This window comes from the organism of the source record quoted next, unplaced genomic scaffold (assembly GCF_019419815.1).
Source record: "Pyrus x bretschneideri cultivar Hongxiangsu unplaced genomic scaffold, Pyrus_bretschneideri_v1 Contig37, whole genome shotgun sequence".
Classification (NCBI taxonomy): domain Eukaryota; kingdom Viridiplantae; phylum Streptophyta; class Magnoliopsida; order Rosales; family Rosaceae; genus Pyrus; species Pyrus x bretschneideri.
Genome location: NW_025999690.1, coordinates 3,477,769 through 3,549,857, shown reverse-complemented (window position 1 = coordinate 3,549,857; position 72,089 = coordinate 3,477,769). Strand labels below are relative to the sequence as shown.

General features: G+C 37.6%; 4 protein-coding genes and 1 pseudogene across 4 annotated transcripts; 3 read left to right on the top strand and 2 right to left on the bottom strand.

Annotated features, from left to right (window-relative positions):
• Positions 1-20,037: 20,037 nt before the first annotated feature.
• LOC103948627 lies at positions 20,038-28,752 on the top strand (annotated as a pseudogene).
• A 4,550-nt stretch (positions 28,753-33,302) lies between these two features.
• On the top strand, positions 33,303-34,848 carry LOC103948601 (17.4 kDa class III heat shock protein-like). Its single transcript, XM_009359648.3, has 3 exons — positions 33,303-33,463; positions 33,747-33,996; positions 34,304-34,848. Exons 2-3 carry the CDS (start codon positions 33,784-33,786, stop codon positions 34,559-34,561), a joined length of 471 nt encoding a protein of 156 aa, XP_009357923.2. The 5' UTR covers positions 33,303-33,463; positions 33,747-33,783; the 3' UTR covers positions 34,562-34,848.
• Positions 34,849-35,078: 230 nt separating this feature from the next.
• On the bottom strand, positions 35,079-42,486 carry LOC103948589 (protein SLOW WALKER 2). The gene is made up of 16 exons (XM_009359632.3): positions 41,789-42,486; positions 41,301-41,376; positions 40,598-40,717; positions 40,343-40,418; positions 39,605-39,673; positions 39,417-39,497; positions 39,250-39,321; positions 38,558-38,650; positions 38,237-38,383; positions 37,920-38,003; positions 37,696-37,839; positions 37,364-37,453; positions 37,013-37,095; positions 36,574-36,924; positions 36,115-36,337; positions 35,079-35,976 (listed from the first exon to the last, which is right to left on the bottom strand). Exons 1-16 carry the CDS (start codon positions 42,447-42,449, stop codon positions 35,281-35,283), a joined length of 3,066 nt encoding a protein of 1,021 aa, XP_009357907.2. The 5' UTR covers positions 42,450-42,486; the 3' UTR covers positions 35,079-35,280.
• A 735-nt stretch (positions 42,487-43,221) lies between these two features.
• Positions 43,222-45,577, top strand: LOC103948603 (40S ribosomal protein SA). Its single transcript, XM_009359651.3, has 5 exons — positions 43,222-43,442; positions 44,032-44,294; positions 44,509-44,706; positions 44,823-45,015; positions 45,274-45,577. Exons 1-5 carry the CDS (start codon positions 43,301-43,303, stop codon positions 45,375-45,377), a joined length of 900 nt encoding a protein of 299 aa, XP_009357926.2. The 5' UTR covers positions 43,222-43,300; the 3' UTR covers positions 45,378-45,577.
• An 841-nt stretch (positions 45,578-46,418) lies between these two features.
• Positions 46,419-53,843, bottom strand: LOC103948587 (phosphoinositide phosphatase SAC2). The gene is made up of 16 exons (XM_009359630.3): positions 53,265-53,843; positions 52,325-52,529; positions 52,070-52,238; positions 51,176-51,398; positions 50,786-50,862; positions 50,508-50,695; positions 50,334-50,431; positions 50,065-50,198; positions 49,847-49,966; positions 49,307-49,676; positions 48,717-48,838; positions 48,471-48,551; positions 47,798-47,977; positions 47,451-47,624; positions 47,260-47,350; positions 46,419-46,845 (listed from the first exon to the last, which is right to left on the bottom strand). The coding sequence occupies exons 1-16, from the start codon at positions 53,361-53,363 to the stop codon at positions 46,741-46,743; spliced, it is 2,436 nt and encodes an 811-aa protein (XP_009357905.2). The 5' UTR covers positions 53,364-53,843; the 3' UTR covers positions 46,419-46,740.
• Between the last annotated feature and the right edge of the window lie 18,246 nt (positions 53,844-72,089).

Here is a 72,089-nt window from a genome sequence, read left to right as displayed (position 1 = left end):
ACTGAACTTCTTGTTTTTGCTGGAGTATATTGAATTATGATCAACTTTTCCAGAACATCTAAGTATTGTTGTTATGCTTTTAAGATTTCAATTTGAAAGTGGTTGACGTTTTGGATATGATCCTTGTAGTGTCCATTTTGTTTGTTTAAGAATCACTATTTAATCAGTTAAATTTTAGCAAGTGTGTTCTAAAACTTGCTTAATTTTTCATAAGAATGAAATATCATTTCATAATGGGAAAAACGTTACCCGATGGGGATCCGATACCCAACGGGTTCGGTTACGAGGAATACCCGCTTGGGTTTTTTACGGTTTCGGGTACGGGGAAAACAAACAGGTTTGGTTATGGGGATGGCACATTCGAACCCAATATGCCCCGTTGCCATCCCTAGATACGGCGCATCATTATAGTTCGGCCAAAGCATGTTTTCCAATGCAAGCCCACTCAAAGCGCCGGCCACGTGAAGGGCCTCAAAGGCATGAATGGTTGTGACATACAACCCATTTGAAATGGGCTCTATCTTCTCATGAATATTCTTCTAGCCATATTCACATGAAGTGATACAAATGCATTCATCTCCATTTTCTTTAGTGGTTTCAGCGTGATAATTATTTACCAAAGTATCTTTAAAGCTTAACACCGCTATCCTGGAACAAGGTGAGTAAAGTGCCTCTTTAATGGTTAATTCAATGCCAGTGGACAACATTATATGGGTAGTACTATACCCCTCAATCAGGTTGGATAGGCCTGAAAGGTAGACCTGGCATTCGTGTCGTGTTTCTCGTGTCCGTGTCGTTTTCGTGTCATACCCGATAGCTTAATGGGTCGTGTCGTGTAATACCTGTTAAAGTAAACAGGTAATATGACCCGACCCGAAATCAACCCGTTAATATTATCAGGTAATATGACCCGACCCGTTACCCGTTAAGAAAATTATATTTTAAATCAATAAAAATGAAAAGAAAAACATAATTTGACCCAAAAAAATGTAAAACATAATACTAAATTAGTATATACATACTAAATTTCGGAGTTTACCCCTTAATGAATGTTGTAAAGTTTTTCATTACGTGTGATTACATTTTTCACACTTATAATTTTTCACTCAAATAAATAACATTGTTCATGAGATTTTTAAAAATCTACACTTATTTATACTTTCATCAAGTATAACATAAGATTTTATGGTATCTACTAGTGTAAATATTTTAAATTGAAGATCGAATTCATTCATTGTATTCATATAGGGTCAATGAGTGTAGCTGTAAAAAATCATCAAAATCGGAGTTAAAATAACCGTTAAATCGTAATTTTTCGTTTATAACCGTCGAAAAGTTTTGTCTCATTACTTGATCTCTGAATATTTTTTTTTTTTGCAATTTTTGGCGTATGCGATCTCGAAGCATATATAAACAAGTTTGACGGTTGGATCGTTGAAATTAGTTTCGTAGGATGCGTATCCCATCAAAACGATAGATTCACTAACACTTAAGAGTTTATTTATACTTTCATCAAGTATAACATAAGATTTTGTGGTATCCACTAGTGTAAATATTTTTAAATTGAAGATCGAATTCATTCATTGTATTCATTTAGGGTCAAGGAGTGTAGCTGTAAAAAATCATCAAAATCGGAGTTACAATAACCGTTAAATCGTGATTTTTCGTTTATAACCATCGAAAAGTTTTGTCTCATTACTTGATCTCTGAATGTTTGTTTTTTGCAATTTTTGGCCTATGCGATCTCGAAGCATATATAAACAAGTTTGACGGTTGGATCGTTGAAATTAGTTTCGTAGGATGCATATCACATCAAAACGATAGATTCACTAACACTTACGAGTTTATTTATACTTTCATCAAGTATAACATAAGATTTTGTGGTATCCACTAGTGTAAATATTTTAAATTAAAGATCGAATTCATTCATTGTATTTTTTTAGGGTCAAGGAGTGTAGCTGTAAAAAATCATCAAAATCGAAGTTAAAATAACCGTTAAATCGTGATTTTTCGTTTATAACCATCGAAAAGTTTTGTCTCATTACTTGATCTCTGAATGTTTGTTTTTTGCAATTTTTGGCGTATGCGATCTCGAAGCATATATAAACAAGTTTGATGGTTGGATCATTGAAATTAGTTTCGTAGGATGCATATCACATCAAAACGATAGATTCACTAACACGTAAGAGTTTATTTATACTTTCATCAAGTATAACATAAGATTTTGTGGTATCCACTAATGTAAATATTTTAAATTGAAGATCGAATCCATTCATTGTATTTGTTTAGGTTCAAGGAGTATAGTTGTAAAAACTCATCAAAATCAGAGTTAAAATAACCGTTAAATCGTGATTTTTTGTTTATAACCGTCGAAAAGTTTTGTCTTATTACTTGATCTCTGAATGTTTGTTTTTTGCAATTTTTCGCGTATGCGATCTTGAAGCATATATAAACAAGTTTGACGGTTGGATCATTGAAATTAGTTTCTAAGATGTGTATCCCATCAAAACAATAGATTCACTAACACTTAAGAGTTTATTTATACTTTCATCAAGTATAACATAAGATTTTGTGGTATCCACTAGTGTAAATATTTTAAATTGAAGATCGAATTCATTCATTGTATTTATATAAGGTCAAGGAGTGTACCTGTAAAATATCATCAAAATCGGAGTTATAATAACCGTTAAATCGTGATTTTTCGTTTATAACCGTCGAAAAGTTTTGTCCCGTTACTTGATCTCTGAATGTTTTTTTTTTTTGCAATTTTTGGTGTATGTGATCTCGAATCATGTATAAACAAATTTGACAGTTGGATCATTGAAATTAGTTTCATAGGATGCGTATCCCATCAAAACGATACATTAACTAACACTTAAGAGTTTATTTATACTTTCATTAAGTATAACATAAGATTTGTGGTATACACTAGTGTAAATATTTTAAATTGAAGATCGAATTCATTGATTGTATTCATATAAGGTCAAGGAGTGTAGCTGTAAAAAGTCATCAAAATCAGAGTTAAAATAACCGTTAAATCGTGATTTTTCGTTTACAACCGTTGAAAAGTTTTGTCTCATTACTTCATCTCTGAATGTCTGTTTTTTGCAATTTTTGGAGTATGCGATCTCGAAGCATGTATAAACAAGTTTGACGGTTGAATTGTTGAAATTAGTTTTGTAGGATACTTATCCCGTCAAAACGATAAATTCACTAACACTTAAGAGTTTATTCATACTTTCATCATTTTGATGAGATACGCATTGATGTTATACTTAATGAAAGTATAAATAAACTTTAAGCGTTAGTGAATCTTATCGTTTTGATGACTTGGAATAAATATATTAATTATTTATATATTTTAAGTGTTAATTAGACTATGTTTCAATTAGTATGTGATGATATTTAATAATAAAATTACATTTATGTTTTTTTATTACATATTTTATTTTTATTCAAGTTAAAATGTTATAAGAGATAAAAAAAAAAAAAAAAAAAAAAAAAAAAAAAAAAAAAAAGCTGGTTACTTTTTTTCTTTGGGTTAAACATTAGGCGAGAAATGGATGGATATAGGTTGCAAAATTTCCCAAACATTAGGTGGGAAATGGATGAAACTCTTGAAATATTAGGCGGAAAATTAATTATTATAATTTTTGTTATGTTTTTGGTATTTTTAAATTACTTGATATTTTTATTTTTAATGTGTTTTATGATTTTTAATCTCAATCTTTGCCTATAATATATTATAAAAATAAATAAATAAATAAAACTTAAATTTTAAAATTTATATAAAATAATAATTAATAAACAATATATACATATTCATTATATCTATTGCATTTTATAGTAAGTTTTTTTTAGTAGTTTAAAAAATTAAAATCATCAAAATAACATTTTTCTTATCGTGTCGAAACAGGTTACCCGCGTGTCACTTTCGTGTAAACCTGTTAAGGACCCGTTATTAACGGGTTATTATCGTGTGACCCGATAATGACCCGATTAGTTATCGTGTTGACCCGAAACCCGTTATTTTCATGTCGTTTACGTGTCGTGTTAACGGGTCGTGTAATAAATTGCCAGGTCTACTGAAAGGGTTGTCAGAGGCGAATTTCTAGATATGAAGTTAGTAAAATAGTGACATTGTCGCAAGATGGTGTACGCGGTTGCACTATCTTCCAGACAACCAATTTCCCAACAAGACATACCCATAAATAAATTAATTGAATTGGTCACATGTATAAGGAAAATTTTGAATTTCATTCATTCAATTAATCATCTGAGAAATAACATCCATAAAGTAATTATCCAAACAATTTAAACAAAACACAATCAAATAATCCAAAATATGTAGAAAAATGTTAAATGAAGGGGGTTCAGCCACTACAGTAATTCAGCCACTAAGGGAACTCGACCACATGTTAGATTATGCATAAAAGTTCTTATCTTCCATCAGTGAAGATGCCTATTGAAAATAAAAAATCTCCACAATGGTATCTTTGGAATTATCCACTTGAACAAAGTTCGTCTCCATGACTTTATGCCGTGAATGATAATCAGCAACAATGTGAGCGAGAGCTCGGAAAACTCAGGACCAATGGTCCTTGGAACCACATCGGTAACATATGTCCGCTTCTATGGTGGTAGATGCTTTGCCTTTATTCTTGAAGTTGAAATCCATGAGAGTCAAGGAATCACACTTCGGGGCTGAATTTCCTCCATTGGTATGACTTCAACTTTGTCGACCTTGGACTTGTGAGTTGCGGTTGGAACCCTTCCCACGACCTCAACACTTCTTGCGTCCGTTTGGGCCTCGAGATATGTTGGCATATGCTTCAGGCACATCGCTCGAGCTAATAGGTCTATCTTAATGATTCTTCATCAAAAGTTGTTTTTGCTTCTTAACATGCAGCTCACTAAAACTTAGCTAAGGCGACCGCCCAAGCGCTCGATAACGGCCCACTGTCACGATTATACCAAAGTTGTTCAATCAGTCGGCTAGATTATTAGTCGGCGCCTAGACAGCCGCTGGGAAGGCTAGCGGCTTCAGGTGGTTCTGTAACTTAAAGAAAAAAAAAATTTAAATATCTCTACAAAGGTTATGCATTTTTGTCATCTCGCTGCGTTTTTGTCGTGTCATTGCGTCTTGTCCCCTTTCTACGTGCATAGAAACGGAGTCGGCATAAGTAATTTGATGAGAGTGATAGAGAGAGACAGAGATATCGCTCTGTCAAATTGCAATTTGCAAAGAAGAAGAATGAGATGACCAAGAGCTTTTGTAAAATTTCAATTTGCAACGAAGAAGAATGAGTCAGTGCAAAGGTTATGTGTTGGTAAGGGTTAGAGTTAAGTGGCTGGTATTTTTTTTTAAATTAGAGGATTAATTATATTATTTATTTAATATGAAAACATGGCCTAATCCTTTTTCAAATGAAAAATAGGGCCGCCCAACAATGATTAAAACATATAGACTTAGGAAGAATGTTACAAAACCAAGAAAAAGAACCTTAAAATTGAACATATTTACTCATATTTTATATAATATATATATAAAATAAATTAACCTATATGTCATTTTATTTTTCAATTTATGTATCTCAATACAATTATATATTTCTTAAGTATAAATAGGCTCTTATATATACGATTGTACTTCAACCCGCTTAGTCCGCCTAGGAGCTAAACCCCAGCCTACAGCCCGACTGGTGCCTATCATCTTGTAGAATCTTGTTAGCAAGTAGTAAGATAGAGATCAAATTGGAAAACTTCGTAAATTTTTGTGCTTCATATTGTTGCTGCATGATAATATTGGTGCCATGAAAAGTTAATAGGTCTTCTCTAGGAGATCCTATTCAATCAAGTGCTCTTTATAGAACTTGGAAAGTGATCGGATTGGACAAAACTTTAGAACTATATTCATTTATAGATTTAAAGTCTTGGAAGCATAAATGTTGCGAGTCCTATCTTGCTTCAGGCATGAAGATATACTTCTTTTGTTTTTTTATCAAAACACTTTTCTAGAGCGAGCCATAAAGCTCTTGGATCTTCCTCAGCAAGCTACTCGGTCTGTAGTGCGTCATGCATATGTTTTCAAATGAATATCATAGCAGTGGCTTTGTCAGCTTCGCCAACCAATTATCCATCTCAACTTCAATGGTAGGCCGAAGACTCTTTGTAATGAGGTGGAATCTCACATCTTGAACACACTTCTAGTAGTTTCTTCCGGATACTTCTAGAGCAGTAAAGTCAAGTTTGTTAAGATTCGACATGCTATTGCGGGAGCAAGATCACGATCAATACTAGGGGTAAAAAAAAAAAACATCTATAGTCAAAATTAGAACATTCGGGTTCTGTAGCAATGTTTGGTTTACATTAGCATGAAAAACTTCAGGTTTTTCATGGTACTATATTGGAAACTTCAAGTTCGAATTAAAAATTATGAACCTCGGGTTCATAATACCTACAAACAAACGCATATATACAAAGGAAATAAATGTATAGAGCAATTTCAAACAAATTAAATTAAAATAAGTGGCTTAACAGAATCCAAACCCAAATATTAGGTTCAGAAAAGAAAAGTGAAAGACAGATCCTGATAAATACGGGGCTTCGGGTTTCATATAGGCTAAAGCAAATAGGCCCAGGAGAAATATTTTTTTTTTTTATCTCTCGGATTGGACTGTGGTCCATAGGGAGAAAATTAAGTGAGCTGAAAAAAAATAAATAAATAACAGAAGTCGTTTTGGTCTGCAAATAGATCTGGCCCAAATTGGAAAGGAAAGGTCTCAGGGCCAAGCTGTGGGTTAGGCTGTGACGTAGGCTGAGCGCTAACAAACGGAGGTTGGGGCGAGCATGGGTTGGTCAGAACCTACAAAACATCGACGGATAAGGAATCTCGACGTCGGGGAGGTCCAAAAACTCAGATATTCGAATTTGAATCTTGAGGGATCCGACAAGATTTCGACTAGAATCTCGTTGGTTGTCGTCAAAGACGACCAGTTTCACCGAGGGAAGGCAGCTGCCAGTCGTCGGGGGCGAGGGATCATTAGGCTCCGCCAGGCAACGGCCTAATGAGTTTGAGAAGACGACGTGAACTGTCGTCGTTTGGAAGGCCCTTGTGTTGAGCTTGTGAGAGCTCGGCTCCACGGCTCTCTCAGAGCAATGATCGGCACGGCTCACGGTTTCAGGCGATGGCCTAGACAACTTGGCTCGACTTGGCACAAGCTCATGGCTTTCAGCCGTGAGTCTAGCACAATTTTTACTTTTTTTTCTTCCTTTTCTTTTCTTATTCACACTGTACAATTCACCACAATTATAACAGTAATGATAGTATAATTGCAAACAATACTTTGGGTAGAATATATAATTCTGCAATAAATAAATAAAAAAGTTCATGCTCAATGGTGAATGTTTAATGCAATTAGACTAAAAAAATATCGACAATTAATATAGTGTTTAGAAGAACTTGGATTGCAATGCCAGATCATGTGAACTGGTTTGTAACAGAATTTCCTTAGCGTAGCGTCAAAAGCGTGCTGATAATGTATTGTGGCCTATTTCCTCTGAAGGATGCAACAAAGAAAGAGAAAGAGAATTGATGAATTTCTAGGATGTGTATTTCCCATTGTATGTGCCAAAAGTAAACAATAAGGAGAGAGAAATTTGCTCGATGCAAATCCTAATAGAAAAAAATCACTAGCATAAAGAGTAAACCAAAACTATCAAGGATTTACACAATCATATATGTGTTAGAATTTATATCACAACAAAAACAATATTAAATGTTTTTACTACGAACTGAGGTTTGACAGACTTTACTTGTGAAGACTCGTTAAAAAAAATTGTGTGTGAGCCAGACGTATAATTCAAAATCAGAGCTCAAACGTTCAAACTAACTATTATTACTTTACGAACATAAAGAAGGTATGCATTAACGTGTTGCAATTGCCAGCAGTGCCCACCCTTCCTCTCGTGGGTAATAAAGATCCTAAAAATCTTGTGAATTATAATAAGCTAAGTGCGTCTCCAAAGATGCATGTGCTTATGGAAAAGATTTTGAGTCATGTTCTTCAGAAGAAAACATACTAATTGATCGTTGAAGATTTGCAGGGTCTAAATTATCATGTGGTGCAGACAATATATGTCAGATCGAACACTGCTCATCAATTTAACAGAATGGGAAACTGAAACGTGGGAATATGCTGTCTAAGAACTGCTTTGTGCTTAGCAAACGCAATATGAGATTAATTGATCAATATCTAGCACACCAAGAGATCAAGGTGTTAGCTCAATTGCATGATCGATTCTCTCATTATTAAAGTGCACAATATCACACTAACTTAATACACTTCATTCTTTATCTACCGTTACCAAAGTACAATTCTATGTAGGAAAGAAAAAAAGTGACCGATAAACCGTAGGCTTAGTACGGCTCACCTCCAATATTATCAGTATCGTTTTCAACTTAATCATATATTATTTGGTGTGGAGTTTTATCACAAATAGCCTCCAACAATTGACCACCTATTAATTACTAGATGTATGGTTTTGTCACAAAAGGTTTTAGTGATATTAAAAGTGAATCTCGCACTTACAAGCTATATATTATTTTGGTATTTCTCTTAAATGAGACTTTATTCTACAACACGCCCCTCATTAGTGACTCCACACAGGGTCACAGGGGAAACCAAATCTCCCAATTCATTATATTGGAGCTATCGCGCAGATCTATTTGTGAGTCTGATAAATATTCAATCACTAGAATCGGTGCCTGTCATCATTGGACCGGGTATGACCCGATGATCGGACGTCATATTGGTAGCCCAGAGAGCCCATGACATGTACCACCTAGAGAGCCATAGTCTGTTAGTGGCATAAAAGTCATTTACCATAGGGCAAACTATGTCCATTTTCCTTAGGTAATTTTGTGGTCTACTTACGATGTCAAGGATAAAACTGTCATATTAAGCATATTGTCCAAATGCTTCCACATCTACTTGTGTTTAAATAGAAGATAAAAGGTATTTCCATTATGACTGCAACTTCCTATTGGGAAATTTTTTAAAATGTCACATGAACTTATTCATATTTTTCAATTTGTCATATCAACTTTACAAAATCATTAATTTTGTCATCTCACACTAACTCCGTTAAGTTTTCCATCCAATATAAGTCATGTGCCTCATACATAACTTGTGTTTAGGGTTATTTAGGTCATTTTAACATCTTTTCACAGGTTTTTTTGCTTTTCTTTAGTACAAACACTTAAATTTTTTTACTTTTCATTAGTCATGCATGTACAACTCCATTCATGGCACAAAACATCAATATGTTTCTCATTTATAGAGCCCGTATGAAATTATGTCTCCGTGACATGCTAAAATGCAAACTCTCACTTGTGTATCATTACATATTTTGAATAACTAGAAGACAGTGCATTGCGTGATCATTTCATTGCTATCATATCAAATATATTGTTTCATTGCCTAAGAAACCCTATAATTTTTCGTCAAAGGGAAGTAAGGTATTATAATGACCGAAATAACCCTAAACATAAGTCATGTGCGAGGCACATGACTTATTAAATGGAAAACTTAATAAAATTAGAGAAAGATGACGAATTATATGACACACCCCGAACGAGATCAAGGCATGCTGGCCGTCACGTGGAAGTGACGTAGCCATGTGCACAGTGCGGAAGCTAATAAAAATAGTAATAGAAGAAGTACGAATAAATAAAAACTAGCATACAAGGTAATAGTAATAAGTGCTAGCGTAAGTGAGACACAAGTTCAGAGCAGAAAGCCTAAAGCAGTCCAAACTACAATGACGCGACAACAGTACACCCGAAGGTGGCCCTACGCTGGTGATCGTCTGTCAGAAATGCCGGGAAAGCCCTCTGGGAAACCACCAAACCAACTGAACAGCTAGAACCTGGAGGGGCGCAAAACAAAAGCGTGAGTGGGCAAAAACAAAGCTTTTCGAAAACCATTTCAAAAACAAGATTCTAACCCCTCGCCGTAAAACCTGTATACTTCCCAGAAAATAAACATATGTATATAAATATAGATATGCCAATCATGCTTAAGAATATGCCATATCGGAACCTCAGAATGAAATGCAAGTGCTCAGGTATAAATCACATCAATAACATATAATCTGGCAGCCGGAGTCACCTAACGTGACTGTACGGCTGCATCTAGAGCTCAGATCTCAATCACAATAACTAAACCTGCCCACTAGTCGGAACCACCTAAAGTGGTCTGTACGACAGGCCTGGGTGTAATACATATAAACGCTCTAGTGCTACGATCACGTGAAGGCTGTGCGAATAATCGAGGGTCACCTACGAGTCGGAACCACCTAAAGTAGTCTGTACGACAGGACTGTGCACCTAACTTGGATCCAAGCTGAGCGTGTGGTGCGGGAGGTGAACAACACGTGAAGGATTGTGCCCTACTCTGGGCGGGAACACTAACACCGGGGGTGCAGGTTATGAGCTCTCTAAGCATCTCGAATCACTACTGAATGTAAACATGAATAACACTTACCTGACACTTACCTATGCGTCCGCAGCACCCAATATGCACATGTATATATATACGACTAATAATGCAACTAACGATGCATAAATAACGATAATCTAATGCATGGCATATGGCAAATGACAGTTCAAATCAAGTTCTGGGAAAATATAAGTATATAAGTATATACGGAAAACCAAAAGCCCACTCACTGATAAGTGGAAGGGTCGTAACCCCCCTGCCTCGAGTGACCACGCTCGTCCTCAGGATACGTCTCACCTATATGCGAAATAACTATAAAAACGTTAATTTTAAAGCACATAACCAAACTTTAGAAATAACTTCTCATACAATGCTCAAATGGGGTGTATGAATACACCAACGTGATCTACTCAACCTCACGAACATCCCCAAATTTTTAAAATAATTTTTCACCGCCGCACGCGCCGGCCACGCGCAGGCACGTGCCTGGCACGCTGACGGCGTCAACTGACGCCGTAGGGAATATTCCGTCAGTTTTGACAGATTCCGTCAACGGCGTTAGGAATATTCCGTCTTCTTCCCCGGCGAACCTCCGGCGCCGTCGCTGGCGCCGGAAAACTAGAAAATTTTCAAACTTCGATATCTTCTTCGTTTTTCAACCAAATTCCACGATTTTGGTACCAAAATGAAGCTTAGAACTAGAGGAACACAATCATACCACTTTCAAGGGTTAAAAACCACGAAATCTCATCTGAAAATTCTACCCCACTCCGGCCAACTTCGAAACTGGTGATCCCGACGTCCAATTCCTTCAAACGAACCACTCCGAGCCTCCTTGGGACCTCACCAAGCTTCCTACAAGCTTGAAATTCCCTAAAACGTGAGAAATCACGTGTGCATGAATAATACCCAAATCGGACATCGTTGAATCGACGTGAAAACGATGGAGTTCTTACCTGGAAATGTTATGGTTTGACTCCTACAAGCCTCACGAGCTCGAATACGTGCTTGGTTTCCTCGATCTGTGGACGTTTGATGGGTTTATGGGTGTGTCCGTACGTTCGAAGGAAATGGGGACTCGGGACAGTGCAGGAAACAGGGAGAAAAAGGGTTGTGGTGTGTGGGAAGGTGTGTGTGGCTCCAAACATGCCAACCAAACTCAAAACAACCAATAAACGTAACGAAATCATACTAGGGGCAAAATAGTCTTTTCACGCGTACGTTTTAGATATTTTCGGAACGGACTGTCACATTATAATTTCAAAAAATTAGTATAACAAATTACTTAAAATTTTTGCTTATATGATAAATTGAAAAATACATATAAGAATATATGACATTTAAAAAAAAAAATCATCCAATTTCATTGTTTTGCCTCACCACTGGTACCTACTGTTGTCCTGACATATTTTTGTGTGCGTTATACTACCAGCTTTTCGTACCAACAAATCTCCGCGCGCAAGATTGTCATTCATGCGCGGAAACCATGAACTGTAAAGAAAGTCTCTGATGGTCACTCTCGTATGCAGTGACGGATCCACAGAGGGACCTGGGAGGTCCCAGGACCCTTCGACGACCCTAAATCGCTGCTAGAAAATTTCCGGGGACGTCTCCTGCAGTGCAGGTTGCAGGTACAACATCTTCTTGTTGGAGAAGATGACCGGAGAAGAAAGAAAATAATTGGCCCAAAACGATAGTGTTTTGGCCAATTGTTTTAAATTGTTTTTTAAATCCCACCCAAAGTGTTTGTCCATTATTTTAAATCCCACCCCCAACCCACATCATTCCCCACTGTCCCACCCTTCCCTCGTTTCCCGCTTTTCTGCTTCCCCCAATGCCCATCTTTAACATGTTCATCCAATTTCCAATCCCTAACTCCTCAGATTTCAAAACCCTAAAATTCTAAATCCCACACCCAATCCTGTATTATAATTTTATTACTCTAATATCATACCTCCCCAAATCTCTAGGCCACCACTATTTGGTTCCCAATTCAAGTAAGTTTTTTGGTATTCTAATCTAATCTCAATTAAATTATATTAGATATTGATGAAGATTTTTAGTCTATTATTGATATGATTGTTGATATGTTTTATGTTTATACTCATTTGATCATTAGAATTTAGATGGAATTTTTGTTTATTGGGTAATTGGTATATGTTTTGTATTTTTTGTTAAATGTGTAGTTTAGAAATAAGAAATATGGAATTTTTGTTTATTGGTTAATTGGTATATGTTTTGTGTTTTTTGTTAAATATGTAGTTTAGAAATAAGAAATATGGAAAAAAAATTTCAAGCCACAGCCAATAGGACCATTTATTTGTCAGGTAGTTCAAGCTCAAGACAAAAGGACCATATTTTCAATGTTATTTTTGTCTATAATTTTTTTGACCTTTATTAATAGGACCCCCCCCGAGTTTAAAAACCTAGATTCGCCACTGCTCGTATGGGCATTTGCACTATGATGAAATTGTTCAACAATTCAACTTGTACTAAACTCCTTTCAATACACTATCAGATTCCATATTATTTTGGATATAGAAGTATAAAAATACTAAGGTTTGCTAGCATGCTCACCCTCATGCTCATGCTCATGGAAACGCTGCAATGGATAATCATACGTATGACTAATACCAGCCAAGGTTTTTAAATTACCGCTACAAAAAATAAGTACAATCTTCTAAATCTGAAGTTGCTGATATAATTACTCCATTAACACGTACGATTGTCAAGCATCACAAAATGAAATTTTTAACGACCCAACTTCAGACTCTTTCTTTATAGCCTATTCAACTCTTTAGCCGTAGTTATTTAAAGTTGTATCGTAAGATTGAAGAGATCAAATTCCTCACGCAACACAAGAAACAAAGATATGAAGTAGGTAAATAGAAGTGAGAATCACTCGATCGCGCTTTTAAATTCATTTTTCAACTAAAGCAATGCAGTTATTTTTCACCATAGTACAAATGACGCTTTTTAGAAGATTAATGACATATAATTTAAACATTGACTGTTTCATGGGTTGACAATTACAATGTCCGCTAATGGAGTGGCTAAAAGATAGGTACAAAAAAAGTGAGCTGGAGAAGGGAACAAACAAAAAACCCACAATAAAGTTTGATCGGGTACATTAATTGTTTGTTTGTGGTCCAATACGGCGCACAAAGGGCGCCATAACAAGGGACAAGGCAAAAGGGCCAAAACTCCAAACCACTTAGTTATGTTCCACTCTTGTCTTCTCTTTTTAATATGCTGGGTTAAGTGGAGCTAATCCAGTTGAATTGAACCTAAAATATCTTATTTACAAACGAAGAAGAATATCACTAGACCATACGTACTAAGTGATGGTTGTTGCTATTGTTACAATTGTGTAAGTTTGATTAAGGTTTGGTTCAGTTTTTTGCCAAAAATAAAAAACCAAACTGAAATTATCGTTCGGTTTGGTTTTCTTTGTTTTTTTATTTCAATTTTATTCAGTTTTTTTTTGGCTTGGTTTAGTTTTAGTTTGTTGGTTTTTTTTTTTTTTTAAATAATTGAAAATTGGATGCCGTTGCTGGCATCGTATCATAGGACCTGGATTGTCTGCCCTCCTCATCCCATACTCTTCTCATCCCCTTCTATTATGATTACGTACTTAATTCCAAAGATATTCTAATTTGTCTTGAATTAGGGTTTCCTTTCTTAGAAGACAAGTAATATCTTCAATGGGCTTAAGCCTAGTATGTTGGACTAAGGCTATCGAACTACACTTCATGCGCTACGAGCATCCAATCATTCTTGCTACCCGAGGTGCCATTTGTCATGATCCCTGAAAATCATGGGTAGGTCATAGGATAAAAGTAATGACAATGTTTAGATGGGTGTAAGTAAAACAATGTCGTTGTAAGGATTATTTGGTTCGGTTTCCGAACCATTGAAAGTGGTACCAAACCAACAAATTTCGGTTTGGTTTTTCAAATTTAGTTATTTTTTGGATTTGGTTTTTTTTTTTTTTTTATTCAGGTTGAGTTCGTTTTGGTTTTTTTTTAACACTTTAATTTTTATTCTTTTAAAATATTATATGATGTTGTTCTCGGCACTTTAAATTTTTTTTTTTGTGTACTCCAAACTTTTTAAAAGCAACCCCAAACAAACATTGTAATATCCAAAAATAACACTTAAAAGTATTTTGACAAAAAAAAAAAGTGTTGTTATGTCACTCCACAAGTCTAATTATGCATTTCTTATAAATGTATATTTTTCTAAATATAGAAAACTTGAGGTGCATAATAAAAATCTTTTAGTGCTAATAACAGCAAAAACAAAAACAAACAAAAAAAAACAAAAAAACACAAAAAAAAAAAAAAAAAAAAACCAAAGGCATAAAAGAAGTATTAAATTCAAAGTCATTGTCAATGTACTAATTGCCAATATTGCACAATTATCTGACTGTCACCATGAGATGTGACTAGTTTGATTATAATAAATGAGAAACTATAGTGTAGAGTCATCCGATGAAATGCAAAACTATTCACATATTTTATTTTACTTTTTACGCACTTTTGATATTTTATGTCTATTGATTTTCTTCAATTCATCAATCTGACGGCTAAAAATTAAAAAAATATGTGAGAAGTAAAATAAGATGCTTGTATATCACATCCCAACATAAATTGCAGTGGCAACATACATATCACACAGGGGACTAGAATTTTTTGTCCGTTCAGTTCATTAAGGCACAATTGCAACTTTGCCACTCAATTATAAGAGAATAGATAGAATCGAATTTAAGTAATTCTTTTGGTCACCTTACTTCGAATTATTTTAAGAAAGTTCACATTTGGTTATTTTGAAGGGCGTACATTTCTTCTTCCATTGTTCAAGTTACTTTGTAAAAAAATTTACATAAAGTTACTTTAGATCGAGTAAATCCTACGTTAGGTCGACTGAATTAATCAATTGACCAATACGCCTCAAAACGTTAGAAATGGTATATCCTCTCTTCCAATTGCTTGTAGTTCTCCTGTTTTCTCCATTGAAGTTTATTTCGGACTAAAAAAAGAAAGAAAAAAAAAAAAGAATCAGATCTTAAAAGTTCTGTCTGCGGGGGACTGACAATCCTCATTACTTTTTTACCAAATCTTCCCCTATCATATATCCTACCCTGTGCCTATCGATATCTGCAGAGATATTGCCGCATAGGCCATTAGGCCTCACAAGCATCAAAATTGCCTCACAAGCATCAAAATTGCCTCACAAGCATCAAAATTGCAGCAGATTCCGCCCCCCGCCTCACAAGCATCAAAATTGCAGCAGATTCCGCCCCGGGGGGGGGGGCGGGCGATTGCAGCAGATTTTTAGAAAATGTCAAATATTTGAAATAAATAAATAATTTTATATCATGTTAAAAAAACTCCACACAAACCAATTAAAGCAACTGATTCACATAATAAAATTGATCTTTCAATTTCTATCTACATTCTATTGAATTTACATTAACAATAAAGAAAATAATATTTAATAAACAACTGATTTAATTACATTATTGCTAGTATATTATGAGGCGAAGCCTATCCTCTTCCCCTTAGTGTAGATAATATTCTTTGTTCAAAAAAGAAAAACAATTATTTGATAACTAATTTAATCACATATAATGCATGTGGGAAAATTTTTTTTTATACCAAGCATTACACATCTCTTAAGATGTTTTGAATGTGTTTGGAAATAGAAAAAAATAATATTTAATGAACAACTAATTAAATCACATTATTACTAACCCATTGTGAGGTACCAACTAAAAAAAATTGTACAAAAAGAATTCATTATTAAAAAACACTGTTAAAATAACGAAAAATCCTCTGTATTATTTGGTGCATTATTTGGATTACTTTTCAAATTTTTTGTTTTGGGGGCATTTCTGTCCAAAAAATTTTGATAAAGATTGTGACTTCAAATGACACACCCCAACCGAGATCAGGGCATGCTGCCCGCCACGTGGAAGTGACGTAGCCATGTGCACAGTGCGGAAGCTAGAAACAGTAATATAAAAGTGCGAATAATTTAAAACTAGCAAATAAAAAGTGTTAAGTATGTGCTAGTAAAAGTAAGACGCTTAAATCAGAGCTTTAAGCCTACAGCAGTCCAAAGGAAACTTTACAACCATAGTACACCCGAAGGTGACCCTACGTAGATGGGTGTCTGTCAGAATGCCGGGACGTCCTCCGGGAAAACCACCAAACCCGCTAAGCTACTAGAACCTGGAGGGGCGCAAAAACAAAAGCGTGAGTGGGCAAAACAAATCTCTTAGAAAACCATTTCATAAAACATAATATAACCCCTCGCCGTAAAACCTGTATACTTCCCAGAGAATAACATACATACGAAGGTATAAATATGCCAAGTATACTCAAGGGTATGCCAACATGCTCAAATGTATGCCGTCATGCTCAACGCCTCATAATAACATGCAAGTGCTCAAGTATGTATATCACATCAATAGCATAATAAACTGATAGCCGGAGTCCCCTAAGTGACCTGTACGGCCGAATCGAGAGCTCAAATCACCACTATCTCCCTAAACCTGCCCACGAGTCGGAACCACCTATAGTGGTCTGTACGACAAGCCTGGGTGTAATACATATGACGCTCTAGTGCTACGATCACGTGAAGACTGTGCGAATAATCGCGGGTCACCTACGAGTCGGAACCACCTATAGTGGTCTGTATGACAGGACTGTGCACCTAACTTGGATTCAAGCTGAGCGTGTGGTGCGGGAGGTGAACGACACGTGAAGGACTATGCCCTACTCTGGCGGGAGCACTAACACCGGGGGTGCAGGTTATGAGCTCTCTAAGCACCTCTAATCGCTATTTAATGCAAATGATAAACCATGCTTACCTGGCACTTACCTGGGCCGCCACAGCACCAACATATATGTAAATGACGTAATAATAAATATAAACCAATTCATGTGCCACTAATCATGCATACTCAAACATATAAAATTAATGGCGTAAAACGAAGCATTTATACTAATTCCTGGGAAATAACATGTATATAGGTATATACGGAAAACAAAAGCCCACTCACTGGTATGTAGAAGGGTCGTAGCCCCCCTGCCTCGAATGTGCACGCTCGTCCTCGGGATACGTGTCACCTATATTCGAATTAACTAAAAAAACGTTAACCTTAAAGCACATAACTGTCCATTCAAAATAACTTCTCATACATTGCTCAAAATGGACAAATGAATATACCAACGTGATCTACACAACCTCATGATCACAACCATATTTTTAAAATAATTTTTGGACACGTCACGCGCCCCCACGCGCCAGCACAGACACGGGTCCACGCGCCCCCACGCGCAGCCACGTGACCTGCACGCTGACGGCGTCAAGTGACGCCGTCAGGAATATTCCCTGGAATATTCCGTTAACCTTGACTGACGCCGTTACTGTCCGTTAGGAATATTCCGTTAAACCCTAACGGAATATTCCCCTGTCTTCTCCGGCGAGCCACCGCCGCCGGCGCCGTCGCCGGAAAACTGCAAAATTTTCCAACTTTGTTTTCTCACTCGTTTTTCAACCATTTTTCACGTTCTTTATACCAAAATGAAGCTTAGGACTAGTAGATTCACGTTAAACTAGTTTTAAGGCCTAAAAATCAAAGAATCTCACCTGCAACAACGATCCAAGTTCGGCCAACTTTGAACCAAGCTTTCCCGACGTCCAAATTCACCCAACGAAGCACTCCCAAGCTCCTGGGAACCTCACTAACACATCTACAAGCTTAAAATGTCCAAAAACATACTAGATTAGGTTTGCATGAATAGTGACCCAAAACGGACCTTGTGAAATCGACGTGAAAACGTCGAGATTCTTACCTGAAAATGGCACCACTAGACTCCTCTCAGCTCCACGAGTTCAATGGTAGTCTTGGATCCCTCGATCTGTGACGTTTTAGGGTGGGTGTGTATGTGTCCGCACGTTTACAGAGGGAAGAAGGAGAAATGGAGCTCGGGGGAGAGAGAGAGAGAGGAAAGTCAGAGGGAGAGGGAGAGAAAGCAAGTGTGAGTGTGTGTGTGTGTGACCCCCACACATGTCCACACCACACTAAACACCAAAAACATAATAGAACAAACTAGGGGTAAAATGGTCATTTCACACGTACGGTTCGATAGTTTCGGGACGGGATGTCACAACCTACCCACCTTATTAGAATTTCGTCCCGAAATTCAAAACAACCGAAAACGACCCCTAGTAACCAAAGAATAATCTAGGATACCAATCCCTCATCCGATCTTCTGTCTCCCACGTCGCTTCCTCAACGGAATGGTTCCTCCACAAAACCTTCACTAATTTCACCGTCTTGTTCCGCAGAACTTTCTCTTTCCAATCGATGATCGTCACCGGTTCCTCGTCATACGTCAAGTCTGGATTAATTTCTAACGGTTGATGAGGTATCACATGGGATGGATCAGCAACATAATGTCGGAGCATAGACACGTGGAAAACGTTATGTACTCTGGCTAACTCCGGGGGTAACTCCAGCCTGTAAGCTACCTCACCAACTCGCTCCACGACCATGTATGGTCCGATGTACCGTGGACTTAACTTGCCTTTCTTCCCAAATCTCACTACACCTCTCCATGGCGAAAGCTTCAAAAATACCCAATCTCCGACCTCGTACACCCTGTCTGTAGCATGCCGATCCGCTAAACTCTTTTGTCTGTCCTGTGCCGCTTTCAAATTAGTCTTGATTACCTGAACGTTCTGAGTAGTCTCCTCAACAATCTCCGGACCTACTAAGACCCTTTCTCCGACTTCTGACCAACACAACGGTGTGCGACAAGCTCTACCATACAATGCCTCAAACGGTGCCATGCCAATGCTTGAATGAAAACTATTATTATAGGCAAATTCCATCAAATCCAACCGCTGGTGCCAAGCATCACCAAATTGTAACACCGAAGTTCGCAACATGTCCTCCAAAGTTTGTATAGTCCTCTCAGACTGCCCGTCTGTCTGTGGATGATACGCCGTACTGTAGAGTAGTCTCGTACCTAAAGCTTCCTGGAAAGCCATCCAAAACTTAGATGTGAAACGTGGATCACGATCCGAGACAATACTCACCGGAACTCCATGGTACTTCACTACTTTCGAGATGAACAACTCCGCCAATCGACTCAAAGAATACTTCTCTCTCATTGGAATGAAATGTGCGGACTTAGTGAGTCGATCAATGATCACCCAAATGCCGTCAAAACCGTTATGTGTACGCGGGAGCTTGTACACAAAATCCATGGTGATATTTTCCCATTTCCACTCGGGAACAGAAAGCGGCTGCAACAATCCAAACGGCTTTTTCCTTTCTGCCTTAACCTGCTGACAAATGGCACACCTACTCACATACTCGGCTATCTCCCTCTTCATACCCGGCCAATAATAAAATGGTCGAATGGTATGATACATTTTAGTAGCTCCTGGATGCATGGCGTAAGCCGAGATATGTGCTTCATCCAGAATTTCCTTCTTTAAATCCACAACATTCGACATGAACATTCTTCCTTCTTGCATCAACATGTCATCCGATTCACGTACTCTGAGGTCTCTCCTTCTACCTTGTTCTCGAGCTTGGATTAATTCTTGAGTCTGCTCATTAGCTGCTTGGGTTGCAAGCACCCGATCAACTAAGATGGGCCTAACTTGAAAATTAGCAAGTAAAGCCACATCTCGATCTTCTGCTTCTAACCTCACTCCTGTAGCACGCAAGTCCGCCAAAAGAGGAATACGGCTTGCATACAACGCATTAATGCGGCCTTGAGACTTCCGACTAAGCGCATCAGCAACTACATTCGCACGACCAGGGTGGTAATCAATCGTGCAGTCGTAATCGCTGAGCAACTCCATCCACCTCCGCTGACGAAGATTAAGTTCCTTCTGAGTAAAAAGATATTGGAGACTCTTATGATCAGTAAAGATCCTGTACTTCTCACCATAAAGATAGTGTCTCCACAACTTCAACGCAAAAATGATAGCGGCCAACTCCAAATCATGAGTAGGGTAATTCAACTCATGGGGTTTTAACTGACGTGAAGCATAAGCAATCACCCTACCATGCTGCATCAACACACATCCCAGACCATTCAAGGAAGCATCGCTATAAACCTCGAAATCACCACTATCGTCCGGGAGTGCCAAAACAGGTGTTTGAGTGAGACAACGCTTCAACTGTTGGAAACTCTGTTCACACCTATCATCCCACTCGAATTTAACATCTTTCCTCGTTAGTCTCGTCAATGGTAAGGCAATCACCGAGAAACCCTTAACAAATCTCCGATAATACCCCGCCAAACCAAGAAAACTCCTCACCTCGGTGACGGTTCGCGGTTGTTCCCAATTCTCCACTGCCGCAACCTTCTGAGGGTCAACCAGAATGCCCTGAGCAGAAATAACATGCCCCAGAAACGCAACTTGATTTAGCCAAAACTGGCACTTGCTAAACTTAGCATATAATTGATGTTCCCGCAACCTTTTCAACACCAAAGTAAGATGTCGAACATGCTCCGCCTTCGACTTAGAATACACCAGAATATCATCGATAAAAAAAATCACGAACCTATCCAAATAAGGCTGGAACACCCGGTTCATTAAATCCATAAAAGCTGCCGGTGCATTCGTCAACCCAAACGGCATAACCAGAAACTCATAATGACCATAACGAGTCCTGAACGCCGTCTTAGGAACGTCATCCCTATTAATCTTCAGCTGGTAGTACCCAGACCTCAAATCAATCTTAGAGAACACACAAGCACCTCTAAGCTGATCGAATAAATCATCGATACGAGGCAACGGATAACGGTTTTTAATCGTCACCCGGTTCAATTGCCTGTAATCGATACACAGCCTCAAAGTTCCGTCTTTCTTCCTCACAAACAACACTGGAGCGCCCCAAGGCGAAGTACTAGGCTGAATAAAACCCTTATCCACTAATTCCTGCAGCTGCACCTTCAATTCCCTTAATTCAGCAGGTGCCATACGGTAATGAGTCAACGAAATAGGATTAGTACCTGGAAGCAACTCGATAGTGAACTCCAACTCTCGATCTGGTGGTAACCCAGGCAAATCCTCGGGGAAAACATCTGGAAAGTGTCGGACGACCCTCACGTCCTCAACACCACAAGGAAGAGCCTCATCCAACACCACATGGGCTAAATACCCCTGACAACCCTTAGTCAACAACTTTTTCGCTCGTAACGCCGAAATAACACCATGTCTCACCCCACTCTGCTCACCAACAAAGGTAACCACGGGTAGTCCAGGATGACGAAATGTAACTATCTTCCCGTAACAATCAATATTGGCACGATTGGGGTGCAACCAATCCGCGCCCAAAATCACATCGAAATCAACAATATCTAACGGGATAAGGTCAGCTGGCATCATCACACCCTCAACTATCACTGGACACCCTGGGTACACACGATCTACAATACATCTTTCCCCTCTAGGCATAGCGAACTCTAAATCATACCCTAGAGGTGTGGGGCGAGGTTGTGTCACTTGAGCAAATGTATGAGAAATCACATAATGTGTAGCTCCACAATCAATTAAGACTCTAGCAAAATAACCAAGAATATTTAACATACCCATAATCAGATCCGGGTTGTTCTGAGCATCCTGTAGAGAAATGTTGTGTATACGCCCCTGGCCCTGCTGCCGTCCGCCACGACCTCTGCTCGCCTGAGCACCACGACCCTGCGTACTACGCCCCTGACTGGGCTGACCGGTCTGTCTAGAAGACCCTGCACTGCTAGTAGCAATCTCTCCAGGCTGAATCTGTCCTCCCTGATACCATTGAGAACCGCCGGCTGAAGCTGGAGGATACGGCATATAGCCGCCCGAATACTGAAGGTAACCACCCTGGGAGTAGGGGTCCTGAGGATATTGATACTGTCCCGGGGCATAGGGAACAGCATCACCCTGGTAGTGGTAGGCACCACCTCGACCTGCCTGTCCGTAACCACTAGGACCTTGAATCTGCTGGATAGGGGCAGGCGGTGGCAGGAAAGTCTGCTGCGGTCTCTGCTGTTGACTCTGGGGACATTGCGCGGCTCGATGCCCTATCTGCCCGCAAGTGAAACAACCACTACTGCCCCGCCTACACTCGCCCGTGTGCCGATTATTACACCTTCGGCAAAGTGGGGCCCTACCTCGACCACCGTCCCCCTGTCTCTGGCCTCGAAAACCACCAGTAAATCTACCTCCTCGTCCCTGACCCGTGGCACTGTAACGACCACTAGAAGAGCTAGAGCTGTTACCACCCCTCTTAAAGTTTTGAGTCTGACGAGGCCCGAGCAATGCCTGACCTTTACCTTTGTCGTCCTTCTTCTGATTACCACTCTTCTCATTCTCATCACTCTCACTCGTCATGTTCTCAGAGTCCTCGACTCTCAGCAAAACCTCATAGAACTCCTGGTAGGTATCACAATGAGTGGAGGTCGACATCGAACACCACTTCTTCTTAGTGCCGATGCGAAAACGGCGAAGCATCTCCGCTGGGTTACTAGCAATCTTATGGTGGTAGCGAGATAAGTCAGTAAACTTCCGATAATACTCGTTCGCAGACATCTTCCGCTGTTTCAATTCAGTGAATTCCTGTTTCTTGCAATCAATATACTCTGGGGGCACGAATCTCCTCTTAAACAACCTAATAAAAACATTCCAGTCAGTCTTCTCGGCTGGAGTCAAACTACGAAGCTCCTGCTCCCACCATGATGCAGACTCCGTACCCAGAAACCATGAAGTCGTCTCGACCCATCTCTCAACAGGGAGATTCCCCTGGTTGTTCAACACTCGGAAAGTCTTCTCAATATGCTCCAACCAACGCTCCGCAGCCTCGTGCCCCTCGTGACCATAGAACTTATCCAATTTCAGATTATACATCGTTTCCAGAGGAGTCCTCTGGGGAGGGCGGATAGCTGCCTGGATAGCAGTAGCAATAGCTTCCCCCAGCTGAGTGATATCGGGGAAACTAGACTCATCTGAACAGCGTGGTTCCCGACGAGGCGGCATAATTCTGACAGAAGGCACCAAAACCATTAGAATACTCACAAAAGACACAGGACTGCCAAACCTAAGCTCTGATACCAAACTGACACACCCCAACCGAGATCAGGGCATGCTGCCCGCCACGTGGAAGTGACGTAGCCATGTGCACAGTGCGGAAGCTAGAAACAGTAATATAAAAGTGCGAATAATTTAAAACTAGCAAATAAAAAGTGTTAAGTATGTGCTAGTAAAAGTAAGACGCTTAAATCAGAGCTTTAAGCCTACAGCAGTCCAAAGGAAACTTTACAACCATAGTACACCCGAAGGTGACCCTACGTAGATGGGTGTCTGTCAGAATGCCGGGACGTCCTCCGGGAAAACCACCAAACCCGCTAAGCTACTAGAACCTGGAGGGGCGCAAAAACAAAAGCGTGAGTGGGCAAAACAAATCTCTTAGAAAACCATTTCATAAAACATAATATAACCCCTCGCCGTAAAACATGTATACTTCCCAGAGAATAACATACATACGAAGGTATAAATATGTCAAGTATACTCAAGGGTATGCCAACATGCTCAAATGTATGCCGTCATGCTCAACGCCTCATAATAACATGCAAGTGCTCAAGTATGTATATCACATCAATAGCATAATAAACTGATAGCCGGAGTCCCCTAAGTGACCTGTACGGCCGAATCGAGAGCTCAAATCACCACTATCTCCCTAAACCTGCCCACGAGTCGGAACCACCTATAGTGGTCTGTACGACAAGCCTGGGTGTAATACATATGACGCTCTAGTGCTACGATCACGTGAAGACTGTGCGAATAATCGCGGGTCACCTACGAGTCGGAACCACCTATAGTGGTCTGTACGACAGGACTGTGCACCTAACTTGGATTCAAGCTGAGCGTGTGGTGCGGGAGGTGAACGACACGTGAAGGACTATGCCCTACTCTGGCGGGAGCACTAACACCGGGGGTGCAGGTTATGAGCTCTCTAAGCACCTCTAATCGTTATTTAATGCAAATGATAAACCATGCTTACCTGGCACTTACCTGGGCCGCCATAGCACCAACATATATGTAAATGACGTAATAATAAATATAAACCAATTCATGTGCCACTAATCATGCATACTCAAACATATAAAATTAATGGCGTAAAACGAAGCATTTATACTAATTCCTGGGAAATAACATGTATATAGGTATATACGGAAAACAAAAGCCCACTCACTGGTATGTAGAAGGGTCGTAGCCCCCCTGCCTCGAATGTGCACGTTCGTCCTCGGGATACGTGTCACCTATATGCGAATTAACTAAAAAAACGTTAACTTTAAAGCACATAACTGTCCATTCAAAATAACTTCTCATACATTGCTCAAAATGGACAAATGAATATACCAACGTGATCTACACAACCTCACGATCACAACCATATTTTTAAAATAATTTTTGGACACGTCACGCGCCCCCACGCGCCAGCACAGACACGGGTCCACGCGCCCCCACGCGTGGCCACGTGACCTGCACGCTGACGGCGTCAAGTGACGCCGTCAGGAATATTCCCTGGAATATTCCGTTAACCTTGACTGAAGCCGTTACTGTCCGTTAGGAATATTCTGTTAAACCCTAACGGAATATTCCCCTGCCTTCTCCGGCGAGCCACCGCCGCCGGCGCCGTCGCTGGAAAACTGCAAATTTTCCAACTTTGTTTTCTCACTCGTTTTTCAACCATTTTTCACGTTCTTTATACCAAAATGAAGCTTAGGACTAGTAGATTCACGTTAAACTAGTTTTAAGGCCTAAAAATCAAAGAATCTCACCTGCAACAACGATCCAAGTTCGGCCAACTTTGAACCAAGCTTTCCCGACGTCCAAATTCACCCAACGAAGCACTCCCAAGCTCCTGGGAACCTCACTAACACATCTACAAGCTTAAAATGTCCAAAAACATACTAGATTAGGTTTGCATGAATAGTGACCCAAAACGGACCTTGTGAAATCGACGTGAAAACGTCGAGATTCTTACCTGAAAATGGCACCACTAGACTCCTCTCAGCTCCACGAGTTCAATGGTAGTCTTGGATCCCTCGATCTGTGACGTTTTAGGGTGGGTGTGTGTGTGTCCGTACGTTTACAGAGGGAAGAAGGAGAAATGGAGCTCGGGGGAGAGAGAGAGAGGAAAGTCAGAGGGAGAGGGAGAGAAAGCAAGTGTGAATGTGTGTGTGTGTGACCCCCACACATGTCCACACCACACTAAACACCAAAAACATAATAGAACAAACTAGGGGTAAAATGGTCATTTCACACGTACGGTTCGATAGTTTCGGGACGGGATGTCACATCAAAAAGGATTGTTGGGTTTTATATATAAAGATAAAAACCATGGGCTTGCCTCATTGACATAAAACTAATTACAAATAAATAAAGCATATTGACCAGATCCAAAATCAAAATTGTCTCTTGACAATGTTGACATATTCCTCGTTATTAAACGTTGTATTAATCTTAACTTCATTTTTTGAAACTTAAAAGTTAAAATGAAATAGTTATTAAATTAAAGAGACCTTAAGTTTTCATTTGTTTTATAATTTAAATTCTTACTTTTTACTGATATAACGTGAAATTAGTAATTTACTCCCTAAAAAATGAAAGACATGTGAAAGTACCCCATAAAATTCAACATAGAATGACAAAGTGAACTTCTCAATGACCATTTTCATGATAATCTACTTTTATGAGAAAGATTACCTAATCGCAATAACCTGTTCTTTTCTATGACCATTTGTTGATGCTGGTTGGTTCTTTTGGCTGCAGCCTTATTTTTGGGTGGCTATAACAATCTGTGTTTAGTCGTATTATTGTAGGACAAGAATTGTCTGCCCTTTTATTTTTGATGTCTTTTCGTGCTTTTTTGTTTATGTGATCACGATTAAGTCATTTTAATATTTTATATTACTATTCATTTTTGTTTTATCATTTTTATAAAAAAATAATATAAAATATTAACGTGACTTAACCATAACCACATAAAACAAAAGAGCACTAGAAATGACAGGGCAGACAATCCTTGTCCATTATTGTAACCTCTCATTTGTGTTGGAGAATACAGTTACTTCGGCTCCTTCTTCCTTTTGGGAGTGAGCTGCCTTGGTGTACGTATCTGCTTTGCCCGTGGAATGAAATTTCATTGACCCAAAAAAAAAAAAAAAACCTTTCTACTGGGCGTCGTCACAGCCGTTCTTCTCTTAGAAGAAAAGTTCCAGAAGATACCGCAGCATTACTCGTCATGCCAGTTTAAAAATTTTTAGTTAATAAAAACAGAAATCGAGTTAATATATAGTAGAAGTAAAGGAAACAGAAAAAAACTTTGCAAACCTTCAACTAGGGATACCATTGGAGGCATGTCAGCTACACAGCGCATTGTGTCACATTAGATTCGAAACGAAAAGCTGTACAAAAAAAAACTAAATTGTGGAAGACTGCCCCTTTAAATAAACCTAAACTTCTCAAAATTAATCCTCATCAAGCACATCTCCAATGGGGCTAGTTCTGTCATCGTATACTCTTTGTCCCCAAAAATGGTGAACCCCCTCGTGATCAGAACAATTGTTATTGGTCAGTAATTCTAATTGGCATTTGGTTTTACCTTCTATTTTATTTTATTTTTTTCCCATTTTTCTTTAATTCTAGCTTTCTACCATCTGGTTTTCTTGCTTTTTTTCTAATGCTTGCGGGTTCTAATACACTATTAGTTATCATCAAATTTCAAAAGAGTACTCACAATGCATGCATGTGCATGGAGGAGAAAGTCTTATGAACGGACTACCGTATCCGTATGCGACCACCATTCACACAATAGTCCCTCACAATAGGTGAAATTTTTTATTTGTGGGTCTACGTCCTGTGAAAGGTTTTCGCATGAGAAAAATTTTCCATTCAAATCCAGATATATGTTGCCTCAAAATTATTGTCTTTTTATTGTCCCCTCTCTAGTTATTGTATGACAAACATGTTCTTTACCTTACTAGAGACTCATTTATGCATGGGCCAAACTAAAGTTTTGAAATTCAAAATAAGTACATAAATACAGCTATTTGAATTGTTAATGAGATATATACATAGCTAACTTATATATTTTTTTATATTGGGCTCAGCTCAAAATTTAGCATTCTAGTGAGAATCTTATTAATAGTACTCTCTCTCTCTCTCTCTCTCTCTCTCTCTTATGTGAACGTACTTAATGATCAATGGAAATATTGCAGCCCAACATTTCTAAAAATCATCAAGCAAAAATCAGTCGGGGAATTCAAGCCGGATCCTTATATAGCAACTTTGCTTAAATGTGCTTTGTGGTCCTTCTACGGCTGCCCAATTGTCCATCCCGACAGCCTTCATGTCCTCACAATCAATGGCAATGGATTCGTCATCGAATTAATCTATTTGCTATCTTCTTAACACTCTTCTGGGAAAAAAACGCGTAAGATTACCATAAAACAATAAAGCCAGGGTCATCATTTTTTTTTTGCACATTTCAGTGTCTTGATTAGTCATCCAACTCTTTTTTTCAGCGAAACATAATCATTGCTCCTCTAGTTGAAGCTACCTTCTTTGCTATTGTGGTTTTCGTTACTTTACGCTTCTTCGAGTTCCCTCAAGGACGATCTAGGATAATTGGGATCTTATGTATTGTCTTCAACATCATTATGTATGCCACACCCCTGACAGTCATGGTACGTACGGATAATAATTTTCATGAATTATGCTACGTTTGAATGTCTTAGACAATGTTTGGATGATCAAAATATTTACATTTTTTTCTATTCTTTGGTTGGCAGAAAATGGTGATCAAGACAAAGAGCGTCAAGGACATGCCGTTTTCCCTCTCACTCGCCAACTTCTGCAATGGCATTTGTCTGGTCCATCTATGCATTCCTTAAATTTGATCAATATGTTGTGGTAATTAATTAATATTCTAAACAAGAAGTTTTCAAAATATCCTAGGAGTTTTAAAGAGCTAAAAAAGACTTATTTTGATTATTGTAATTAATTAACCTTTTTTTTATTTATAATAATTTCGTAGTTTCCAAATGTTTTGGGATCGCTTTCCGGCGCGGTGCAGCTCATCTTGTATGCAACCTACTATAAGACCACTAATTGGGATGAGGATGATGAAAAGCCAAAATCTGAAGTTCAAATCTCTAATGTTTAGAGAGAGAGTGGTCTCCTGTAATATCAAACGCTTGATCAATGTAATCACGTTCAACTTGGACATTTTATATGTACATCTTCGCATGCATGCAGTTAATAGTTTGGTCAAAAACAAAAATGAATATTTTATGAGGAGAAGATTATTTACAACCATCTTCAATCTATATATGACGTATACGTAATATTACTAATTATAAAACATTATAGGGTAAATTACACTTTCATACCTCAAGTTTGGGGTTTATTTCAATTCCTTACAATATCTTTAAAACATTTCACTTTCACACCTTAAGTACTATTTTATTTCAAAATAATACCTCCGTTACATTTTCCATTCATTGATCTGTTAAATGCTGACGTGTCTGCCACATATATGCCACTTGACTGCCAAATGTCTGCCACGTGGCAAATAAAATTATTTTTTTATTTTTTTTAAACTTGAATTTTCTCAAAAAAAGAAAAAAATTGAAAAAAAAAGGTAAATTACACTTTCATATCTCAAGTTTGGGGTCTATTTCAATTCCTTACATTTTCAAAACATTTCACTTTCATACCTTAAGTACTATTTTATTTCAAAATAATACCTCTATTACATTTTTTATCCATTGATCTGTTAAATGCTGACGTGGTTGCCAAATGTCAGCCACGTGGCAAATAAAATAATTTTTTCATTTTTTTTAAAACCTAAATTTTCTCAAAAAAAGAAAAAAAATTGAAAAAAATAAAAATAAAAATGAAACCCACTATCCCTCCCCCCCCTCCCCCCCCCCCCCCCCCCAAGCGACCCATATCCTTATCCCTAACCCAAAACCCAAAATACCTGCTGCAGCAGCAAGAAGAAGAAGAAGAAGAGGGAGGAAGAAAAAGAAAAAAAAAAAACTGCAGCAGGAAGAAGAAGAAGAAGGAAAAAAAAAACCCCCAAACCCAGTTCGTTCCCCCCCCCCCCCCCAAAAAAACCGTGTTGCTCGACCTTTCCCCTTCCCCCCCTCTCGGGTCAGGATCTCGTGATTTCCAGTATGGGTGGGTTTTGAAAATACTTTGAGTTTGAAATGATTTTTGGACTGGTTTTGTGGTAGATCCACATAATCTCGGGTGGAATTTTTGTGGGCGATGGGGGATTTTTGGGAGGGGTGATGGGGGATAGGAGAAAGGGGTGGCTCGGGTGGGACGAACTGGGGCTTTTTTTGGTTTTCTCCCTCTTGCAGGTTTTTGGGTTCTGGGTTAGGGTCGCAGGGGTTTTTGGAGGGAAGGCATTGGTTTCAATTTTTTTTTTTTCAAATTTTTGAGAAAATTTAGGGTTTTTTAAAAAAATGAAAAAAATATTTTATTTGCCACGTGACAGACATTTAGCAGCCACGTGGTATATATGTGGTAGCCACGTTAGCATTTAACAGATCAATGGATGAAAAATGTAACGGAGGTATTATTTTGAAATAAAATAGTACTTAAGGTGTGAAAGTGAAATGTTTTAAAGATGTTGTAAGGAATTGAAATAGATCCCAAACCTGAGATATGAGAGTGTAATTTACCTTTTTTTTTTACAATATTTATTCTCTTTTTTTGAGAAAATTCAGGTTTAAAAAAAAAATTTATTTTATTTGCCACGTGGCAGACATTTGGTAGCCACGTGGCATATATATATGGCAGTCATGTCAGCATTTAACAGATCAATAGATAAAAAATGTAACAGAGATATTATTTTGAAATAAAATAGTACTTAAGGTATGAAAGTAAAATGTTTTGAAGATGTTGTAAGAAATTAAAATAAACCCCCAAACCTGAAGTATGAAAATATAATTTATCCAACATTATATGACTCTAGTTTTTCACATGAAGTGAAGAAAACTAAACCCTTTACAAAGAGAACTCAGTCCATATTTACAAGGTCCGACGACCAGTTACCATGTTGATAAAAGGTAGTACGCAACTTAGTTAGTCGTAAACATCTTTATTTTTCATTAAGTAGAAAATAGCAGTAAACCCTAGGAAGCAACAAAGAAGAAACAGATGAAAAGCTCTTCAATATTGATTGACGTTTGATAGAGATGATTCGTATTAAATAATACTTTTGTACTGACAATTCCAAGATCATTAAAAGGTTGTTGCATAAATGGACAAGAACTGTCCGCCCTTCTACTTCCCAGTGCCTTTTTATGTTCTCTTATTTTATGTGATCACGGTTAAATTACGTAGTTTAATTGGATAACATTTTATATTATTTTTTTATAGAGATAATAATATAAAAATAAATAATAATATAAAATATTGACGTGATTTAATCGTAACCTAAAGCACGAAAGAGCACCGAAAATGAAAAGACATGCAATCCTTGTCCTGCATAATTTCCCTCGGGATGCCTCTTTACAGTAGTTCCCTTGTGCATACTTTCTCTCCACTTAGTAATACGTTTGACATGCATGCCCTTTTGGTTTCATTTTATTTAAGAAAATAGTAGATCGAATTGTTATTGTAATTATCAAATAGTAGATCGAATTGTTAATGTAATTATCAATCTGTATTCTATAATTCTATTTAGGCCAAATTTAATGCAAGTGTTTTATTCATTAGATTTTATTTTTATAATTGTTTAAATCTTTTATTTTCAATTTTAGTAATTTATTTTCATATTATTTAATGCTCTGTAAAAAATTTTCAAAATCCAGTCCATTCTGCTTATTCATGAAGAGTGGGTGCTATCCACATGCTATGGCAACGGTTCAGCTTGAAAACAGGAAATGCCATATCCATTCTCATAAGCACAAAATTTAATCATATACATAACGAAAATTAACCATCGGAGAATATCGATAACAATACCGCTGGGTAACAGTTTCCCTATCAGTTAAATGTATATTCATCTTCGTCAATGCAATAAAATTATTCGTTCAACTAACATATTACAATTTAATCAATACTAATTCCGTCTTTAAACATTCACATTCAAATCATTATAACAAAACATAACAATATTCATGAGAAGTGTTCACAATAAACCAAAGACGATACCAAATAAGGCAAATTAGTCCCATGAAAAAAGGAAAGGGATGACAAAAGCAGATACAACAACCATTATACGAGAAAGACAAAATAAATTATCAAATAATTTCAGTACTTGTAAATATACATATATATTATATAATATTATATTCAGGAGGGATTTGGGGACGAATACTAATAGGGACCGCTATATACATATCTGAAACCGTAACAAAAGAATACACACAATTTTTCTCCATATTTGAAAAATACTCGAATTTTCATCTCTAAATTCGCCCATTAGGCCAATAATCCATGGTTATCAGGTTGAACATGTTGAATTATCATCCTTACTATCCACACACTCCATGTTTATTTTTGTCCTTTGATCATCTTCAATTTTTGGACGGCTAAAAATTAAGAAGTGTATAGAAAGTGAAAAAGAATGAGCGTCTATTTCCATGATGGTAAGTAGACTTGACATTCGTGTCGTGTATTTCGTGTTCGTGTTGTTTTCATGACATATCCGATATCTTAACAGGTCATGTTATATAACACCCGTTAAAGTAAACATGTAATATGACCCGATCTGAAATCGACCCGTTAATATTATCAGGTAATATATCCCGACCCATTACCTATTCAAAAAATATTTTAAATCAATAAATAATGAAAATGAAAAACATAATTTGACAAAAAAAAAATGAACATAATATTAAATTAATATATACATACTATATTGTCACATAAATATTATTCACAACATAAAATAAATATTCGTCTTTAAAGTAGAGAATTGTTATTAGCATTCCAAAAATCTCATTCTACACTCCTCACAAGTGTATTTTTCTTTCTACTTATAGAAAATTTGGAGTGCCAAATGAGATTTTAGAATGCTAATAACAATTCCCTTAAAATATTACATACTCCAAAACAAGAGCCTAATAAAAAAAACATTAATACATTACTACAAAATACTAAATGTTCAAGGATATGCAAGAGTTGCGTTTCAAGGTTGAGAAACCTTTGCATGTTTGTATATGCTTTCACATCTGTCAAACTTGTACGTTAATAATTATGAATTTTATTTATTTTGACTCCCCTTTAAAATACTATTCATGTGAGTTTGTTTTGGTTTTAAAAGTTCAAACGATGATGTAGCGATACTTAAGTATTATAATTTTTTACTGTATTTGGCATTTTAAAATTAGCCAATATTTTTTAGTAATTTACAAAATTAAAACCATCAAAATAACTTTTTTCTTAACTAGTCGAAACGAGTTATTTATCTGTCATTTTCGTGTAAACCTATTAAAAATCTGTTATTAATAGATTCTTATCGTGTGACCTGATAACGATCCAATTAATTATATTGTTGACCCAAAATTTGTTATTTTTATGTGTCGTATTAATGGATCGTGTAAGAAATTATCAAGTCTATTCGTAAGCACATGCACACGTGGTGGCTTCTTGTCCAGCCACGTCAAACCAACCACACCGTGGGAGGGTTCCACAATTCGGTGAATGGAAAACGTGTAAGGTCAGGATCCTTCAATGCCCGAGGTTCTATTTGCTGATAACCCCGCGATTGTTCTAGACGGAAGCTGCATTCTCCCGAAATTTCCACTCTCTGCCTTTTTATATCCCACAATTTTCTCACTAACCAAACAATCAGTCGCTGCAAATCTTTCGGCCTACCAAACGCTTTCCCGCGCTAATCAAACAACTTTCTTCATGTAAGAATCTTTTCCATGTCACTTTTCTTTTAGTTTCTTCACTTGATTATGTCAACTTCTATTCTCAATTTCTCGAAAACTCGGTGTTTTGTTTCGTTTTCTCTTAACTTTCCCGAGAAACAAACAGCTTAAATTCCCTAATTGCCGATTTTTTTTAGCAAACAGGCGTTTATCTCAAATGGGTCACCAAATCTTTCGACTTTACCCGTGTTTCTCCATCAAATCTCTCCTTTTGATTGCTCAGTTGCTAATGGTTTACTAAACTTTCTCTTAATATTATCAGATTTTTGTGCTTGCGGATTCTGAATCTTTGGTGAAAAATGAGCCAAGCAGCGGATTCGAGTGCGTTCGAAGTGGTGAACCAGCTACTGAACTTCCCGGAGGCCATTGAGAAATTCATGTTTCCGTCTCGGGCTCACAAGACCGATAACGAGATCAAAGGTGTGTCCAGCATTCCGGTTGACATTTTGGACACTCCCAAGGAGTATATATTTTTCTTGGATGTGCCTGGCCTATCCAAATCTGACGTTCAGGTATAAATGCTTGATTTTGGTACAGTTCTTTTTTTTTTTTTTTGTTCTTGTTAATCGTGATCAAGAAATTAGGTTATGCGCTTTGATTTAACTTGGTTGGCTAAAGCAGTGTCCTCTCGTATGAACCTGTCTTCGGATCTTCCTCCTCAAGTTTCGATTAGATTAATTATAATATTTCTTGAATCATGGGAAAAAAAAGTAGTTAGGGGATGTTTGCCCAATCGGACTTTACGTAAATAATACATGTCCTGCGCTTTTTATGTCCTGATGCATTGTGAGAGTAAACAGACTTGGTTATGCAATCCAGGTGACGGTTGAAGACGAGAACACTCTGGTGATCCGGAGCAATGGGAAGAGAAAGCGCGAAGACGGTGAGGAGGAGGGGTGCAAGTATATCAGGCTGGAGAGGAGAGCGGCCCAGAAGCTACTAAGGAAGTTCCGGTTGCCCGACAATGCCAATGTAGGAGCCATTAATGCGAAATGTGAGAACGGGGTTCTGACTGTGGTGGTTGAGAAGCTTCCTCCCCCTCCCAAGCCCAAGACAGTTAAAGTCTCCATCTCCTGAAGCGGATAGGGCAACATAAATAGAGAAAATACAAGCTGGATTTCACGTGTAGGTTCTACTTCTAGCGTTTAGGGTTTCCTCTGTTAGGGCTACAATATGGATGCTACTCTGTTAGTGCTGTATTTTGGAAAGACTGGCTGAACTTCGAGTTGCTAGGGTTTTACTTTCCTCGTGGTGTTTTTGAGATTATTCAACAAGTGTCTTTCTGTTTTAAATGATATAAGCATCTTGCTTGATACGGGTTTTTGCAAAGATTGTACACAAATAAAGCACTATTCTAATTTTAATTAGTGGGATAAGTTTTACATAGTGATGTGGTTCAAGTTACGAAAAATCGAATTTAAAATTCCTTGATTACAAGTAAGGTAGAATGTTATTAAACTGTAATACTAAATGATTATTCTAACTTTAATTGGTGCAAGACAAGGAAATTCGAACATCTTCATCTCTATTTTAATTTTGACAGACTACAAAACGGTGAAAGACTGAAAATGAAATGGTTATCACGGTTCCTAAGTAATAACAAGACAATGCTGTAGAGGCTTTCATTAAAAGCCAACGGGTAAAAATGGTTATTGGTACAATCAGCTGAGTTTGAAACAAAATTTCAGACGTTTTTCTGGCAAAAAATGTTAACGGTACAAAATATTTAGGAGGCTCAAAACAAAAATTTCTGATGTTTTAGGAAGGGGACTCTGTCGAAGAAGGCAAGGTAGGTCCTAATCGAATGACTTTCTCTTCTTTCGTGACTTTGGCTTCTTCTTTCTAGATTCCTTTTCAGCAGGAACATTATCATTCAACAGATGCTCATATTCTTCAAGACTTGCAAACGGCGATGCTCCAGGCTTCTCTCGCTTCCGTTTAGTTTTGCTTTTAACATTCTTCTCGTCCTCATCCTCGTCAAAGCTGTCATCTGCATCCCCTATGTCAATGTCATCGTCTGCATCACCTATGTCAATGTCACCGTCGTCTGCATCTCCTATATCAATAGCATCATCATCATCACTCAGGCCATCGTCCGCAATGGCATCTAAGTCTTCTCCCTCCCCACTGTCCGAGGGAAGGTCCAGCTCAGCATCACTGACATTAGCAACCAAGTCTTCATCATCTTCATTGGCAACTTGGTCCAGATCATCATAATCATAGTCACCGTCTGCTTCGATAGAAACACCAGCAGAATCCAGCATACTGTCAATCTCTTCGTTATCACTATCATCACCGCCACCCCCATCCACGTCAAACAAATCTGCAGCGCCTTCATCTTCAGTTGATTTCTTCTTCTTTTTCTTCTTTGGTTTCTTTGAAGAATTCATTTTGTTCATATAGAACCTGTGGAAGACAAGATCTTCCGGGGCTACATCTTCCTCGGCCAATGAGAGAATCTCAGGTCCAATTAATTGGTTGGCCATGTCAAGCTGGAACAAAAAAAGCTCAGTTAGCATTGCAGATGGAAAGGGCCTAATATTTCAGCACTGCCCATAACTATTGTCCCCCACCAATCATTCGGCAGCATGAGAGAAGAAAACAAGAGAAGCAAATAAAAACAAGCTGACCTTTTTCGCAGGTTCAATTTGTGAACCGCCATGCCATGCGCTTTGCTTTGGTTTCTTCTCCATAAACTTGTCCAGAAAAGCAGCAAGTGATAGGTCATTCAGCGGGTTTCCATTGTAGACAATGTTCGCCCCAGAGAGTAGGGTCTTTGCCATGGTAGAAACTGAAGGGTGCACATGTGAAGAAAGTACTGTCAGCTCCCACCAGCTCACACGATCAGCATTACTGTTCACTCATAAAGAAACGAGAATTAGAAAGTCAACAGAAAATTCAAAGTAAAAAAAAGGGTGCAAAGTATAAGAAATCCTGCAGTGAGTTGTTATAAAAGAAAATTTTGTTTGACCTTTACTTTTTCTGTCACCATTCTTCTTCACTAACAAAGTATGACATATTGCACTAACTGCCAGAAGAATATTGATTCTAGCATCCATGTGTACAGAAGCTTGGAAAAGATAACTAACCAATAAGAGGGCTCTCTGCGTCGTGGATCATAGCCTCCAGGCAAGCGAGGGCTCTCAGATGATGCTTGTGGTTGTTGCCCACCAGCAAGGGCTGGTTTGGGATCATTTTGACCTTTTGTCACAAGAAACTCCTCTGCTTCATCAGAACCTTCATCTTCAGAATAAGTGGCAGCGGACTCCTCGTCATCTTCTGAAGAATCATGGTCAGAATTGGCAGCATCATTGCTGTGCACAAGCTCAACATCAAGTTGTTTCTCTGGCACAGGGGTGGGTTTATCATCAGTTTGTTCTCGAACATCTTCAAAATGCTCAAGTTCATCATCAACTGACTCATTCTGAAGCACCATGTTCCTGTGTGGGGATGGCGTAATAGAAAAGTGTTTATTTGACCATGTTGAGTAAATCTAGGGCACAGATCTCCAAAACAGGAACTGCTTACCATAACAGAGGTCTTGCTTTAAGAACTTCTGAGAGAAGGAAGAGACATCCACATGCATATTGAGGTGGCTGCTGAAGCGCAACCTGTTCAAATCAGTTATTAGTTATAAATCCACAGAAGTGCCGCACATGAGTCACCAACCTCTATTGCTCAATGCATAGCTTCCTCCAAGAAGCATACATTAACATTAAAAACTTCAAGAATCCCCGATTAATGTAGCCCAACAGATGCAAATTCCATTTTGTGGGTTTTATTAACAAGGTAGGTAACCCACAGAAAAGAAAAGCGTGTAGAGCGATGCAGGACTGTGCTTGTATGTGACACAAACATAAGAACATAATAAGTGCATACCTGCAATACACGCTTTGCGAAAGCAGCTGCACGCTTCAAGTTCACATCATTTTTCATTGCCCTCAGAATAAGTCCAATAAACATTTCAGCCTAAAAAGCAAGTCATATAAAGACAGTGAGAATATAACTGGATGAAAGGAATCAAAATTGTTGCATACTATAAAACTACCCAACTTCTGCTGAAGCTGATAATGGAGTCAAGTGAACAAACCAAAAAACAGTAAAATAAAGAGCACAAACCAAGTGTGATGGACAACTCGTAAGAAAGAGCACAAACCAAAAAACAGTAAAATAAAGAGTATATACAAAATTACAAATCCAGTTCCACTTGCCTTAGAAGTATTCATGGCAGCAGGAAGTAGTAGTTTTGAGTACAAGGCTCTGTAAAACCTATCACTGACGATTTGATTCTTAGACGAGATCTTATCGAGAAGCATTAATGCTTGAACTCCTACGTTAAAATTCTTAGAATGAACCTGCACAAGTGTCCGGATTAAATTCCAAGCACAGATACAGCTCATCTACCAAGTAATGAATAGCAAAGCTCTGAGCTTACCAGCTGGAAAAGCATTGGTGTTTGGACCTCAACAATGTCATCAGCCTCATTGCTGGAGACAAAGGGAAATGCTCTATTGACTCCCTGTGAAAGGGAAGCAGAAGTAGTTAGTAAGTTCATCGGAAAATGTTTTTCTAAGCCCATAGTTTATGCGTAGCTTTTTGCTCTCTCCTTTTTTTCTTTTTCTTTTTCAGTACGAGTAACTAAAAGCTTGTAAAGGCACCAAGAGGAACATCTGAGATGACATAGCTACATTGTTATGAAAGCTAAGGATGCATCCTATATATATTGTAGACACAAGAAGTATTTGTACTAACCACCAGTAGAGCTGATAGAAGGCGTGAATCCAATTCAACATGAGAATCCGATGAAGTCTTATCCTCATTAGAACTGAGTGGTTTTTTAGACCCTGCTTTCCCTTTTTTATCCATCTTTTCACCAGCAGTAGCTTCATTAATAAGTACCTGAAATTTTACTTTGCGAACATTCATTTTCTATTTACATAACTCGGCCATAACCATAATGTATTCCAAAAAAATGATCATAATGCAATGATATAAAGGATGTGTATTAGGGACAGAAATCATAAGTGTGATAAATGAGAAATATAATCAAAAGATGATACGGTTCATCTTTACCTTGAAAAGTGAAAAATAAACATCGACTAAATGTTTTGCGACCTTGGATCCATCTCCTTTATGACTTAGACGCATTTGGCTCAAAAAGTTAACCTGCATATGTAAAAGTTTTGTTCAACAAGGTTCGTAAGTTGCACCAATTCAAAGTGAATGCAGGCAGTATAGTGACATTTTGAGTTCAAATCCATGGCTCTTAAGTACTAATAATTTTAATACACAAATTAGCAAATTGGATGTAATCAAGAACAAGAAGAAAATTGCTAATTTTCTATATTAAAATTCAGATTAATAGATTGTCTACATGTACACATACTTCAGACAAAATGGGAATGGACAGAAACGTTAAATACTGATGCACTTTGGCCATAGGGTCTCTGACAAAGACATGCGTGCTCATATGTAAACATGTTAAGAGGAAGAATACCAGTGTCTCATGATCTCGTCTAGAAAAGGAAAAGAAAAGGTTCTGCTTCGCTTCATGATGTTATTGTCGGATGTTCTCACTGCCTAATTACTTTGGTAAGACAGCTTAAGCCTTTGCATATAACTCAATATTTCAATAACATTTTATGGGCAAACAATCAAACAAAAATGTACTGTGGAAGCTGAAACAAGTAGTAGTGCTACAAGCTTGGTCCAGATTGTGGTAGCAATTAAACTAATAGTAGTGTTATCTTTATGATAGGACATACTGCATGATATTTTGCTTGTGGAGTCAAACGTGGGCGAAAGAGAAAAGAGTCCACCTCATCAATCACCACTGCCTGTTCAAAGGAGGTCTTAGTATAAAGATGGGATGCAAAGGCACCAAGATGAGTACTCAGACCCACAAATTAGATTTAGCACTAAACGGTTGTACCTTCATGTTTGGATGATCAGACAAAAGGTTTGATAAGTGAAAATCAGCATCAGAAGCGCCTTTATTTTTAGGATCTCCCAGCTGTAACAAAACCAAAAGAAAGAAAGCAGACAATGAAGCAAGTTGATAGTTGTAAGGGAAAAAATAGGTATATGAAGGTAGGTGAAGCCAAAATCCTCTAAACTTACTTTGTTAACTAGTGCAGACAGTAATCTACGCTCCTGCTCCGATTTATTCTTTAGCAGCACATATATAGTCTGAAAGCAGTTATTTGGATAGGAAAGTATGAATCAAATTCTCACATCAGCATAATATAGATGCTACGAACAACTTCATATGCATTAGAATTAAACAAATAAACTTAACAAAAGATATTGATTAAGTTTCATCTTTTCCTTTTGTGGTAACTTTAATCTTGTTTTTCTTAAGCAACGATTAAATTTCATCTTTTCATTTTGTGGTAACTTCAATCTTGTTTTGCTTAAGCAAAACTTAAACCTCATAAAATCATATGAGTAAATGATACATCACACTTATCGTTTGTTTTTATATCAAACAACATTGGAAGAGAACAGAGAATAGAAAAGATCAAGGTTTTATGTGTAAATTTTTACAACAATCAACCTACATATTAATTGTTACTTGAGCCTTAACCTTATATATAGTAAACCAATATAAACAATAAGAAATCATAATATATATACATATATACATGCATATTTTAACAAACATGCTGCTCAAATTTCAATTTGATTATTGTTTTAAAGAGGGGCATGAATTGTATTAAAAAAAAAAAAAAAAGTGACTGCAGAAAATAAATATTGAAACATTGTAACTTCAGGAATAACTGGAAACAAACGAACATAAAAGGGGGTTTTACACAGGGAGAAAATTAACAAAAGGAGAAAAACGGAGAAAACTCCAACCTTCAATGCCTTGTTTTTTAGTTCAGGTAACATATCTTTTGATGCTTCCTCAAGAGCAAAAACATAGCGTTCATACCTGAGAGAGAGACATTATACATTCTTGTTAAAACTAGAAGTACTTTTCCTTGAATGAGTGAAAAATCTTCAGCCACCAAGTTTAATCCATTAGTTTTTTGGCCATGTATGCTATTAGAAGTAAAACAATTCATTTGATAAGATTGTGGTGCAAATGGAACAAAGAACAAAAACAAATACCTTTGTTTCAAGCACTCCTCCCAATACCATAGAAGCAGAAGAGAATAACCATCTTTTGTCTCAGGAACATGATTTAATGGCCGCTGTAAGAGGTTCTTAAGCTTACGATCAGGTAACAAACTGGCAAGGAGAAGCATGTATGCAGATCAGAGGAAAGTAAGAAGCATAAACTCAGAAATATGAAGTCAAAGTTCTAAAACAAACTTAAGTGGACAAATAAATGCCGTGGATGATTACAAATCACAAGGGAAATGGGTTCTTACTAGAATTTACATCATATCAGTTATCATGTTTAATATTTTTTACTCTTTCCTGTTTGTGAAACCATACATGAGCATTATGTTTTGTAGGAGTGTCAGACCATCGTGAAACATGCCAAACTAGAAAAACAAAAAAATCACTTACTTCATGTAGCAAAGAAGGATGATAAATACAGTATAGCATGAAGACATGATCATTTCTATAATGAGGCACTGAACTACTTCTCAATTTTTGTAGCATGGTCATGAATTGATGGTAGTAGTGGATGGGCTTGTTTAGCAGTACAAACTTTTTTTGGGGGTTTGATGAGAGGTTCATTTTCTTTGCAAGTGGAGTGCGTTGTTCTTATATATATACATATATATATATATATATATAGAGAGAGAGAGAGAGAGAGAGAGAGAGAGAGAGAGAGAGAGAGAGAGAGAGAGAGAGAAAGAACCTTGTAAGAAACAATTCTCTCAATGCTTCAAACCCTGCAAATGCATATCGCTTTCCCACTTTTGATGTCACCATTCCTACAACAAACAACCAGTTCCAATAAAAGAAAGATTCAACAAAAAAAGGACAATCAAGGTCAAATAGAAAGATTGAATCCAGACGCGGCTTCCAACAAAACCGAAGCAATTTGTCAGATTGACAATTTGATATGAATCAAATTAAGATACTCTAAATGGATTCTAGTAAATTAGCCTCAGATCAAATGTAATCTAGGTAGAATAACCGGAAGAATTCATTATTAGCAATTCTTTTCTTGCTGAAACAAACAGTCACGGAAGGAACAATCTACAATTCAAAGATTCAACATTGTGTTCCCGCATATATTAACAAAAACACAATTCAAAACATTTACGCAGTAAATAACCTTCATCCTCTTTTTTTTTTTTTTTTTTTCAAATACAAATGACTAACTACAAAATGAAATATTACCTATAAGTGCATCAAGGGACCTCATATTGGCAATGGGATTATCCCCAACCAACACCGAAAACGCCGATATCTTATCAGAAGCAGTCCCTGACCTTTGCGTAGTAAGCAACAGCTTGATATCCCCACTCTTCCCTTTCGAAGACTCGTAGTCCGCTACGTACTGCGCCATTAACCTCTCTCCAAGCTCTCTCTTCTTTGCCACCACACTATTCCATTCCGCCGCATTCTTCACCTCCACTTTCTTCCCACTCGCAAGCACTTTACCCTCCAACTCCTCAGCTTCCTCATACCACACTCCCAAGTTGTTTGCCGACATCAATGGCAGCTTCGGGAGGTTCTTGAACTTCTCAAAGTTCCTCGCTTTGTCCTTGTTGCTGTTTTCTTCCAGTGAAGAAAGTGTGAGTTTCGGCTTCTGGTTTTCATTGGGCTTGAAATTCGGCTTGTTTGGCTTCTGGGTTTTGGTGGGGTTCTGGATTGGAGCTGGTTTGGACTTCTTGTGGGGTTTTTTGGGACCGGGATTGCGAAAATCGACATCATTGAAGCCGGAGGAAGGGAGAGAGGAGGCGAGGCCGAGAGAGGAAGCGAAGGAGGCTACGTCGGACCGGAGGTGCTCTATGTCTTCTGGGTTGCTTGCGGATTTCTTTGATTTTGAATCCGCCATTGTTGGCTATGGAATGAAGCTTTACCAGAAATACAGACGAAGGGTTGGGGATAGTTGTAGGGTTTAAGAAAATGGGTTTTGGATTTGGATCCGGGTAAATTTAAAAGTGGACCACAATCTGATGGGCTAGGCCATTGTGGGCCTATACTGAATTTGATGGTAACCAGAGGTGTACTGCTCGTGTGTATTCATGTTCTTTTTTTTTTTTTTTGCTCTTTTCTCATGGTCTGGTATTTCTTTTCATTTGGAAATGAGATGTTTTAGGTTCGAATCTCGTAGATGAAAAATTTGATATCAAATTAGGTTGTCTATTGTGTGGTTTATCCGAACTTCCTCTCCTCTTAGTGTAAAAATATCGATGTACTAAAAAAAAAAAATTGTGTTTCACGTTCGTATTAGGTGCTTGTTGGGCTCTCGGGGATGTAACTAAAAAATAGTATTAGAAAGCAAAGTAGTGATTTTTGAGTAAGGCGTAAAATAGCGACTTTTAAGTTACATGAAACAAAGTGAGCTTGAAATCGAATTTTAGAGTCATAGCTAAAAATAAGTATTACAAAAAAAAAAAAAAAAAAAAAAAAAAAAAGGCAAAACGAAGTGAAAAACTCTAAACCGGTGGATCATTGACTTTTACAAATCCTAGCCTTTGGTATAATCCAACGGCTGAAATATTACAGAAGAAATCTTAATCGTCCTCCTAGGGTTTTTCACTCCCATCGTCCCGTAGATATAGCGAACAAACTCGCCGCTTCCCACTCTTGCAGCTTTGTCTCACTCTCGCACACAAAACCCGCCGGAGGCAATTTAGGGTTTTCAGAAGCTCATCTCCCTCTCTCTCTGTCGAAGTCTAGACGATGGCTACCACCGCCGCAGCACCGCGTCAGCTCTCTCAGAAGGAGGCTGACATTCAGATGATGTTGGCCGCCGAGGTCCATCTGGGCACCAAAAACTGCGACTTTCAGATGGAAAGATACGTTTTCAAGAGACGCAACGATGGTATGCATCATATTTCCTCCTTAATCTTCCTCAGATTTACTTATTTTTTATGCTTAATTTTTTGGTAATATAATATGAAATTTCAGATTTTTTATTATGTTTTTCTTGGTTTTATGGTGTTTTAAATGGTGGGTTCCTTCTAATTTTAGCTGAAATGATCGACAGCATTGTTTGGTATACTGGGTTTATGTGTGTGTGTATGTTTATATGTGTTTGCTAGATCTGGTGTACACTACTATAGCTTTAGTGTTATTTGTTCTTGTTGGTATATTTTGTTGTTATTTTCCTTTGAATTAAAATTCACACGTTTCCCTATTTAAGCAGCTTCATGTGTTAGTTGATTTTAGAAAATGAAATGTCTGTGTTATATCGATTCGTTGCTGTAAAGGGTACCTTTTTATTTTGTATTGCACCGGTTTGTTCTAAATCTGCATGAGCCTGCAACTGTATAATTTGTGTTGTGTGGCGATGAGTTAGTTGCGAAGTGCATATGCGCTATTCTATGTCAATTTTTAGCTGTTGGTTTGTTAGAGGAACAGGGCCCTCTACTACTGATTTAGTTCTCAATCACTGAGTTGGCCGTTTTCAGGAATCTATATCATAAATCTTGGGAAAACATGGGACAAGCTGCAGCTGGCAGCCAGAGTGATTGTTTCGATTGAAAACCCAAAGGATATCATTGTACAATCCGCAAGGCCATATGGTCAGAGAGCTGTGCTGAAATTTGCTCAGCACACTGGTGCGAATGCAATTGCTGGCAGGCACACTCCTGGTACTTTTACCAATCAGCTTCAGACATCATTCAATGAGCCCCGTCTTCTTATTCTGACTGACCCACGAACTGACAGCCAGGTTATGATCTTCTTTCATTTCTAGTGGTTTTTGGTTTTTTTTGTATATTTTCATTTGTAGACAGTTGCAACAGTAAAAATGATAACATTAGCTATGAAATTTGAATCGTAATTTATCTGTGATCCTGTATGCGATACTACGTGGTTCTTTATTTCCCCAATCCTGTTCTGCTTGTTTATCTCAGTGTGTTCTAATATTCTTTATGTATACACAGCCTATTAAGGAAGCTGCTCTTGGAAACATACCCACCATTGCTTTCTGCGACACTGATTCTCCAATGCGTTATGTTGATATTGGCATCCCAGCCAATAACAAGGGCAAGCACAGCATTGGATGTCTTTTCTGGCTCCTAGCAAGGATGGTCTTGCAAATGCGTGGTTCGCTTCTACCAGGTCACAAGTGGGATGTTATGGTAAGCATAGGATACCACTGCTGAACAATCTTTGTACATTATTTGTAATTGACTAGATGGCTCAATTTTAGAATTGTATCTAAACTTCTCATCTTCGTACAAATTTCTCGCTGCAGGTTGATCTGTTCTTCTATAGAGAGCCTGAGGAGGCCAAGGACAAGGAAGAAGAAGGTGCAGCAATTGAGTACGGAAATGATTTTTCTGCACCTGTTGTTGGTGATTGGTCTGCCCCAATATCTGATGCTCAGTGGGTAACGGATGCACCTGCACCACCCATTGCAGCAGCTCCTGAATGGACTGCAGAAGCAGGTTTCATCTCTCAACCTTTGTTCCTGAATTGTCGCGCTTGTGTTGTTTATATTATGTACCTCTGTTTCTGCTGCTTATTTTTCTTCCAACTGCTATTGTTGCCGTGCTATATGCAAATGGTCCATTTTCTGTGGTTAGCTCATTTCCTCGTGGATTCTGCTGGATGTTAGAAATATTTATGCTTGAAACCTGGAATTCCTTAGAACTTAGTTGTTCGCCTGTCTACCTATTCTGACTCATCCCGTTTATGCTTTGCAGCACCAATAGCAGCAGATGGATGGGATGCGGTTGCTCCACCAGCACAGGCTCTGGCTACTCCTCCCATTATTGAAGGTGGTGCTCCCGCCGCCACCTGGGATTAAGGAAATTTTGGTCATCACAATGTGTTGAATCTTTTGTAATCGGCTAGATTTTCTTATATTTTTGGGTTTCGGAAAAGGGATTGTGATTCCATTTTGAAAAATGGATTGGTTTTTAAACTGTTGAAAGTTGTAGAATTGAGTTTTCGTGGTATCTTGACTTTGTTATCCTTATTTATATATATATGCTTTCTTTTACTTAATCAACAATGCTATCCGCACCAACTTGTTTACCCAGTCTATATGGAATTTTCTATGTTACCCGGAGTATACAATGTAAAAGTAGGGATTTGCGTTCTTTTTGTTCTTTTTTTTTAATATAAATAAACGATATTATTACGTTGATAGAGAGGGATGAGCTTAATTTCACAATGTCTTAGTAATAATGTAGTTCAAATTCGTTTTTGATAAGAATCAAACTTAAGTTCTCTTATTTATAAGTGTAGAGGAATACTACTAGACTATAATACTAAGTGATACATTTGCGTACTTGTTTATTTGAAGCGTTGTTTATTTTTTGTTCCTGAAGAAATGAGAGAGAACGTTAGCTTCAACAGTCTCTCCCTTCTGATAGCTCAACACTCCGTATCTTGTGTTGAGCGTACATAAACAGTTGTTGCAAGTTGTTGGTCGGAATTTGATGCGGGGGAGTAGATCGACCGAAGGGATATCCAATTCGATCAACGTTTCCTCTTCACTGCGCTTGCTTCGAATTCTATTGGCTTTTCTTAACATTTGCAACTGATGCCCTGTGACTTTCTTTGACATTCGCATACAAGTGTAGATGCAGTCCAATAGCATAATGCTTTTCAAGGAGACAAAATTTTGGAAAATGGTTTTCAAACGCCCATTTCTCCTTCTGAGCACCTTCCTTTTTCCTTGCCTTTAGAATGAATAAATCGAACGGAATTAAAGAAATTGCACAGCGAGAAAATGGGTGTTGCGGAAATCACTTCCCTGGCACTAAATGATGTGAACATCAGCGCTGATGTGCACAAGCAGGCAATACAAAGTTTGCTCGACAAATAAACATGCAAAAGAAAATGAAACGAAACAAAATCTGAACCTGCATATTGAATCGAGAGGAGGAAATCTGTTGTTTATCTAATAATATTCACACGTATCTAAATTTTGAGAACTATACGAGCGCCTTATTGCTACTTATCTTGACAATGGACCATATGACATGGTAAACTGTAAAGTCTACCCAAGAATTAGTTTTCACCTTGAAGAATATATTTCTCAGCAAGTCCCAGTACTATGCTCTTTTGGTTGATGATATTCTTACCATTTATTTTCTGTACATGAACCCAAATCCTTCGGACGGGTTGAGTTAAAGTTATGACGCAAAACCTTATAGTTAGCTTCAAAGAAACAGCAACTCCCCATTAGCTACCCAGCTCATGAAGCTCGCTGAATACGGAGTTGTCATATTATCACGAGTGACCTCCGATTCACATTGCTCCTTTCCCTAGTAAATCAGGAAAAATAAAAGACATTAACAATTGAGTAACACGGGTACAAAGATGACAAGATTTAAAACCGTCTAAAAGGATATGGAAGTCTATAAAACATCTAATGGAGATACGGGCTCGGTGGAAACAGAAACCAACTAATACTAAAATTTGAAGAATACGTAACGTCAATGGATAAAGTCCTAGGTCCAACTCCTTTCCTCTTAACTTTATTAAGCAAACTAGCCATTGCCAATTGGTCACTGAAACTAAGGATGCTATGACGGAGGTCTACTTGCACAAGTGCAGCAGAATGGTATAACCAACTACTCTTCCATCTTTTCATCAGGAAATCTGATAATCTTTTCTAAATAAATGCAAATGGTACTCTATTTCATGCCAACTCCAGCAAAAAGATGATAATAGTTTACCTTTCTCATGGATCCAGATTCACTTGCAGATGTTCTCGTTTCAACCTTTGGTCCGTTCACAAGATTCTCCGATGAAAGGCTGGTCATAGACCTATTGTCAATCAATTGTCAGTTCTCAAATCTTGAAAGTTCACATGACATATTGGCAAGTCTAATCTGCATGCTAATTTTGAGAGGCTAGGAACAAGTACCTTCCACATATTTCTTCACAAGAATTTCCCGACGAGGACAACCAGTCCACATCCAGAATATTTGACAAGTTGCAATCATCGTCATGTTCATCATAAATGATATGATCACTCTGGAGGCATTTGTCTTCTTGCAACCCACAAAAAATCTGCTTGCGAGGCATTGAGGGAGTAAACCTACAAAAGCAATTATTAGACCAGAAAAAGGATTTATTGTATAAAGATGATCAAGCATTCAATTTATTGGCTTAGAAAAACTAGAACTGTTTTTGTTTGGCCATTAGAAACCTGATATTGTTTACAACAGCTTCTCTTGGTAAACAAGTACATGAATTGCAACGCAAGCATACCTGCAATCGGATATATCACTTTCACAAGTTGAGATTGCTGGTGCAGACTCTGAAATCACTCTGTTACTTCCTTGTGCAATTTCAGACAAAGGTTGATTTTGCGCAACTTCTGTACTTGTCATAGGTGAATCACTTTCACCAAGAATATGGCCCTCGGATAGTGACCTTTTGATAAACGACCTACATATGTAGAAATTCGTCTTGAATCTCATTAGTAGAGCAAGCCATAGGCTATTTATTCCTCTTGATAATATCAAACAAACAGAAACTGCATTATCGAATTTTTTTTTTTTTTTGTTAATAAGAAACCTTAATGTTAGTTTACACATAATTCTCATAGCCATAAGCTGAGGATTGTTTTAACCCTAAACATCATCCACTGAGATATCAGATACCCAAACTTAAAAGTGAAAAGCCTTTTAGGCCCAACATAGCCCACCACAATCACCGATATTATCCCCACTACCCACCTATTACTAGGTGTGGGGTTTTATCACAAAAGAGCTAGGTGATATAAGTAGTGAACCTCCCACATATAAAATGTGTATTCCATTGATATGTGTGCGCGTATATATTTTCTTCTTACAATGGTGGTCTCCCTATTTCGACTGCAAAGAACGAACACATAACATTTCATACAATAACACTATCATCAGCAAAATTAGGACCATACCTCCCAACATTGTTGTGTTGATCTGAATTCAATTCCCACAGTTGTCGTTTACCAGGTTGTGGTTGAAAGTACCCTAGGAATCTGCACAATTATATAGTGAAATAGTGCACCTGTTAGCTTACACTACTCAAACGGAACCGGACCAAGTATATCAAGTACAATATGCAGGGTCCTCAAGATTTCTTTTTGAGCAGAAAACAAATACAGCTATTAACCTGTAAATAAAAGTGGCTCAATTGAACTTACACATTAATAGCATCTTGTTTCACACTGTCCACGTAGGCATTACTGTAAAACCGCTGTAGAGTTCTAAAGAACTCCTGGGACTGAGTTGCTGCCTTCCACTGGCCTCTAGTCTCAGAGAATATCTGTTTCAGGTCAACAAGGAAAAAAATCAGTGAACAGGTGCCGAAGTTAAAAGAATTAGAATAAAATCCAACAAGAAACATGATAATCAACCAACTCAATAAGGCCATTTATATGGCCAAGGTGTAAGGGAAAATCGGGGTAGTCACACTGCCTCTTTAAAACCTGGATCAAGTCCCCCGGTCTTGCCTTGAGCCTGGCACCTACTAAAATAGGTGACCATCACAGAGTTCCAACTATTTAACAGAGACTGAAATCCAGAATCTCACAGGGGAGGACCCACCAGCAAACAAATATAAGATACAATAAATGACTTCCAGGTAATTTAGTTACAGTTACCACTTCCATCTCCCCAATTTCAATCCATTACGCTCTTCGTACTTTTATTTATTAGATACCTGCAGTGGAAGTTGAGATCTAAAAGCATGCACGTTAAGTTCTCTGTTACGGGTAATGTTTAGAAGGGTTACCTTGTTATGAGCTGCAGAACCACCATATTGTAGTGCAAGTACATCTCCCATTGTCTCATAAACTCTCATCAAGTCCTCAGCCAGAGGGTTATCCAGATCAATATCTGGAGATTCTATAAATCCTAAAGCATGAAGCTGATGTCCAAGAGCAACTAACCCAAAACAATATTGGGCAACGTTTGTGCGATCTAAACAGTCTATGCAATTGGTCCTCAGGACTCCTTTCTGAAACCTCATGGATGTGACATTGCAATTCATGCTTGCATCATCCCCATCACTGCCATTGCTAATCTCTGTTTCTCGACTATCAGCATCCTCATCTTTACTTGAACAGCTATGCGACAAACAGTCATCGACATCATCATTTTTCCTGTATCACCTCAAAGTTGTCAGCACTTTAAATAGTGTGCAAGTAGTTCTATACATGCATACTTTAAAACACCTACTAGTGTATAGAATGATACATAAAACTACTGAACAACGAAGCATATAACAAGGAATACCAAGCCGAAAAGCAATATCTTGACAAGAAGAACTTACTCAAAGCCAGATAATCCCACAGGCCTTAGATTGGGGGTTACTTGACAGTAGAAGAGTCCAGTCAATCCCAATGCATATGCAGCCACTTTTCCGAGATGTCCCAATACATTGGTAGCTTTACTGTACATGAAAAATTACACAGGTTCAATTAATCCCAACCGTACTTTTAAGTACAGATGTTCGTTCTACCTATAATAGGAAAAGGGAAAGTTAAGTACCTTCTGGCATGATGGTGCAGATCCCAATGGAGAAACCTCAGGCGGCTCTCTTTTGGTAAACTCCTATTAATAAATCTGATAGCATGTGAAAACTCTGCACAGAGAATAGTTTCTCGAGGCTTCTTCTCATTTGTCTGGAAAGAACGATCAATTATAGAAAGAACAAAGATTGGAAGAGAGTTGGAAGGATTATCAGGTTTAGATTAGCATTTATATACAAGGATAGAAAAACAAGAAGCATTGACGCCCGTAAAATAAACAAGTGCTACCTTAATCAGATTCACAATAATTATTGGGTCTCCATATCTCTGGACAAGATTTTCAAAATGAAGTCTTGTGGCCTCGTAATTATGATCCTTCCTTGATACTAGCAAAAGATAGAATGTCAGTGGGATATATAATAACCACAGAGAATAAAACGAGTGGGTTCCGCAGAGTCATACATATTATATCAGGTTTGATATTTAGTCGAGAGGTTTCCTGGGACCAGAAAAGGGGAATTGAGCCTCGGTGCTGCACAACAGAACTTATTCGCACTGGGCGTCCTTCAGGAGCATCTTCAATAACAAGCTGTTCTGTCTCAACATCATTAGCTACTCTACCTTTCTCATTTACACCTCGCTTTAGATATCTGCAGAGACGGGCATGCAAATGTATATTTCTAAAGAATATAGTATAACCATTAATTATTACAGAAAACAGGCAATAGCAGTGTCCGAACCTGGTGCCAGCAAAGTGACGTGAACGTCTGGCAATGAGGGTCAACTTGAAATCCCTGCCAGATACTGAAAGATCGACCTGGACACCGAAGCATGAAGCCATTGAAAATATTACCAAAGAAGTACCAAAAAATGTGCATAAAATTTCCTCAAGAAAATGTGTATAAAGGATGAGATCCTGGGTTAATCACTACACGGTCATAGTCATGGGATGCCCATGCAACTAACCACAAACAATACTGTTTGTGTATCTTAAGAAATAGAAAACATATACTCCCAACTTAAAGGGAAGTAATAATAAGCTTAGAGAGCTAAATTGCAAAAAAATTCTGGCAAGCGATCATTAAATTTCTAGTCATAAGTAGTGCCAATAAAGGATGTAGTGTTCTGACCTGTTTAAAGAATCCATACACTAAGGCAACTGTCCATAGAGTATTCTTCAGACAATATCGGATTCCACGCGTCAAATACTCATTCCAAACAAACATTGTTTCATAAAGGGGAGGTCCTGTCTGATTATCACATAAGTTCTTTTGTAGACTAGACATAACATTGTATGAATAGCTGAAAAAGAAGTCCTTTGTGAGGTCCACCGAGCATAGGAGCTTCTTGTATCTATGTCAACAAGAAAAGGAAAACAAGGAGTAATGTACATAAATTATTAACCTAATAATTTAAACAAATCGAAAAAAAATACTGATGAAACAACTATTTGAAGTAAAGATATTAACCAAAAAGGGGAAAAAAGAAGAAAAGGAAAGTGATTTCCCCGCGAAAAACCTGATGATACCTTGCCTCACTATATTTACATCATAACGGCAATGAAGTTTGCCCCTGCATATTGCAGGAAATGAACCTGGAAAGGCAGGTGGGAAAAGCCCCTAAAAAGCAGAATTAAAAGCAAAGGATCTAACAAATGAGATTGCATACTTGCCAAATCAATAGTCTATAAGATTCATTATTTGCCTTATCTTAGCAAAGACAAGCTAAGGTAGCCGAAGAACAAGAACCAAGTCTGAATCGAGAAGTTCCACATCATTAATTTCGCATTGAAGGGTGTATTAACTATTGACAATGGAGTACAGAGATTACCTCCACAGTGAAGAACTTTCTATTACTATACTAGCCATACTAGCCAAGTTAATTGAAACCTAAATAACGTAACACCATGGCACGATTCTTATAGATACACAAATTGGCAATTTAAATTATGAATACTACTCTCTTAAATCGCTTTAGAAGTACCAACGTACATATTACATTTACATGCAAAATGGACAAAAGACCTGTTCTCATCATTCTTAGAATTGGCCAATTTTGACCGCACGGCAGGGTTTGGAACTGGAATCATCTCGCTCTTGGAAATTGCATAGATCGTATGGCCACAAATTGCACCAATTTTCCTTCTTTTAGTAATAAGTATCATGTAATAAGGTCCCAAAAATTTCACGAACCCTAAAATCAGAAGAAAATATCTTTAGATTTTAAATTAAGAACACAAAAGATGTGCAAAGGTATAAAACCATGCAAAGAAGTCTTACCAACAATACCGTAACAAACAGTGATAAATATAAGTCCACCCATCGACTTGTTTCCTTCATGTATCCGTTTCAGGAGGTCGTAGCACTCATTATCCGAGTATGTTGCAGGATCTTCAAGAATGTTTAACTCCGATTGATCCAATCTGTCAATCTTTAAAATCCTCCAAAAGGTTCTGCATTTGTCCCTTCCTATCAAATAAAAATTCTGTTGCATACAAAAGCGTCATTAATAATCGGTAGGCTCAACTATTGGACACAACAAAGAGGTGAAACAAACAAACCGAGCAACGAATTGACACACTACTTTTTCTATGTTCCTAAAATGAGAGCAACAAATAGACAGCTTTCAACAACCAAATCCATTAACATCCACTTTCTCTCCAAAAGAGTTGAAAATACACGAGATTTCCAAATCAAACAGGAATGGAAGGATATCATAAGGAAAATATTCAAGTTTAATTGCCCCGAATATCCAATAATGAAACAAATTTAGATTGACAGCAGGTATAAGACTCCTGAGTCCTGATGCAGTACAAGAAACTAGCAGATTCAATACCAAAACATGTCAAGAAATTCGCAACGCTAAAGGCCAATGTATAAGAACACAAACCAACTAATATTACAAACCCAAATCATGAAGTTGACTAAAATTAGGATCTTTGCAATCAGCGCAATGGCGTTCTATGATTTATACGTACAGCCAACCCCACTTAGTGAGAAAAATGCTTTATTGTTGTTGTTGCAATCAAAAGCAAAACTTGAAAACTGTTCAAATCTCAAATATTTGTGCCAAAATTTAATTGAATGAGTCCAAAAGCATCCTCCTTCAAGTCAAATCAAGCTATAGCAAAATTCATATCATGCATTCCTTCAAATTAAAAACAGATCAAATCTTAAAAACCAATAAACATAAACATTATATGTAACAAAAACACAGTACCGAGCGAGTTTCGTAGAGCTTGAACTTCTGCAAAAAGCAAGAACTGGGTTGTTCCGGGTCGACCCGGTTAGGTGGCAGCTGCCCTGTCTCGGAGTTCATGATTTCGGATCAATCCGAGCCTCAACAAGCCCGGGCCAAAAAGCCTCTTGCTTTCAAAACCTCTGTGTAGAACTTTAAAATTTCAAAACCCAACTCCCTCACCGCCCAAAACCTCAAAATTTACACACAGCACATATACAAACATATACATATATAGAGCGAGATGTTACACAATGAGAGTCAGAGAGTCAATTATTATATATATGTTTCTGAAATTCAGAGTACAACAAAGTTTTGAAAGTGCAAAAGGGCAAACAAAATTACAAACAAAAAAGCTAAGAGGCTGGAAGAAGAAAGAACCTCTCTTTCTCTCCTCTCTCTCTCTCTCTCTCTCTCTCTCTCTCTCTGAAAGTGTCTGACTTTGTGTTTTGCTTATGAAGCAAAGCAGACACAGAGAAAAGCTTCTCTCTCAGATCCTTAGGAAAACAGAGAGAGGTAAGGACAGCTTCCGCTTCTGTATCCACAAAAAAAAAAATATTAACAATAGTTGATAATAATGCCTCATCTCTTTATATAATATAGTAATATACACATTTTTGTATTTATTTAAAGAAAATATGATTTTTTTTTTCCTGGTTTCTTTATTTTCTCAGAAAATTCGTGAGCCGCCGAGTCAACTCAAGATTTACCATTTTTTTTTTTTATTTTGGATTTTTATATGGAAATTATTGTGAAATAAAATAATGGAAAAACAAAAGAAAATTATTTAATTTCCAGTGTTTGAGGAATTTTGTCTTTTTGGCCTGTGACTGCATATTTTATTTTCACTTGACTCGAGTGGGGGTGGACGTATTCGGTATTCCCAATAATTATTCACTTTTTAAAAGGAAAATAAATATTAAATTAGGAAGAAAAGAAAAATAGTGAGATAATATCATGGGGAGGGAGAATATGCTAATAATAATATGCTGCCTCGTTCTTCTTATCAAATTATTTCACTAATACATATGTATTTGTATTCGAATTCTTATTTCTTGATTGTTGTAAATCTCAAATACATGTACCTTGGAGAATTACATATCTACTTGTACTAAAATACTTTTTTATCAAATTTTTTGACTTTTCTATCTCAAATATGTATATTTTGTTTTTGTAAGAGCATCTCTAAGGAAGAAGTCAAAATATTCACATCAATAATGACAACAAAAAAAAGACGAGCATTAATGTTTTCCAACCACAATATCAGTTCCTAAGTGGCATGTGTTTGACAACAAATGTGGTTGTTGTTAAATTTGACAATTACTTCAAATCTATTTTTAGTGATAAACAAATGTTTTTCATCATTATTTATTATTTTTTGTTTTAAAAATACTTATCTCTATTAATTAACGAAACTCTCTTTGTCAATCAAAAGAGAGTGAAAAGACAACCTAATCTTCTATCACACAAAAAAAAAATGATGGGCAATAATGTAATTTTATTGTTTTTTATTGAAGTCTCACCTACCAGTGATGTTAAAATACCTCCAATATTTAACAAATAAAATAAAAACAAAACCTCTCACTCCTCCCAGGTTCTCTCTCTCTCTCTCCCCTCTCTCCTTCTCATTTTCTAAAAAAATGTGTTCACAAACACAAAGTGTGTAGGCAAATACTAGTTACAATTATGAAAGTAGTAATGTAGTAAATAATTGTTTAAATTTGACATATTGAATGGAGAACAAAATAAAAAAAATAAAAATAAAGTGTCACATAAACCTTCAAAATTAAAATTTACATTTAAAATTTGACACTCCTTTGAAAATAGTCTAACAACTCACATTTAAAATGTCTCAATTTAGGAGAGCGAGAAGACACTAGTATAAGTTTTTTTTTTTATCAAAATATTTATTAGATTTTTTTGTGAATATTAGTTTACCAGATATGCGCATTTTGTGTTTTGTAAAAGAATTCGTACTAAGACGTCTATATTTACCGGATGAGTTATATGCTTTGTTTGCTCAACTAATCTCTTTCTTTTTATAAATTTGGAATTATAACCCTTCCAAAACCAAACAAAATATACTTCTTCTACACTACACGTCATGTTGCCTTATTACTTCTTCTGAATGAAAGAAAAATATTGTGAGATTATATTTGATCAAAGAAAAATTCAAACAGTGAAAAAATTTAACCATAATTTGAACTCTTTTGAAAAATGCCTTCAAATGACTGAAAGTGTTTTTAAAAAAAATATTTTAGGTTCTAACCAAAATTAACTTGCATTTTTCTTTAAGGAAAACTAATGAAAATAGTTTGAAAACTTTGAGTTTAATGATAAGGACAAAATAAAGGGTAAAATGAATAGTATCATGATTGACTTTTTAGTGTAAAAATATGATTTTTAATTAAAATGAATACTACGGGAACTTTTCGTTAAAATTCTCTTTTTTTTTTTAAGGGCTGTTTTAAAAACCATTTTTATTAAAAACTTTCCAAATCATTTAAAAGCATTTTCCAAACTAACCCTTAAGTAATTTAGTTGTAGCTGTGACCAAAGAAAAATTCAAACGGTGCAAAATCAAACATTAATCAATTAGTTTAATTATGGTTTTGAACTTTGGTAAACCGCAGACCGATTACGTACATATTTATTAATATTATTTTATTTTACATGCGCAATCCTCTCATTGTGTATTTATCTAATAACTAGATAAGAAGGTTGAGTTTGAGGTTTATGGAAATCGATGATTGATTACCAAAACAGAATACGAAGCAAACTATGAAAATTTTGTTTGTTTGTTGTATTTTGGGCTGACAAAGTCGAAAAAAATGATTAGGTGTACACCCAAACCCTTGAACATTGATTTTGTTTGGGTGATTTTGTTCAGACATTTTTGTAAAATCCAAACCGTGATTTTGTTTAGACATTTTTGTAAAATCCAAACCGGACTACACGTTATATTATAATTGGTTTGGTCGTGATTTGGGGGCAAATCAATCTAATCCGATTCATGCCCCGCGGTCATTTCACCTTAATGCTAGGCAGTTAGCGGTCACTGATAATATAATGGCTACAGCCATTTTGGAGTGGTTGAGTGGCTGTATACTGTATACGAATTTTAAGTTCGTATTTCACACAGTAAGTTTTAGACTCGATTCTTGGCATTAGTTAATCACACGATGATGCTCATAGAGAGTTGAAATGTCTTTGTGTGTCTTTCCGGCTCCTGTAAGAGTGAACTGTCATGACGAAGTTAATGTAACCATGCAAAGGTTATTTTAATACAAACTAAAGTTTTTCAATTAAAATGGTTCATGATATTGGCATAACTCATCAATTTGGCGATATAGTTTAAAATCGATAGAAGTGGTCTTTGAGACTATCCACCGTCAATCAGTTTGGTCATTCCATGAAAATCTCTGTTAAATTGAGGGTATTTTTGTCAAATCAACCATCCACTTGAACTAGTGGTTACAATTTAACTCTACAAAATCAGGAATTATGCTAGTTTCATAAATCATTTTGGCTAAAAACTCCACAAACTAATTAATGAAGAGCTTCTCAATAGCCTGATAGTGTAATGATATTCATTTCCACCGATAAATTTAGGTTATATGTTCAATTCTTATTAATGACAACTTAACACCTAATTGTTATGAGTAGCTAACAGTTTGGCTTTTAGCTTGAATCCACTTGTTTGAAAGAAATAAATGTGTTGACTTGAACAAAAAATTGATAATAATTGTAAAAGAAATGTTAAGGGATTCTCTGTCACATCATAGTTTAACGTCAAATTCTGTGGCAACATCATAAAACATTGTGCAAAAAATATGAAGTGGCAAAGAATTCATAGAAATACCACTTTTGAGAGTCTTCTGAACATTTCTCTACTTGTAATCTAGAGAAGTTTTACAAAACAACTAGTTTCAATTGACCAAATTTGATTTCCCCTCTCCCAAAGTTATTGCCACTTGATCTCTAGAAATCTCTAACTTGGTTAAGTAATTGCCCTAATAAATGTTTGCGCAAGTTTCGGTCGCGCAAACATATTTTTCTACTAGTGTGATAAGTGATTGAAGCACCCATGATTAAGCTAACACCCCCCACCCCGGGGCCCCAAAAGAAAAATATAATTCTTACATATATGATTAGGCAAAGTGGTCGGAGAGGTGAGGACACTTGCTCCATGTTCTCATCAATGAAAGGCAATGCAACTAAAGAAATTAAGACTCTGGTAATTAGTCCGACCCATTGTTGCATGCATTTGTCACGTTAACATCATGTTAAATCATTAAAGTTTCTAGATAATTTTTCACCCAAAAGAAAAAGTTTCAATATAATTGATGCATTCATCTTTAATTTATTTTTTCTTCTTCTTTTTTATACGAGGATATATTTACACTAAGATAGAGGCGTGAAGTATTAAGAAAGTATGTAACGAGTTTAAAATTCGTCACGTGGACTTTAGTCGATTCATAATTTATACTTCATTTCAAGTAAGAAAACATATCATCAGTTAGTATACTAATTTTTTTTTATTTCAAGTATGTAAATAAATAATAGGCTACAAGCGATAGATGAGGTAATTCATCGAGAAAAAGTAAGTGAAAAAAATTAAAAAAATTAAAAGATGCTAAAAAGAATTAACAGTTCGGATTATATGTGATAACAATACGTTAATATAGAATGAAGGGACAAATGAATTACCCGTAGGAGGGACAGGAGTATTATAAGTAGAAAAATTGGTCGTCGTCACTCTAAAAATAAACAAGATTCGAATACTTATATAAGAGATAAAATCACCTAGTTTTGATATTTTAATTCTCAATTTTTCAATCACGATGAAAGAATCCAAACTTGAGATTTTTAAGTTTTGAGAATAGAATAAAATCTTCTACTATTTGTTTGGCGGAAAATTTAATGAACTAAACATGGAAATGGAATAATTTAAAACAAATGCTAATTTTTACTTTATTGCTAACTCATTGTGAGATTTAGTTCACTTCTCAATTCCTTTAATGTAAATAATATCGTTTGCTTAAAAAACAAACGTTCCTTTTTTTGTTTTTTGTTTTTTTTTTTTTGGATAGAGTTATAAACTTACTAAAATCATGAAGAATAATACAATATTGCACCCCTTCTCAAGCAACCATTCCTTCCAATATTAAGTTAGACATTACAACTAAGCTACCCTATAGGAGGAGTGGAAGAATCGTATACTTTATGACTTAATTTCATTTGCTTTTTTATTAATTAACATTCTTGAGCTCAACGTGTTGCATGTACAAAATCAAATATTGTAAACTTTAATAATTGTTCAAGTCTCCATACTGTATCAATGACATTGTCAACAAACTTTTGTTTAAAATAAAACAAGTGTGAATGAAATGATTAAAAGCCAATGCAATGACTATTTCATCCACTTTGTCGTAGGAATTCATGAGTTTAAACTTAATGAACAATATCACTGAATAAATCAATGAGATGATTAAAGAATGACCAAAGAAAAAGAAAGAAAAATAGAAATTATTCTAGGCTCCTCCCCTCCCAAAATAATAGTTCAGTTTTATTTTCTCTTTTCTTCTTCGTTAAGTTTCGCTCTTCGTAGAAAACGATAGTTCAGTATTGATTTGATACCCTATTATTATTTTTCTTCTCATTCCTTATTCAAATTCTTCTCCCAAAATCCCATCTCAATAATTTTCTATTTTCTCTAAACGTCGATCTACCCCCAATTCGAATGACTTTGTTATGATATGATATAATGTATTAGTCATTCTTTGTCAAATAAAGATTATTGTTTGCTTTTATGAGCAGTTGGATTATTAGAGCTCGAGTGCATATATCTGCCAATTATTCAATAGGTTCTTACGGTTTCATATGATACATTCAATAATAACGCGTCTTTAATCTTTATTGACAATCAAAGTTTAGAGTTTTGGATTAATTAGGATTTTGGCTTTTTTTTAATTTGGTCAATAACATAGAACAATGATGGTTTTGATTTATATACACATAAAATGTACATAGAAAGATCGATTAGACGTATAATTCAACCTACCAAATATAAGAAATGACTCAATTGAGTTGAAGTGGGCAACCTATTCAACATGGTTAGCTGTATCCTCCTTTCCCACTTCAATTTATATTTCATCACCAATTCACCATCCCATCTTTCATTATCTCTTGCCTCCAAAACTAAAGGATTATTACTTTTTAATTAACATTAGGTGTGAGGAAAGAGGGAAACGGATCCTCTCCGGATTCTTCCTTTTAATTCATCAAGTTCAGAGATTCAAACCATTAAAATTTGATTCAATAGCTAAACTTATTATAACTTTTAAATTGGATCTCTGTTACCAATGGATTAAATTTTAATAATCTAAATTCCTGAACTTAATGTGTTAGAAGGAAGAGATTCAAAGAGGTTCCCTTTTCAGGAAAGAGGGTAGGATCTGATGGGAAATACCTTTCAATCTTTACACGTAGTCGGATAAGGCGGACTGGATGATGTGGCATAACGTGGAGCTTTCATGTCCTCCACGTGGTTTTTTTTGTTTCGACAACGACACCACGTGTCTAACAAGTCAAACTAATCATTCGCAAATTGACGGATCCGAGGGGTATTTGTCAAAATACCCGCAGCCACTCCATCTCTTTTTCCTACTTGCTTTTGCCGCCTTCGACGCCTTAATGTTAATACTGGCATATGTCCTCACACTTTCGTGTGTGAAAATAATTTTTATTTTTATTTTAAAATAGAAAGGAGAAAAGGAAAAAAAAAAGGTATGGGGAGTAGAGAGAGAAGCTTTTTTTTCTTTGTATATATATATATATTATTTTTTTTGAGAATTAAAAGATGCTAGGATCATCTTTAGGTGAGGTTTTGAAAAAAAATTGTAAAATTTAGCTTGTGTGAATTTACTTTACTACCCATGATTTTGTTTTATAGTAGAAGACAAAATTATCTTTTTACCCTTATTTTAATTGACAAAGAAGATTTTATTAATGTAGTTTAGATTTAACATTTTAAACATGATTTTTTGTTGTTAGGAAATTTAAACATGTTTACGTACATGGTGATTCATTACAGACCCAGTCTAAGATGCATGGAGACCAAATATTGAACAAATAAAAATTACCATATGAATTAGCATACAAATTCTTAGATTGTTTTGGGGTAGGTAGAAACGAAATTTGGTTGAATATTTCTGTCACTTTTCCCCCTTACAGGAGATTTTACATAGCCATATTACTATTTTTAAATTAACGAAAAAATATTTGATAGCGTAAGATTTAGAAGTGAACCAAAGGAGATACATTTGTTTTCCGATTTTGCACGAGTAACATGACTTACACAGAGAGATACTGTTATTTATTGCAAATCTGAAGCCTTTTTTACTTTTTTTTTCCTTTTTATAGGTCATTTTGTGTAACATTCCATATCATCCAGGGGAGTGAATTATGTAAGCCTTATATGTATATTCTCATCTATACCTAGTACGAGGTATTTTGGGAGCTCACTGGCATTGGGTTCCATCAGAACTCTGAAGTTAAGCGAGTAGCGCACGAGAGCAATTCCAGGATGGGTGATCCACTGGGAAGTTCTCGTGTGAGTTTCCAAAAACAAAACTGTGAGGACATGGTCGGGACCCAAAGCCGACAATATCGTGCTACGATGGAGTTGAGTCCGAGATGTGGTAGGAGCCCGGGTCAGGATGTGACATTTTGGTTCTGATCCCTCGTCAACCTAATTGTTAGAATAAAATTTTTGTTTAAATAGTTTGATCGAGGTCTCTAACATCATTAAGGGTCAAACCTTGTGGATGATGAATTCGATACCAAATTAGGTTGTCTATTGTGTGCTTTAGTCGAACTCTCCCTCCCCTAATGTAAAATATATTGTTGTACTAGAAAAAAAAATGCTTGATTCAAGCAACATAAGATGATGTAAAGGACAGCCCAAAGCGAAGAAGCCATTTTTACGAAAAACAACATTTAAACAAAGGATATTATAGCAAACTAGTTACAATTAAATAAAGTGACTGAAATGAGTAACTTGGACACACCCTCTACAACCAAGAAGGAAACTCCATATTTGAGTAGGTCCTTACATTTGGTCACTCGTGAATACATATTAAAGAGAGAGAGATTGAACACTGAAATCTCGAGTGTAAATGAAAATTTTCTTGTAGTATAATATTCTTAATCACTTGAATTATAATTTACAAACTCCTTGTTGTTGTAAACTCGCTGCATGGTTGCTGGTTTATGCAGCAAGTTGTTTTATTAAGTGAGATTAGCATTTATCTACGTGGGGTGTTTTGTGACTGTATCATGGAAAAAGACATCAGAGAAGAGAGAGAGAGAGAGAGAGAGAGAGAGAGAGCAATAATTGAGAGAGGAAGTGACAAATCGAAGGGTGGTTTGCTTAAATTGTAGAGAAGCCTTTCTTTCTAATGATTCTAATCAATCCGAAAACTGTGATGTGGATTTGAATTGTCTGGATTAATTTCCACCAATACATTTTAGAAACTGACTTTTTATGCACAAACACATGATGAAAACATGGAGATGCTTTTCTGACGGTATTTTTCCAAAAAGTGAAGTAGGTGTCCTTTACTCTCTAAAATTCTCTACCTCTAATTGTGATCAATCCTTTTATCTTATCCAGTTTGTTGCATTCCACTTTTGCCAGTTCATTTTCCTATCTACAGCTTCTTCAGTCCTTTTCATATGCATACAGACAAAATAACTCTTTCATGTAGGATGCGCACGGTTTAAGCCTTTAATGGTTGTGAAGCAATTAATCACCACTATACCCTAATGCCAAACGTTTCCCCCTTCTTTCTTAGAATGCCTATTTAAACTAATGGATATATGGGTTTAACCTACTTATAATGATTTGATAACTAATTGGCCATTCACTGGAGTTGAATCTGAGATATCTTATTTACAAGTAGAAGAATACCGTTAGGTCATAATACTATCTATGTGACTATAATTTATTTTGGAACTAGGGGAATTCTACCGTATCAGTTAAAGCTAAATGGTACTAGAATTACCCATCATTGTATTTACTTTTGGGCTCTATATCTTCAAGTTTAATAGTGTTACAACATGATGTTAATTTTTATTGTTTCAAATTTTACTGTTTTTATTGAAGTCTCACCTACAGGTAATGTTAAAATATCTCTAATATTTATAAAAAAATAAAAAAATAAAAAACCAAAAACAAAACCTTTCCACTCCCCCCACGTCCTCTCCCTCTCTCTCTCTCTCTCCCCTCTCATTTTCTAAAAAAATGTGTTCATACACACAAAGTGTGTAGGCAAATGCTAGTACTTTTTAAAATAACAACTAAAAATCATTTTGGACAGTTTTTTGTTATGAATTTAAATAATACATGTTTTTAATTTCTTTCCCACTAAAAATGTTTTATGTGTAACCGGATGTATAAATTAATTCTTGTTTTTATGATAAACAAGTCATGTGACCACTTAAATTTTTTTCTTGGAAGCAATCTTCCATCTTTATTTTAAGGAAAATTAATGAAAAAAGACTTGAAAACTTTGAGTTTTAATGATAAAAACAAAATAAAGGGTAAAGTGAATATTACCAGATTTGACTTTTTAGTGTAAAAATGTGGTTTTTCATTAAAGTGAACAATACTGCGGGCTTTTCGTTAAAACTTCCATATTTTATGGTTGTTGTTACTGACAATCTAAAAAAATCATCATGCACTCTATTATAAAAATGCCAAAAAAAAAAAAATTGAATTCAGATGAGTGCATTATTTAGCTAAAATGACTCTTGAGATTTGCATAACACATAACTTTGGTCCCTGAAATTGAAAATCAATAGAATGATCCTTGAGAATGTCCACCATCCATTATTTTGGTCATTCTGTTAAAAAAATCCATTAAGTGGTCCAGGAGCTCATACCAGAAATTGAGATTTTTGGCCGGAAATTTGAGCAATTTTCAAAATCTCGTAACTCAATCGTTTCTTAATCAAATTCGACCCATAATATATCAAAATGAAGATAGAAAAGTGTAAAATAAAATTATACCTATTTGGAAGCCCAATGGTTAATAGAGATAGTCGAAAAATAGCCTGAAAGGTGACTAATTAGGGGAAACATTGGGAAACTCGCCGTAAACTGGGTAAACTTTAAATGTTCATAACTTCTTCAATACCCAACGAAATCGAGTGATTCAAACCAAACATCATACTTCTTGATGAGACAAAGAGAATGGTACCTTTCTTGATGGCTAACTAGTTGTGGTTTAGCCAGAAAATGGCTCGAAATTGGCTAACTCGATTAGACCAAGATAGCCAATTTCAAGCCCTTTTCCTGCCAAACCACGGCGAGTTAGCCGTCAAGAAAGATACCTTCTCTTCTGCTCGTTGAGAAGTATGATTTTCGGTTTGAATTATTCGATTTCATTGAGTATTGAAGAAGTTATGAACATTTAAAGGTTACCCAGTTTTAGGCGAGTTTTCCAGTTTTCCTATGGACCAATCACCTTTCAGGCTATTTTTTGGCCAAACCATGGTGGGTTAGCCATTGAGAAAGGTACCATTCTCTTTGTCTTATCGAGAAGTATGATTTTTGTTTTTGAATTACTCGATTTCGTTGAGTATTGAAAAAGTTATGAACGATTAAAGTTTACCCAATTTCCGACGAGTTTTCCAGTTTTCTCGCGGACCAGTCACATTTTAGGCTATTTTTCTGCCAAACCACGGTGAGTTAGCCATTGAAAAGGGTACCTTCTCTTCATCTCATCGAGAAGTATGATTTTCGTTTTGAATCACTCGATTTCGTTGAGTATTGAAGAAGTTATGAACGTTTAAAGTTTATCAAGTTCCCGGCGAGTTTTCCAGTTTTTCCGCTAATCAGTCACCTTTCAGACTATTTTCCGATCATCTCCAGCAACCATTGGGCTTCCAAATAGGTATAATCTTGTTCAATTCTTTCCTATCTTCATTTTGATAGATTATGGGTCGAATTTGGTTAAGAAATAATTGAGTTACGAAGTTTTGAAAATTGCCCAAACTTCCGGTCAAAAATCTCAATTTCCGGTATAAGCTCCAGGACCACTTAACGGAGTTTTTAACAAAATGACAAAAATAATGGATGGTAGACAATATCAGAGATCATTACTATGGATTTTCAATCTTAGGAACCAAAATTATATGTTATCCAAATCTCAAGAAACATTTTGACTAAAAAAGCCTTTTTGAAATGCCAACAACATCAACACCTGTTTTTATGAAAGGAATAAAATTTGAAGCTAAAATCTCTTACGCAACCCCTTCCAATACAACAAAAAGGAGAACATTTCTTGTTGATGTTGGCATGTTCTATTCCCAAACATAATACCATCTACGCAACTGATGTTGATAAAAACACCATCGCCAATCCATGTGGCCTTGGGCTTGGTGTCTTCGATCTCTTCCTTTTCCATGTTTCTCCTATCTTCTAATCATCTATATATCCAAAGTTGTGACCGCTGTTTTCCTCTGTGAAGAAAGCCTTCGTCGTTGTGATCCCTCTCTCATTCTGTCAAGAAGAGAATTTGCAATCGCTATATGGCCCACTGCTCAACCTCAGGTCCTACTGTGGTTGTTGTTATTCACATATGAGATTGTGGTGTTGTTGGTTAATGTGATTTGTGCGCTTGACAAAGACTTATGAGAAGGTTACTCGACGTTTGCTAGAAGTAACTTATAATAGTGTCTGTCAACAATTGCAAATCCTTAAAACATAATGCAGTTTTTTCCTCGTTGTGCCTTTACGGTAATTATCCAGCTCATAAGGTTGTCGCCAATGTTCTAAACGTCAACTAGACGGTAATCGAGCGACGAGTAGATGCCTAGCACTTAGCAGCAAAATTGGCTTCTCCTCCTCGCTCTCAATATTTCTCCTCTCTGTTTTTGCTTTTCTCCGTAATTAAATTAAAAGACAAATCCAAAAGAAATATAAATAACAGTAAATAAGGAAAATGATTGTAGCAAAAGAACTGAGAAATGATTAACCGTCAATTTAGGGCTATTTATTGAGCTTAGACTTTCAGACGCATCCAAATTTCCAAGGCCTTTGGATTTAACAAAAATATAAAAGATGGACCTGCCATTATTTTCTTAATTGACATGAGTGTAGACATCGAAATTTCAGTAAAACAAATGTTCACCAATGCATTAAAGTTTTGACGTGTCAAGGCATACATGGCATACGCCACGTGTTGTACAAATTATACACGTGGCGTGTGACTCAACAAAATAGGGAGAAATACCCTTGAAGGATTAAACAAGTTTTTCTTCTCATTTTGGGCAATGACAAGGCAAGTACATTTCAATCCATTGAGGATCAAAACAAGTTTTTCTTCTCATGTTGGGCAATGACAAGGCAAGCATACTTCAATCCATTACGGATCAAAGCAAGTTTTTCTCATTTGGGCAATGACAAAGCATACACATTTCAAGTTTAAAATGGTGTTAAGTGGGAAATTAAGCCATAAGTTACACCACTTCAAGTTTAAAATGGTATTAAGTGGGAAATTAGGCCATAAGTTACACCACTTCAAGTTTAAAATGGTATTAAGTGGGAAATTAGGCCATAAATTACACCACTTCAAGTTTTAAATGGTATTAAGTGGGAAATTAGGCAATAAGTTACACCACTTCAATTTCAATATTGCATTAAGTGGGAAAATTAGGCAATGGTGCTTGGAAAAGAAAAAAATATTTTGTGGTGGTGATTCATTCTCAAAGCCTATAAATAGGCTTCTCCATCAAGGTATCAAGCATCAACCAATTCACAAATACATTTCTCCACACACCAAAACCTTGAAGCCTTAGAGTTCTAAAGCTCTCAAGAAAATCCCGAAGGATCAAGAAAGCACTCTTTGTTCTTCATCAAATCCTCCTTCAAGATCAAGCCCCAACGACCCTTGAAGAACTTCCACCAACTCAAGATCAAGCCCCGACGGCCCTTGAAGAAAGTGTTCATCCGTTCATCCTAAGATCAAGCCCCAACGGCCCTTGAAGAACTTCCACCAACTCAAGATCAAGCCTCGACGGCCCTTGAAGAAAGTGTTCATCCGTTCATCCTAAGCTCAAGCCCCAACGGCCCTTTGGATCAACAACCTCAACAAATTCACACATCCAACCATTCTTCAAGATTAAGCCCAAAAGCCCTTGAAGATCCACTCATCCATCAACCTTCAAGATCAAGCCCAAAAGCCCTTGAAGAAATCCACACAACCATTATTCAAGATCAAGCCCCGACGGCCCTTGAAGAAAGTGTTCATCCGTTCATCAACTGTTCATCCTTAGATCAAGCCCCGACGGCCCTTTGGATCAACCACTCATCCACAAACCTACACCCTACGAAGATAGAATCAGAGGACCAAATTTGAGAGAGATCGTAACCCCAAAATCATCAAAATATTATTTTGTACACGTTATTCTTGTTTCTTGTTTCAAGGAACTTTCGTGTTCACAAATTTGGCACGCCCAGTGGGACATCTCTACCTCTCATCTCTATCCTCAAATCATCGAAAAAAACGCAAATGGCATCAAGAAAGGATCAAGCTGTTCCTGCAATCAAAGCAAAGAACAAGAACATCATCGCCGCAAGTGGTGGTATTTCGGGCATCACAACCCGAAGTAAAGCAAGAGCTCTTTTTGCCGCGGCTTCCGCCCCTGCATTAACTCTGTCAAAGGAACAAGAGCACCTGAGGTACGAGCCTGTGATCACCCTAGCCTCGCTAAGGGCATCAAGGGGAGAAAGCCCGAGGAAATACTCAGAGTCCCTACTCTCCGACGCTGATTCGAGCGGCAGTACAACCATGCAAGTCATGACCACTGGAGCAACTTCAATCGAGGAGCAGCTAGCTCAGATGAATGAAGCAATTGCAAAGCTCACACGGACTGTGGAAGAGAAGGACTTGCAGATTGCCGCACTTGTCAGCCAACTAGATGCGCTGCCCGACGTGAAAGTCGACCCAGATGTTGGCCTATTAAAGAAAGAAGACGACGAAGAAGAGGAGCCACCAGCGGAGAAAGTTGAAGAGAAGCCGAAGCTAGACCAAGCAACGGTATTCATGTGATCTCTCTCTATCCAGCAGCTACAGGAGTTGATCGCAAACACTATCAAGACACAGTACGAAGGAAGCTCACATGACTCCGTACTGTACTCAAAGCCTTACTCCAAGAAGATTGATGCTTTGAAAATGCCAAGGGGTTATCAGCCCCCAAAGTTCATGCAGTTCGATGGAAAAGGCAACCCGAAGCAACATGTCGCCCATTTCATTGAAACTTGCAACAATGCTGGGACAGAGGGAGACTACCTCGTCAAACAGTTCGTGCGTTCGCTGAAAAGTAATGCTTTTGACTGGTACACTGACCTCGAACCTGAGTCTATCAACAGTTGGGACCAGCTAGAAAGGGAATTTCTCAACCGTTTCTACAGCACTCGTCGTACTGTAAGCATGCTAGAGCTGACCAGTACGAAACAGTGGAGAGATGAACCTGTCGTCGACTACATAAATAGATGGCGCTCCTTAAGTCTGGATTGCAAAGATCGGCTTTCTGAAACCTCTGCCATTGAGATGTGCGTTCAAGGCATGCACTGGGGGTTACATTACATCCTCCAAGGCATAAAACCAAGAACATTCGAAGAGCTAGCAACTCGCTCCCACGACATGGAGCTGAGTATCGCTAATCACGGGAAAAAGGAGCCGATTACTAACTTCAATAAGGATAAAGTATTCGCCCCAAATATAGACAAGATTGGGAAGAAACCCGCTAAGGAAGCTTTCACCGTCAACACTACCCCCGTCAAGACCTCCTCAGCACCCATCAAGACCTCCTCAGCGCCCATCAAGATCTCCTCCAAGAAGAAAGGGAAGGAGATAAAGACAAGTGAGCCTTCTCGCACCCAAGACAGATACAAGAGCACTTTGAGAGAGTTGGAACAGAAAACGTACCCTTTTCCTGACTCTGACATGGCTGCTATGTTAGATGACTTGCTGGAAAAAAAAGGTGATTGAGCTACCCGAATGCAAGCGTCCTGAAGAAATGAATTGCACAAACGATCCTAGGTACTGCAAGTACCATCGTATCGTGAGCCATCATGTTGGCAAGTGCTTCGTTCTTAAAGAACTCATCATGAAGCTAGCACAACAAGGGCAAATTGAGCTCGACCTTGAAGACACGGCCGCAACGCATACCACTACAATTGCGTTTGGATCGTTTAATCCTGTGCCTCTCCAAACGACACCTGACCGTTCCCGTGAATGCTCAAGTTGCACGGCACCTCCTACACAACCATCACTGGAGAGAAGCGACCAAGATGCACATGCTGATGATGAAGAAGGATGGATATTGGTAACCTACAAAAAGACAAGGAAACCAAGACCACGAGTCATACAGCCAAAGGTGGAACAAAGAAGAAATCACCACGGCCGCAACAATGCGAAGCCTAAAAGAAGCATAAAGCATGATAAGACAACATATGCTGGGGAACCTATGGAGCAGGAGCCACGCATTCCCGTTTCCTTGCGTGAATACTTCCCGAATGACTTTTTCCAACAGTGCACTACTGTGGCCTGTCATATGGTTGAAGTAGAAATAGAAAAGCCCTCAAAAGGCAAAGCTATCGCCACTGAGGTAGAAAAGACCCTCACACCCGAAGAAGGTCTACCAACACACTTTAGCATCGAGGAAGCGCTACCATTGCCAAAAAAGATACGAAGAGCACTAGCAGCAGTCCTGGCAGGTCCCGGCGACCACGAAGTACGAGAAAGTAACGACGAAGGCTCGAAGCTTCAGCCACATGAATGTGCCACATGTTGTGCCACCCATGACACAATTAACTTCACTGACGAAGACCTACTGCTGGGATCAAAGCCTCACAACCGTCCTCTCTTCGTCTCAGGGTACGTAAGGGAATACAAAGTCAACCGCATGCTTGTGGATGGTGGGTCGGCCATAAACATCATGCCGAAATCAACAATGACCATAATCGGCATCAAGGTGAATGAGCTATCCCTGAGCCGTCTGCTGATCCAGGGTTTTAACCAAGGAGGACAAAGAGCGATGGGCACGATCCGAGTAGAGATGACCATTGGTGAGCTCAAATCAAGCACGATATTCCACGTGATTGATGCAAGAACTTCCTACAGCTTGCTCTTAGGAAGACCTTGGATCCACGCAAATGGGGTAGTGCCGTCCACCCTTCACCAATGCCTAAAATTTTACCGAGAAGGAGTGAAGGTGATCCAAGGTGACACTAAGCCATTCACCGAAGCCGAATCACACTTTGCAGACGCCAAGTTCTACATGGACGAAGACATGGTACCCGAAGCTCTTCCGGAAGAGATCAAATCCACGGGCAAAGCAGCACCTAAAAAGCAGGAGTGGCAAGCCATGCCTAAAAAGCAAAAAGAGCAGGCCGTGCCATCTTCAAGCAAAGATGATGACGAGTTTGCTAAACCTGCAACAACCAAAGGGAGTAGGATGCCGTCAGAAAGACCAAACGCACCCATATTCCGGTATATCCCGATGTCAAGAAGAAAGAATGGTCAATCTGCATTCGAAACTGGAACAAGAAAAGTCGACACACAGTGGCACACGGATAATGTGAAGTTGCTCAAGACGAATGCAGTTTTGCCTCTGACACAGTTAGGGGGTGCTAAGGCCGCAAGACTACCACAAGGCTTCATAAAAGCTCTACCAAAGAAGGTGGAATCAAGCTTTCTTCCAACCAAGAGGACCGAGGAAGGATTCGACCCAAACGCCTACAAACTCATGTCAAAGGCCGGGTACGACTTCGCTTCTTCTGAGGCGGCTGGAAAGAAGGTTTCAAACACTGTCAATGACAAAGAACGTAACCTCACCAAAACTCAAAAAAAGTTGAAGGAGCATGGTTACGGAGTTGACAACAACAAAGCCGGACTTGGCTTCACACCAAATGCACCCGTGAAGATTTCAAGCAAAGTGAAGAAAGCTAGCGCTCAACACATCAGCGTGAGCATTGAACAAGACCAAAAAGAGCCTAAACCCGCCCCTCGGACGTCGGTCTTCGATAGGATGAGCCATTCAAGCTCCAGAATTTCAGTGCTTAATCGCATTGGTAATCAAGGCCGAACCTCTGTCTTCAAGAGGCTTAGCGCGCCAACATCCCAAAGCTCTGTTTTTAAAAGGTTGTTAAAGCCTAAGAAACAAAGCAACACAACCATCTATCCTCTGCGACGATCAGCTTCGGAAAGATTTGAAAATAATGAGAAGCCTTTTGGGAAGAGGAAGACAACACCAAAGGAAGAAAGGTTCAATGGGTTAGCAGAAAAAGGTGACGTTCGAAGCTTGATTCCTTCAAGGATGAAGCGCCAAGCAATCCTAGAGGTCGACACAAAAGGACCACTGAAGGTAAGGAGGCGCATCATCATCCACACTGGCAAATCTTCATGCCAACAAACCCAAGAGAACGGCACTGAAGATGAAATCCCTAAGAAAGATGTCACTTCTGGCTCTTTCGACTCAAAGTCTTCACCTCGACTGTTGGGGGCATGCTCCAAGTCAAGTGAAATTGAAGGATGGACTCATGTCACTCCGAAGAAACTGCACGAGAAACATATGTCTTCTCCACAAGTGCACCAATCGGAAAGGGGGCAAAGCAGCTACCGTCAACCTTCAAAGCTACATGAAAATGTTGAGGATGATGAAATTACAACACAAAGATCGCTCATGCGGGATCTTTTCTTCCTCAAAGACGTCTTCAATTACTCGATCAAGGCTCCTTGTTATGAAGATTGTGAGGAAAGCAGTTCGAAGGTCGCTTCGACGAAATTGGACAAGCAGCAACCATCTTGTCCACAAGTTTACCAGTCGAAAATAGGGCAAAACAGCTCTTGTCAACCTCCAGAACAATGTGAAAGTGCTGGAGATAATGAAATTTCGACACAAAGATCGTCCATCCCCATCACAATGTGCGACCTCTTCCCAGAAGACTTCTTCAATTACTCGGTCAAGGCTCCTTCCTATGAAGATTGCAAGAAACGCCTCTCCCAGAACACCAGACAATCTTTATGCCAACAAACCCTAGAAGACAGCACTGAAGAGGAGATCCAAGATGTTTTCCACATCACGGTTCAAGAAGGTGAAGAAGACGAAATCCCCGAGGAAGATGTCACTGCTGCACCACCACAGCTCGAAGATGGGGGGCAAGCCACGGTCGATGATCTCAAGGAACTCAACTTAGGTACAAGCAAGGAACCAAAACCTATCTTCGTAAGTGCATTATTAAGTACAGATGAGATAGAGGAGTATTATCAGCTGTTGTTAGAGTACAAAGACGTCTTTGCCTGGACCTACAAAGAAATGCCCGGCCTAGACCCTATCATCGCTGTTCATCATCTTGCGGTCAGGCCTGGAACACGACCGATAAAGCAAACTCAAAGATGCTATCGATCTGAGCTTATCCCACAAATCGAGGTCGAGATCGACAAGCTAATCGAAGCAGGCTTTATTCGAGAAGTGCAATACCCCAAATGGATCTCCAACATCGTCATTGTCCTCAAGAAATCAGGACAAATACGTGTTTGCGTAGACTTCCGGGACCTCAACGATGCTTGCCCAAAGGACGACTTCCCCTTGCCAATCATTGAAATCATGGTGGATGCAACCACTGGCCATGAGGCATTATCATTCATGGATGGCTCTTCTGGGTACAATCAAATTCGCATGGCCCTCGAAGACGAGGAACTAACAGCCTTTCGTACTCCAAAAGGTATCTAC

Bases quoted from the DNA above. Each gene is read 5' to 3' on its own strand.
- LOC103948601 (XM_009359648.3), top strand. From the start codon at position 33,784: ATGAGCCAAGCAGCGGATTCGAGTGCGTTCGAAGTGGTGAACCAGCTA. The intron at 33,997-34,303 runs GTATAAATGCTT...TATGCAATCCAG, and splicing joins TATCCAAATCTGACGTTCAG to GTGACGGTTGAAGACGAGAA.
- LOC103948589 (XM_009359632.3), bottom strand. From the start codon at position 42,449: ATGGCGGATTCAAAATCAAAGAAATCCGCAAGCAACCCAGAAGACATA. The intron at 38,651-39,249 runs GTATGTCCTATC...TTACATATGCAG, and splicing joins CACAAGCAAAATATCATGCA to GTTAACTTTTTGAGCCAAAT. The intron at 38,004-38,236 runs GTTAGTACAAAT...TCCCTTTCACAG, and splicing joins TTCTATCAGCTCTACTGGTG to GGAGTCAATAGAGCATTTCC.
- LOC103948603 (XM_009359651.3), top strand. From the start codon at position 43,301: ATGGCTACCACCGCCGCAGCACCGCGTCAGCTCTCTCAGAAGGAGGCT. The intron at 43,443-44,031 runs GTATGCATCATA...GGCCGTTTTCAG, and splicing joins TTTCAAGAGACGCAACGATG to GAATCTATATCATAAATCTT. The intron at 44,295-44,508 runs GTTATGATCTTC...ATGTATACACAG, and splicing joins ACCCACGAACTGACAGCCAG to CCTATTAAGGAAGCTGCTCT.
- LOC103948587 (XM_009359630.3), bottom strand. From the start codon at position 53,363: ATGAACTCCGAGACAGGGCAGCTGCCACCTAACCGGGTCGACCCGGAA. The intron at 49,677-49,846 runs GTAAGTTCTTCT...GAGGTGATACAG, and splicing joins GTGGGATTATCTGGCTTTGA to GAAAAATGATGATGTCGATG. The intron at 47,625-47,797 runs GTATGCTTGCGT...TTGCTTTTGTAG, and splicing joins AGTGATATATCCGATTGCAG to GTTTACTCCCTCAATGCCTC.